Source organism: Clarias gariepinus, chromosome 1 (assembly GCF_024256425.1).
Source record: "Clarias gariepinus isolate MV-2021 ecotype Netherlands chromosome 1, CGAR_prim_01v2, whole genome shotgun sequence".
In the NCBI taxonomy this organism is placed as follows: domain Eukaryota; kingdom Metazoa; phylum Chordata; class Actinopteri; order Siluriformes; family Clariidae; genus Clarias; species Clarias gariepinus.
The window spans coordinates 5438627-5510715 of record NC_071100.1 but is presented as its reverse complement, the minus strand read 5'-3'; the positions used below and the strand labels follow the sequence as shown (position 1 = coordinate 5510715).

General features: G+C 39.3%; 1 protein-coding gene across 1 annotated transcript; it reads left to right on the top strand.

Annotated features, from left to right (window-relative positions):
- The first annotated feature begins 48976 nt into the window (after positions 1–48976).
- LOC128544270 (uncharacterized) lies at positions 48977–57259 on the top strand. Its single transcript, XM_053514315.1, has 7 exons — positions 48977–49008; positions 49208–49504; positions 53010–53291; positions 54095–54403; positions 54762–55010; positions 55841–56001; positions 56750–57259. The coding sequence occupies exons 2-6, from the start codon at positions 49384–49386 to the stop codon at positions 55963–55965; spliced, it is 1086 nt and encodes a 361-aa protein (XP_053370290.1). The 5' UTR covers positions 48977–49008; positions 49208–49383; the 3' UTR covers positions 55966–56001; positions 56750–57259.
- The last annotated feature ends 14830 nt before the right edge of the window (positions 57260–72089 follow it).

Genomic DNA, 72089 nt, shown 5'->3' with positions numbered 1-72089 from the left:
GTCAGGAAAAGAGTACGAATTAAAGTCTGGGGAATTGTCTTCTGCTTCATGGCGTCCAGAGCTATACACGCTGATGACGTGAGTGATCAATCTACTGAAGGCTTCCTACAGATGTCGCCATTAAGACTGTGCGCGTTTTTCCGTGAGATGCTGCAATTTAGCACGCGGCGTGCCGCGACTTGCTGCAGGCAACATTCGGGAATTTAAATAAATGTTTTGTGCTTCACTAAATATCCAAAAAATATCCAAAAAAAATCCAAACCTACATGGCCCTGTGTGAAAAAGTAATTGCCCCCTGAACCTAATAACTGGTTGGGCCACCCTTAGCAGCAATAACTGCAATCAAGCGTTTGCGATACCTTGCAACGAGTCTTTTTCAGCACTCTGGAAGAAATTTTGGCCCACTCATCTTTGCAGAATTGTTGTAATTCAGCTTTATTTGAGGGTTTTCTAACATGAACCGGCTTTTTAAGGTCATGCCACAACATCTCAATAGGATTCAGGTCAGGACTTTGACTAGGCCAATCCAAGCTCAGTGGTTAAGGCATTGGACTACGGTTCGGAAGATCCCAGGTTCAAACCCCACAACCACCAAGTTGCCACTGTTGGGCCCTTGAGCAAGGCCCTTAACCCCCAACTGCTCAGATGTATAATGAGAAAAAAAAAAATGTAAGTCGCTCTGGATAAGAGCGTCTGCCTAAATGTAAATGTCTTCATTTTGTTTTTCTTTAGCCATTGAGAGGTGGATTTGCTGGTGTGTTTTGGGTCATTGTCCTGCTGCAGCACCCAAGATCGCTTCAGCTTGAGTTGATGAACAGATGGCCGGACATTCTCCTTCAGGAATTTTTGGTAGACAGTAGAATTCATGGTTCCATCTATCACAGCAAGCATTCCAGGTCCTGAAGCAGCAAAACAACCCCAGACCATCACACTACCACCACCATATTTTACTGTTGGTATGATGTTACTTTGTAAGTGTTACTTTTACGCCAGATGTAACGGGACACACACCTTCCAAAAAGTTCAACTTTTTTTTCTCCCCGGTCCACAAGGTATTTTCCCAAAAGTCTTGTTCTTTTTGCTTAAAAGTGGTTTGCGCCTTGGAAATCTGCCATGCAGGCCGTTTTTGCCCAGTCTCTTTCTTATGGTGGAGTCGTGAACACTGACCTTAATTGAGGCAAGTGAGGCCTGCAGTTCTTTAGATGTTGTCCTGGGGTCTTTTGTGGCCTCTCGGATGAGTTGTCTCCGCGCTCTTGGGGTAATTTTGGTCGGCCGGCCACTCCTGGGAAGGTTCACCACTGTTCCATGTTTTCGCCATGTGTGGATAATGGCTCTCACTGTGGTTCGCTGGAGTCCCAAAGCTTTAGAAATGGCTTTATAACCTTTACCAGACTGATAGATCTCAATTACTTTTGTTCTCATTTGTTCCTGAATTTCTTTGGATCTTGGCATGATGTCTAGCTTTTGAGGTGCTTTTGGTCTACTTCTCTGTGTCAGGTAGCTCCTATTTAAGTAACTTCTTGATTGAAACAGGTGTGGCAGTAATCAGGCCTGGGGGTGACTACAGAAATTGAACTCAGGTGTGATAAACCACAGTTAAGTTATTTTTTAACAAGGGGGGCAATTACTTTTTCACACAGGGCCATGTAGGTTTGAAATTTTTTTTTTCCCTAAATAATAAAAACCATCATGTAAAAACTGCATTTTGTGTTCAATTATGTTATCTTTGACTAATAGTTACCGGTTTTTGATGAGCAGAAACATTTAAGTATGACAAACATGCAAAAGAATAAGAAATCAGGAAGGGGGCAAATAGTTTTTCACACCACTGTAACAGTGCAAGATGCAATGAAGTATTTTGAATATAGATTTAAAGTGGCATTATTCAAAGTGACATTGCTAAGAGTCCAGTAGTTGTGGTGAGTGTATATTGGTGTGTACAGAATGACAGCAGTTCAGAAGCCTGATGGCTTGTGGATAGAAACTGTCTCTGTATCTGCTGGTGTGGGTCTTGATGCTCTTGTACCGCCTGCCTGATGGCAGGAGCGTGAAAAATCTGTGGCTGGGGTGGAGTCACAGAGGATCCGCCTGCGTCTTCCTCCCACAGCGCTGTCTGTAGAGGTCCTGCATGGCCGGCAATTCAGTCCTGGTGATGCGCTGTGCTGATCTCACCACCCTCTGCAGAGCTTTGCGATCTAAAGCATTACAGCTGCTATACCAGGTCGTGATACAGCCAGACAGAATACTCCTGATGGTGCATCAATAGAAGTTTGTGAGTATTCTGGGGTCCATGCCAATCCTCCTCAGGCGCCACAGGAAGAAGAGCCCCTGTCCTGCTGCTTTATTGATCACACCAATGTGGTGTGACCAACTCAGATCCTCGCTGATATTGATGCCCAGGAATCTGAAGCAGCTGACTTTCTCCACCTTTGCTCTTACGAAGTGGAAGGGGGTGTGGCTTCTTCCCTGCAGTCTCCCGTAGTCCACGATGAGCTCCTTAGTCTTGCTGAAATTGAGCAGCAGATTTTGAGATGTTCAAGATCAGGAGAGCACCCCAATGAAACTTCCTGTACATCAGTACACCACAATTTGTTGGTCATTACACACACGCCACCTTCCCTGCATTTACCCGAGTCTATTGTTCTATCCCAGCGGTGAATGGAGAGTTCCTTAGGGACAATGGCCGAGTTGGGGACAGAAGGGTCCAGCCATGTTTCTGTAAAAACAAAGACATTGCAGTTCCTAATGTTCCTATGAAAGGTTATCCTGGCTCTTAGTTCATCCAGCTTGTTTTCCAAAGACTGGACGTTCGCTAGAAGAATGCTAGGGAGTGGGGCACGGTGTTGTCTATTCCTTAGCCTGACCAGGATCCCAGCTCTTTTCCCCCTTTTCCGGCGTTTCTTCTGCCCAGGTAGCCAAGGTAAGTCACCTCCGTTCACGAAAAAGTCGGTCTGTGAAGTTTCAGATTGCGAATTTTGTCGAATGTCCAGGAGAGTTTGTCTGTCATTTTTTGCAGGTTGCAAAAAAACTAATAAATAACACGCCAAACATAATAAAAACGCAAAGTTGAGGAGGACACTGAGCGACAGCAGCCATTCTCACCGGCGCCATCATATTTAAGGAGGTATCCGTAAGTATTTAGATGCGTGCGTGCGTACAGCAGAACTAAGCTAGTCTGTGCAGAGTTAAACAAATTGCGACTTAAGCAGCACACAGCGCGCGTGAGATACTGTAGTGAGGAAACGATAAACAAAAGAATAAAAACCATCCAGGATGATTGGGTCTGGAACCCCTCTGTCCCACAACACCATCTACCTTTATCATTCAAACTGGACAGCATGGAGCCGGGTCCAGAAGAGAGCCTGCGAGCGAGCGGTAAGTTAATATTAAGTGCTATCGTTATTAACACTGTTAAAGAGAGTCTCATATTACAACGACATCTCTTGGTCTGTGGATCCTGTGGTGACATTTTAAATGCACATAATAGGATGTGTAGGATGATCCTTTCACAATAACTCACAACAAAGTTAACTCCTCATGTCTGCTTACTTTAAGGCCCCAGAAAAATACCTTGTCCAAAACAGTAGAATGTGATGAACTTTAAGTCCTGTGCTTATTTAGCTAGAATTTAAATTTGACTGGAAATCAGAAAAGAATGTAGACAGCACCTGATTACTCACCTTACAGAGTAAAGTTGTAAGGCCATTTTTCAGTGCCTTTTCACCTTATTTCATCTTCTAAATCCGCATGATATATGTGTCAATAGGCATGTTGTTTAGAACGCTGTTGTTGTTGTCGCAAAAATAAAAACATTCACACGGAGCATTAACAGTGTGAATGTTAATGTTACTTGTTCATGAGCCGAGACGGTGTTCGTTCCAAAAGCTACACTCAATGCTGCGTGAAAACGCTATGAGAACATCTCTTTGTTTAACCAGATGTGAAGCATGTGTGTATCAAACACGCCAAATTTTGGCTTATATAACCTCGGTCAGGTGACATTGAGAGTGAAGACAAGTGAAATGGAGCCTTAATGTGAAGCACAACAGCTTTTTTCCTCCATGGGCGCAAGATCACAAGAGTTGGATCTAGTAAAGAGTGATAGTGCCTCAGTAGCTCGTGCAGTCCTCTTCCCGCTGTCCTTAAAGCAGTGATCAAATAACTGCATTCAATGCCTGTTTTTTAAAGTCCCTGGGGCGCATTATATCACCCTGCTCACATGTTACTTTTTGCATTTTAAGCGTCCACTGCACAACTCTATTCCTCAAATCTCTAAACTAGAAGCTAAGCTCATCGCTTTGTTTTTATAGCACAGAGTCCTTGCATAGTCAAATCACATAGGTGAGATAAGGGTATAACAGCAAGAATAACAGAGGGGTGGCAGGTTCTCGGGATGGGGCTTGTAGGACGACTTTCACACACTGTCATGGCGTGTGCCTGTGATGGGTGCATGCCTAAATCAATATTGCTCTTGCTTACTCCAAAGCTCACTAATTATTAGGCACGGCTGGTGAGCCATCGCCGCTAATAGTCGGTTGGGCTACTGGATGTTAATAAATTCAAATTCAAATTCAAATTTTTATTTGTCACATACACAAACATACACAGTACGAAATGTAGTGAAATGCATTATACGACTGCCATTGACCCTAAAAGAGAGTAAAATTTTACAAATAAGAAATAAATATGAATAAAAGAAATACGATAGAAATTAAATTAAAAAATTAAATTAAACTAGGAAAAATAGAACTAAAAATAAAAATAGAAATGTGCTAGGAAAAAAAATAGAACTAGAAATAAAAATAGAAATATGATGTACAAAATAGAAATATACTGTGCAAATTGAAATATACTAATACTAATACTAATACGCAGTGTGAGTGCGACGCGCGCGTGTAACGGTGTTAGAATTGCACTTTGTTAAAATTATAATATTTTAAAATTGTATTGTGATTTTTTTTTATTTAAAGATTTGATTTAATATTTGTGAATATTATCATTTTGAGAACACATTTTGCAGTCATTTTTATTCATTTTCTGTGGCAATTACAAACCTGCACATTGCCCTTTTTTGTACCTCCTGTGTTCCCATAGTTCGCCTTTCCCCCGCCCCCCCTCACAATGCTGCCGTGTATTGATGAGGGTAAGTTGTACGGAGAGTTGCTTCTTTTTGTTTTGGTTTTATTGCCAAATTAAGTTTGTGGCAGTTTTATAGAGTTTAACAAAGTGCTAAATGCACGTTGGCAAGCTGCCATTCTGTATTTGTCATTTTTAGTTCTCACTAAAAAATACTGTTATTTTTGTATATATAGGAATCAGATGTGCATTGCAGTCCGAAGACAATATAGATGTTTAATTGTCTTCTACAGGATCGAATAAAATAGTGGAAAGCAGCTCTTGGTGTCATCTTGGTGTTTGAGAGTAAAAAGCAGATGTGTTACATGCGCAACAAAATGGAAAAGCAACATGCAAGCAGGGCAAATGGAACCCAGGGACTTCAAAGAAGCGAGTATGCCTTTGAACGGCACGGCGAGGACAGCCGTGAGCTTACTGCTGGAGCGCCCGCGTCTCTTCAACGCTCTCATAATAGAGCCAGATTATGGTAACTATGCCGCCGAAGAGGAAAAGGTCGCAAGGAGTGTCCCATAAGACCTTGCCTCATGTTCGTACTTTATTGTGCCGCCTGTGCAAAAAGGGTCGAACCTGTTACACACACACACACACACACTAACAAATTGTGAATGACTGCTGTTTGGCTCATGGATTACAGAAATTGTCTGAATAACGGATTAGATTTAAAAAAAACAAAAAAAACAAACAAATAACTGAATACTTAAATGGCGGACCTAATGCATTAGATTACTCGTTACATCTAAAGTAATCCAAGTACTCTAACCCAACACTTTGGTGCACGCCTATCACTGGCACATGCCGTGACAACATGTATAACTGTTGAACACTGGATGTTTTATGTGTTTCTATTTAGGAAATGACACACACAGTGAAGTGGTGGCACAATCCATAGCCTCATTTGGATCAGTCACATGATTTTTTTTTCCAAAAAATCCATACAAGGCTTGAAGTAAGGATTCACCTTGCACACCCCTCCTGCTCACTAAAATGCTCAAAAGTCTCAGTTTCAACTGTCCCATCATTTATTTTCTTTTTATGCTACCTTGTTTTTTTTCCCAAAGTTGTTATAACCATTGGCTCCTAGCCTAGTTTCCATGTTCAAGTTGTATTTTGTGTTTTTCCTCTTTTTGTCTAAGCTCCACTCTAATAAACAACCATCAGCACATGCATCCTGCCTGCAGAAAACACAAAAATGACTAAGCAGACTATTAGGGGGCATGGTTTTAGAATGGACATACCAGTATTTATATTTCCCCCAAATGGAGTTTCTGAGAGAGCAGCGCCAGTTATAAGGGGACAACTTGGTGGGTCCTAAGTCAGGGGAGTGGCTTCAGGTCATATTAAAATTAGAGAACATTCAGAACTTTCAAAACATTACTGACACACTTAAACTAGGGGCTCTTGTTGAACATTTCTGAATATTTTCTAATGAAAGCTTTTTTTTTTCTTTTTTTCTTTAATAATAAACACACTACATAAAGACTCACCATGCACTGTGATGTTGACAGGATCACTGCTTTCTCCAGATTCAGACTCACACCAGTAAACTCCAGTGTAGAATGTGTAGAGGGAGCTGATATTACATGTAGATCCTGTAACTGATCCCCACCATGAACAATCTGACACTCCCTCACTGTGTGTGTATCGTCTCACTGTCCATCCAGTAGAGTTACTCTGGTCCTCACAGCTCAGTGAGAGAGAGTCACCAGTAAAGTGTTGAGTTCTGTTGGGATTAATGATCAGGGAGACTGGGGGACAGTCACCTTAAACACAGAGCATTATAATTCATGTGTTATTATGATTGTGGTTTTTATGGCATAACTTGCACTGAACGCATTTAAACCTCATTTAATTAAACAGTTCTGTATGAATGCAAATAATCCTCTACCAGTGTTTAGGGCTATTTACCTGTATTAAACAAAGATTTTTACATCAAATATTAACACAGCTCTAATTTTTCATATCTGACATTTAACTTACACTTATTCTATACTCAACAGTCCAATACACCAGTGTTATTTTTTCTCACCAGTGATCCATAGCGTCTGTAGAATAGATGAAAGTGTTAAAGATGATGTTTTTCTCTCTGCTATGCACCTGTAAACTCCTGTGTGTTTACGTGCCACAGGACTGATAGTGTAGGAGTCTCCATACACATAATTACCATGATGGTCTTGTATTTCTCTACTGGTATAAACTCTGTACCAGCGGAATTTCCAACTTGTAGAGGAGTCTGAAACCTCACAGCTTAGAGTCACTGAGTCTCCTTCAGTCAGCCAGCCCTGTGGAGATACGCTCAGTACTACCTGTGGGATCACTGTTACACAGGAAATACAAAAGTATAATGAGAAAACCAAATGAGAAAAGTACAGGTTTAATACTACAACCACACAGGAATATATTTTTTAACATGGCTTTTTATATAAATGATTTTGATGTGAAGTTCAGATTCATAAAATTGTTAAACTATCAGATAAAAGCTTAGAATGTTTATGAACACATCTTAGTCGTATGCTTTTTGCCTGCCATAATGAAGGTCTGGGTTAAATTCCAAGCCAGTGTTTAAACCCAGCCAGTAGGTGGAAGGGCATCCTTGGTACCATGCCTTTACTTACACCAGTGACACTGATTGGAGAGTTGCATAATCTGGTGTAAAACCTGTCATGTCAAAATGTGTGGTCTGCTGTAGCAACCCCTTAATTGGACCACTCAAAATAACTTCAACAATCTGAGTTAACAAGAGGCAGATGGCCTATACATGTAGATGATTTCAAGTGTAGGAGATAAACCACTGTTCAGGTAGATGATAGGCAGTGAAGTAGAATGCTGTTGCAAATTGATAATATTGGGCTCAGCGCCACAGAGGAATACTGTATGCAATAAAATGAGCAGGACCAGTAATATCACAAAAGCAAGTGGCGAGCTGAATATTTAACACCAAAACACTGCTGTGTGATGAATTTGTCCCCTCTGGCAGATTCTGATATTGCACAAGTTAATTTAAAATTTATCATTTTACATATTATTATGGAATCACCCTAAATATTTATCACAAATATTCATTATACTTTGTTACTGAACACAAATATACTGTAAGCATAAATAATAAACTATAACAACTATAAAAATGTTGTCGCCACAGACACACCTGATACAGTCAGTTTAACAGCATCACTAATCTCTGAGCTCTGAGAGTTCTTGCTCCATCCTCTGCAGGTGTAGTCACCACTGTCAGAGTCAATAACAGGCAGGATCCTGTACCACTGACTTGTGCTATCTGTATATTCTCCATAGGGTATGCGAGGGCCAAGTCGATCATTGTTCCTATACCAGCTGTATGTCCACTCAGTGTCTCCTCCTCCCTGTATGTCACATCTGAGCATAACTTTCTCTCCTCCGTACACATGTGTATCAGGCTCTATGAACACCACAGTTTTAGTACTCCCTGTAGAACACAACACAATAAAATAAATAAATAAATAAATAAATAAATAAATAAGCCTCTGCTTTAATAAATGACATAGGCTGTAAAGGAATTTTACTGTGAATGGCTAAACAGAGCCTTTAATACAAGTTAACATTAAATTTCAAATAAACATAAGACATTTTTTTTTTTATTTTAGTTAATTATGGTAATTTTAGAGTAGTGGTAAAAATGGATATATCCCACCTTCAGCATGTGGCACTGGTATAAATGAAATTAGGACTAAAAAGGGAACAAAAACAGAACATGATGAAAACATGATAAACAAAATATATTTTTAAAAATATTTAGTAAAACATTCAGTAGAAACACCCAGTAAAAACAAACCAATTTAACAAACACAATCCATCTGAATGGAATACAATATATTAATTTGTCACATAAAGAAGAAAAATGTTGAAATAAAACAACCAATTAAATGAACCAACAAACACACAAATAAAAGTTATTTATTCTTGCTCTGTGTGCATTATTATTATTATTATTATTATTATTATTATTATTATTGTTGTTGTTGTTATATATTCTGCTATCCATGGGCTTTTTGCTATATTACTTCACCAGCAATTCTGACACTTCTAATAGTATTCTGTGATCTAGTGAACCAGTATGATGATCCATTTATTAATAGAGTTTTAAGAGATCTTAGAGTTCATGGCATCTTCTACACGGGACAAATGTAAATATAAATATAAATAAGCTAGTTATTACTAAAATAAACTCAGTGGACACATTAATCTGTACAGTAAAACATACAACCAGGAAACTGTCTAACTGTCTCTAGAGTGTATTAAAATAAAATCTCTCAAACCTGCACACTAGCTCAGTGTCTGTGTCTCAGGAGAGTGTGGTGAGGGACAGTGGTGCAAATCACTTATAAAATTACAACTGGGGTAACAATGAAAAGAAATTAAACACTTAAACAAAACAATTTTGTTTATGGTTATTTGATGTACCTAACTAGCATGAAATAGTGGGATCAGCTTAAACTATGGCCTAGCAATCTAATTAACCAAATTTCCAAACCAAATTTTTAAAGCCTACAAACTAATCACATTTCCACTTAATCTGATCAACAAAGTTGGACATGAGAATTATAAAAGATAAACTAATGATAATATTAATATATTCCTAATATGCTAAAATCAGTTGTGTTTAAACAAAATCTAGTTCTACATGCACATTCTGCCTTAGGACTAGAGTAGATATGGTGTACACAAATGCAGATTGTCTACAAACTGGCTGGATTAAACTGCTTATAAGGATGCAAATAAGACACAATGCGTATAAATATGTTTCTGATCTTTGTCCACTATGCACTTGACCAGAACACAGCAGTTACTGTATATTAATTAATGAATGAGATAATACATTTGAGACATATGATTTCAGCATTCTTTATTTTCCTCACTGAAATAAAAAGTGATATAGTGACATCATACAAATGGGTGGGGTCAACAACAAACAGAAGGCCAAAAACAACAATTTTAGGTAATTTGGGGAAAAATGCCCACATTTTGATTATTTTTGTAGAATAGAAAACGTCTCGGGTTACTTTGCTGTAACCCTGTTCACACGTGCAGTGTGGCATTGGAGCGCAGCATCTCTTTTTCAGGTAACAGGATTACAGCAAAGTAACACCAGACGTTCCCTTTTAATAGCTACACTCGATGCTGCGCGAAAGCGCTATGGGAACACGAATACCCACTCCACCACTTCAAATGTCTGGACCCCCGGGGTTGTGTAGTGTGCGCACAGTCCCCCAAGGAGTCTTAGACATAATTCTGGGATGCTGACTTGAGGGCCTGCGTGAAGCCTGACAGATGTCTTGCGGAAAAGGCAACCTGCCGCATGACATACTTGGAAACCCCTTTTGCCAGAGCAATTGATGATGCAAGCTTCCTGGTCAAATGGGCCCTAAACACTAGAGCCGAAGTTTGCCATGCGCCTCATAGGCTAGGAGACTACCATCTCTCAACCGACTCGTCCAGTGGCCCCATGACATATGAAACCTGCTCTGATTTACGCCACTGGCTAGTGCGGTGGTGTGCTGTAAATTTGAAGAGCATGAACTAGACACAGTAAATGAAGTCTTACTGCTCCGTAGCTGTAACGGGAGAGGACAGAGGCTTCTGCGGAAGATAGTTTGGTGAGGATGCAGAATAGCTCTAGCTAGCTAATGGCAAAGCCTAAGCACCATAGAAAGGCTGATAAGGCCCACGAATAATCCGGCAACTAAGGGGTGCTTTCCACAAGCCCCATCAGTCAGGATGTAGGCCGGAAGCGGCTACATATGTAAGTGTACTAGGGCATAAGCCCGAAGTCAACTTTCTTGCAGAAGCTCCAGCACTGAAACAGTTCGGCAGTGGACTGGGTCTGCATGTTTCACCATGTCCTGGAATGTAAATGATTCTGAGGGACAGAATTTGTCCTGTCCTTAAAGCATAACCTAGTGCACTAGTTTTCTTAGCGGCGCAAGCTTAGTCTGCCCAAGCAATATTTACAAGACTCTTGATAACCTCTTGACTGCTAGAGGAAGTATTTTAGGGCCAGAAATAGAGTCATTGTTTCGAGGCAATTGATGTGCCACATGAGAAGATGTCCTCTCCAAATCCCTTGGGCTGGACGGCCATCTAAGGCTGTGCTCCGGCCCATAAGGGAAAAACGTCTGCCGTTAGCAACTTGCGATGACAACATGGACCTAGAGTGGGACCCAGAGTCAAGGATGAGGGTCTGAACTACATAGAAATGGTACAAAGCTCCCGGCACGTAACCCTTATTGCCTCTGGGAACTGGCACTCTGGGAGCAGTGACGTTACCACCGGGCCTAGCTTGTACTTCTTTAGAGTTCTATAATGAATTCGGCGAGCGCAGGAGACAGCTGTGCCCGCATTGCGCTCGGATTCTGCATGACACTCAACTTCATACCTCATGTCGGAAGGAGAACGCTATTGTGGCGTTAGGACTCCACCCTGAGAAATGAGGTGAGCTAGGGTGACGTGTTGGCACCGAATGGCTCTGTCTGGGAGGAGAACATGTGCTATGGGCCTTTTTTCCAGCAAGGCTGTGATTTTGAATTAACAGAGGTGCTCACTGTGGTTTCAGTGAAAACCCATGCCGTTGAAATACAATGACTGAATCCTGTAGCCAAGGAGACATGCTTGGCAGTAGCTTACACACTGCCAGCTTCTCCGAAGGGGCGGTAGCTTTGTTGCTTAGCTAGGCGGAGGAGAGGTAGTGATGGTGGTGGCTGTTAGGTGTTCGGTGTCCTGAAACACGGCAGAAGAGAACCGAGCATCTAACACTTTGTCAGAGGGTGGTGGTCTTCCACAGTGCTTCGTGCTTAAAGAGACATAGGGACCGAACACCTAACGTTTCACTGGAGGCCGCTGTCTCCGGAAACTCCAGTGGCGGCGGGAATTGGACACCGGTCTCCTGAGGGTGCGGACAAGGAGAGACACCCTTACGGTAGTGAGGACTTTCCCTCCCACGTCCCAGGTTATACATGCCAAAATTTGCCAAAATTTGGCAAAATACATGCCGCTATGTTTCCCATAGCGCTTTCGCGCAGCATCAAGTGTAGCTTTTGAAAGGGAACAAACGAAGAAACATAATAATAATAATAATAATAATAATAATAATAATAATACAGCACAAACAACATGCAAACAGGTAAAGTTAGATATTTTTTTACATTTTTTTATTCTGTACCGAATGCAATCACAGTGAATTCATATGAAGGGAGAAAATTTTTGTATATAAACATTTTCACATGTATGTGATTTGCAATAACTTAATTGTTTTTTTTTTTAATCAATACATTAATTTTATGATACAGTGGTTACCTAACCTCGGAGCGTCGGTTTTACTGTCGCAGTGCTCGGCGGTAGCATTTGGGTTTGTGCATTTTCTGGCTTTTACCACTGAGTGGCGCTATATAACTACAGACTGACGCCTCATGCCTTAGTTCAGTCTCTGCAGGATTAATGAGACGCAATCCTTTAGCAAGTATTAGCGGATAAAATTAAGTGAAACACTGTAGTTAAACGAATTCAAAATCACAGTACTAAAATTACAGTACAAATTTAGAATTGAAATTAAATCAAATCTTATTAGGATCAAATTTAAGCAAAATAAATGTTAACACAGTGAGCCTTTGGATTTTATCATGTGTAATTAGAAAAGAAGCGTGTAGGGTTTTGTGTCATCTTTTTTTCTTTTGTTTTTCAAATTTGTAGTATATCTATTAACTGAAATAAATGACCATAAAATTAAAACATTGTCAGGACGTTCTACTGCGTCAGCAGATGTCGGTCATTCAGCCCCGCTTGTGTTTTTGCATTATTATAAAAATGAAATGCAGTAGGCTGTTACGTGCACGGACGCAACGTGGGTCAACATCTCTCTGAGCAGCGCCGTCGTTCCCACATGCTTCAAGGCCACCACCATCGTCCCCATGCCCAAGAAGTCTACTGTGTCCTGTCTCAATGACTACTGTCCCGTTGCACTCACACCCACCATCATGAAGTGCTTTGAGCGGCTTGTCATGAGACACATCAAGACCCTGCTGCCCTCCTCACTGGACCCACTGCAATTTGCGTACCGTCCTAACCGCTCAACGGACGATGCCATCTCCACTACACTTCATCTTGCCCTCACACACTTTGACAAGAAGGACACATATGTTCGAATGCTGTACATAGATTTCAGCTTAGCATTCAACACTATCATCCCCCAACAACTGATTGGGAAGCTAAACCTGTTGGGCCTAAACACCTCCCTCTGCAACTGGATCCTGGACTTTTTGACCGGTAGGCCTCAGTCAGTACGGTTTGAAAACCTTACCTCCATCACCACCACACTGAGCACTGGGGCCCCACAAGGCTGTGTGCTCAGTTCCCTGCTGTTCACACTGCTGACTCACAACTGTGTAGCAAGACACAGTTCGAACCACATCATTAAGTTCGCTGATGATACGACCTTGGTGGGTCTCATTAGCAAGAACGACGAGTCAGCGTACAGAGAGGAAGTGCAGAGGCTAACGGACTGGTGTAAAGACAACAACCTGTCTTTAAATGTTGACAAGACAAAGGAAATGGTTGTTGACTTTAGGAGGACACGAGGCGACCATTCTCCGCTGAGCATCAACGGCTTCCCTGTGGGAATTGTCGAAAGCACCAAATTCCTGGGTGTCCACCTAGAGAAGGACCTCAGCTGGTCCCTCAACACCAGCTCCCTACACAAGAAAGCCCAACAGCGTCTCTTCTTTCTGAGAAGACTGAGGAAGGCCCAGCTTCCATCACTGATCCCGACCTTCTATAGAGGAACTATCGAGAGCATCGTGAGCGGCTGCATCACTGTCTGGTTTGGGAATTGTGCCATATCGGACCGCAAGACCCTACAGCGGATAGTGAGGACAGCGGAGAAGATCATCGGGGTCTCTCCCCCCTCTCTCCCCTCTATTGAAGACATCTACACCACACGCTGCATCCGCAAAGCCACCAGCATTTTATCAGTCAGTAACAGTAAATTTCCACGTAAAACAGGTACATCTGTATAAATAAATTGATATGATGAGCTATTGATCAGTGACTTATGTAAACGACTCAGTTCAGATGTAAGTAAATGGAAAGAAAGTAAATGGCTGTGCTGTTTAGGGGAGGGACGTGCTAATGATTTGGTCTGCTGTGTCTGTGTGTGTGTCTGTGTGTAAGGTGTCGCGGTCTTACATACTCATGAAAAGTCGTGAATTAACAGTGAAACAGAGGCTCAGCTGAAAAATGTTAGGCACAACATGTCACTTTGCCCCAAATAAAAGGTATTTCTAAGTGTTATGGTGCACACTGAATACTAAACCTAAACCAGGCACGAGGATTAATAAACTAAGATAGCCCGATACCCGTTTTTTTTTTATTTTTTTTTTTTATATAAAAATACCAAAGAATATTGTGTATGGACTGATTAAAACAATTTATGCTATCATAAGGAAAATCTCAAGTTCTTCCATTCCAAGGATTAAAAAGGCAACAATGTTAACTTTAGAATCCAGAATCCAGAAGATTAAAATTACACAAATTTAAATCATTTAAAGTCAGCCTCAGATTCAAGAGGTTTTTAAAGTGGGGAGAAGTGCATTTCAGTTCCCCTGAATGTATAGGTGAGAACAGCCGATTCACACCTGGGGAGGGTGAATAATTTGTATTTGAATGTTGTCTGGCATTGTAAAGCACTATAGTGACACTAAAAGAACAACCCAGGATTAATAGGAATTATTATACTGCATAATTATTATTTAGCACAAAAATATTCCTCGCGCTCGGGAAAACTATGCGTGCGGTTGAGCGCCAATTAGACTTTAGGAAATTAAAGCGAAAGGGTTTTTATTTAGACTATAAAAAAAATAACCTGCGTCTATTTTTAGGCGTGCCAGCTGCTACTTTTTAGTTAGAAGTTTTCAATACAAATCTTATAATGCCCACATGACATGACGGAATAAGGCACGGCTGGTGATGATTGGGGTTTGTTGGGTTACAGTGGATTTTACTACGCGGTGTGAGTGCAATGGCCATTCGTCCGCTCGCGCTGACTCTGCTCTCAGCGGATGGCCGGCCCGGCCCCTCCCACCTCTCGCTCCTTTGAAGTCCGTGGGGCGCGTTCCATTTGCCCTGCTTGCATGCCGCACTTCTGCGTTGTTGCACGCGTGTTGCATACACAGAGCGTAGTAAAATCCACTGTAGCCCAACAAACCCCGAGTATTTTATAGCGCGGGGTGCAAGCCCGGGCAACGATAGCAACGATAGCTCACCAGTTGTGTGTAATTCTGCGGTCCCGCTGCTTCGCATGTCTGAAGGGGAGGCCGCCTAACTAGTGAGCGAGGAGCGATATTGATTTGGGCGCACGCCGTGACAGGCTGAAAAAACTCTTGTCAGATTAATGTGCAAAAACTATATAATAAAACTATATAAGACTACATGGCCTTTATAAGACTCAACTTTTATTTAAGCGCACTCACAATAACGAAAAAACGTTGTGATTTTGTAAATGTTTGAAAGCAAATAAGGTGCGCTGTTCTGTACTGTTTTTGGTGAACTTAAGCACGTCAGAAAATAAACGCAAACGTTTTTTTAAATGGTCAGAGTCAGTCTGCTTGCTGTTTTCCCGACGTGTTCATAATCAAACTTCATGGAAAACTTCATGAGCGCTGATTTAGACTATGGAGTAAATTAAAGAGGAGAATCACGATGCCGAATCGAAGTCCTGAGCCCAAACCTCATTTAAATTAAATTAAATTAACAAATATTATAAGTAAAAAAACAATAGCCCATGTTTAGAAACCGTTTATAAATTCTTTCCGACATGAGCTGGCCCGGTGTTATGCTCAGAGCGCCGGGAGATTTCCTGAAGTTTCGAAATCACAGGGGCATTTTTTTCTAAATAGATCTTTAATAACTGATGGAGGTTTTGAGCTTTATACACACGCATTCCTGCCTAAACAACTCTTAAAACTACACCTGTGACACAATAAACAGTAATATTTCGAACATTCTGCAGGCTGATATTTGGAGAAACGAAAGAATAATGAATAAACCAGTTGTTAGGTCAAAATAACCCAACCAGGTGTTCATTTGTAAACTACATCTCATATGAGCCAACATGAGCAACCCAACAATGTGTTGTACCTGAAATAATCCAGAACTTAAATAACAATAAACAGATACAGAGATACGTTATATAACGGTCACTATTGTATTTACTGCAACGAGCGAAAATGTCAATTTGCGCCACCTGGCGGCCATTTTACGAATGACTTTAAAATGCAACTGATTTATTTTGGCTGCTGACGTTTTTACACGGCGGTGAGCGCGACGGTAATAACATTCCAATTGATCAACTACTGTACTATCAATGGATTTTTTTTTCCCTAACAGCACATGATTTGGCCTCCTCAGAAGCCTGAGATTAATTGAATTGAAAGTCTTGTTGGATGTGCTGAAGAAGACTTCATGAAGCAGTCTGACTCATCAATTTCAAGCCAAATAGATGAATATAAATATGACGTTGCATACGTTGGATGAAACAATGCCATGGTGAATACCTTGTGCCATAATCAAACAAATTATTAGATTATGCAGTTTTTGTTGTTGTTGTTGTTTTTTGGCCAAACAGCCAAAGACTTTCAATTCATGCACTTTAACATATGTCAATACAGAATTTTTCCAATCATGCAAATTTTAACGTAAGGCAGAAGAAAACAGTGAGGGTATGTGTGTCATTAAAAGACAGAGTAAAAGCAAGAGTGAAATTGTGTTAGAAGAGTGCCAGTGTGCGAGAAAAAAATCATTTTTGTATGTATATGAAAAAGTTCAAAGAGCACCTATAAGACTGAGATAAGGATGTGTGTGTGTGTGTGTGTGTGTGTGTGTGTGTGTGTGTGTGTGTGTGTGTGTGAGAGAGAGAGAGAGAGAGAGAGAGAGAGAGAGAGACTGAGTAAATCAGGGTGCATGTGTGTATGAATAAGGAAAACGTGTGAGCCTGTAAGACTGAGGGAAAGATGTGTGTGTGTGTGTGTGTGTGTGTGTGTGTGTGTGTGTGTGTGTTTGCATGTACGTACATGTAAGAATAAAGGAAATATAAGTATGTGAGTGTTTAGGACTAAGGGGAAGGTGTGTGTAAGAATAAGGTAAACATATGTGTGTGCCTGTAAGACTGACAGGAAATGTGTGTATGAGAGAGAGAGAGAGAGAGAGAAAGAGAGAGAGAGAGAGAGAGAAAACATGTAAGATGTGTGTGTGTTTATTTGTGTGTGTGTGTGTGTATTTGGACAGAATCCAGAGAACCCGGCGAAAACCCACCGAGCAAGACATTATCTCAGTAAGCCTAGTTATTGATAGAATCTTTCTGTTCAGGAAACACCACTAAGGCTCCAACACAGCAGCTAAAAACATTTCAGTTAGTCATAACCATGACTTCCATTGGTGAAAGTACAAACACCATCCAGGGTTGCTAAATCTGGCACCTCTGGCAGGAGATAATCAATGATGGACCTCAGAAGTCTGAATTTTCTTCGGCATGCACAGACAATTCTAGAAAACGTGGCCCAGGGTCCACTGCAGTTGTTCCTGTGAACATTTAGCAAATCAATGGATAACCTGTCCCCAACTTTCAGAAAAGATGCATCTACACACAAACAATCCAAACATAACAATGGCACGTTAAAGTAATTCGGCTGGGAGTTATTGTCACATCCCCCATACAGTCCTAACTTCGCTCTAAGCCACTCCCACATGTTTGGGCTGTTAAAGGAGTTCCTGGGATGCCAGCGTTTTAGACATACTGTACTAAGATTTTATTTTTTTTTACCTTAATGATATCCAAGGATTAGTGAAACACTGGGACAAGAGCATTAGTGTAGCAGGGAAATAAAGGGAGTTTTTATTTTATTTTGCACAATCAAAAGTCTCCCTTTGACTATTCCTTGTATGTGTAATATTCCATCTAAGAAGATTTCTAATGACACAATGAAAAGAACACTGGATAGGTATTAAAGTAGGACTAAGAGGAATGTGTGTGTAAGAATAAGGTAAACATATGTGTGAGCCTGTAAGACTGACAGGAAATGTGTGTGTGTATGAGAGAGGGAGAGAGATCACATGTAAGATGTGTGTGTGTGTGTGAGAGAGTAAGACAGAGGGGAAGGTGTGTGTGTGACCTCTGTGCACTATGATTAAAAAACTGTGTTTAAAACCCCTTACTTGCTTCACAGGTAGAGTGACTACTCGCTAGACAAAAACTACTCGCACCGTGCTGAGTACCACCATGCAGGTTTGGACAGAATTTTTTTCCTTAATGAATGAAATTATAATTTTAAAACTGCGTTTTGTACTGTATTTACACGGGTTATCTTTGTGTAAAATTGGTTTGATGGTTCGAATCCTTTAAGTGTGAGAAATATGCAAAAAATAAAAGTTCAGGAAGCGCCAAATACCTTTTGCACTGTACATTATACAGTATGGCACTAAATTAACATTGGTAAACCCCAAATATCCCTCTAAATACACTATTTATATACTGCTGCATTTGTCATTTATAATGTTATCAATAATAGGAGCAGCTAAAAATTAGCTGAGGGATAATCCACGCTAGCCAACATTTAACATAATCAGCTAACTTAGCAAGCTAGTGCTTAGTGTAGTAATCCATCCATCCATCTAGAAACATTTGGAATCCAATTAGGGATCATGGAGGCCAGTGGGGACCATTGTATTTATTCCTATTTTGTACGACCAAGGTAGGACAACGTTCACACACTACAGGCAATTTGGAAATGCCAATTAGCCTAATCTGCATGTCTTGGGAGGAAACCAGAGAACCCAGCGAAAACACTGTGCTGCCTAGCAGACTAAGACTTGCTTATAAATACATATGTGGATGCATATTACAGAGATACCTTGGAGCAATTGTTTACTTCAGCGGTTTTAATAGTCTAAACAAGATTGCTATTGTTTTTAATGATTGACAGTTAAACTCAGCTCTCCATTTCCCCCAAACATTCCCATTATGACTAGCATTGCTCTAAATTTAGCATAAGTACACAAAACACTAACACCTGATTAAGTTAAAATATTTAACATTATCTGATAAGTCTTTCAAGTGGCAAAGTGAAATTTAGTGAAAATTATAACATAATTATGGTTTAATTCACTGTAGACTCCTATGATGATAGGTCTGATGAGTAGCATTTTTTGTGTCGCACTCCCTGTTTGTCAACCTCAGTCTCATAGTGCCTTGCATGTTAGCATTAGCGTTTATCTTGCAACTTATCCCAAAGAGCTCCAACAAACAGGAGCTAGAGTAGCCACAGAGAGAGAGAAAGCACACTTACATGCAGGTTTGAAACACTACGCACATATTTAAAATGACTAGGAAAACATCAGTTTCTCTCTCATGAATTCAGTTTCAAACCTCCTCCTCTTCCTCTTACAGCGCCAGATTAAAAAAAAAAAAAACTTAAAGTACAGCAATCCTGTGTGTGTTTTCAGGATTATAAAGATGTATACAGCTGCTTTTGTTAATGTTGACACAAATTATAATTATTCATAGTTCTTAATGGATACTATTCAAATAGTGCTGTGCATTAACTTGGTATTAATATGTTTCCTTGCACAGACCATATACATCCTGTATATTATAGGATGTTTTCTCAGTAAGCCTAGTTATTGATAGAATCTTTCTGTTCAGGAAACACCACTGAGGCTTTACCACAGCAGCTAAAAACATATTAGTTAATCATAACCATGACTTCCATTGGTGAAATGACAAACACCATCCAGTCATTATATTTTTACAGATCGAATATTCATAAAAGGTTGTCACTGAGGAGCAGATGACAGCAGGACATGGAAAATCAGGTGCAGATTTCAGCAATCCAGATTTATTAAGACTCATTAGATTATTTAAACCCTGTGTTTTAAACTCGCTCTACTTGTACTCTTACCTGTTGAACTATCATAGTTACTGAGAGTAGTTACACATCAAACTAAACCCTTCTCATAACAGATATGGATCCACTGATCCACCTGAGCAGTCATGCTGAAGTACACACAATGTCCTAATCACACAATAAGCTCATCACTCAGGACATTCAGACTGCAGATGAACAACTTTATACCCAACACTCACTCTAATGAAGACACAAAGAGAACATTTACTCACAGAGCATCACAGGGAGAGGACTGAGATCCATCCTGTCTCTATAATGACTGACTGACAGAGCAGTGGTGTAAAAGCTAAAGCCTCAACGCTTCCTGTCTTCTTACAGAAACAGAATATGCCAACTACATTAGAGAGACAGATAGAGGAAGATATTGAGGCTTTGACACACTTTATTAAAGAAGCAATGTTAACTGTATTTACCTATTTTCACTTGTTTTCATGGGGTCATTTACATATTTACAGTGTTTTTTTTTTTTAATAAAAACAACTTCCAAGTCCCCCATTACCAGCAACTTTTTTTCACACTTTTAGTTTTTTTTTTTTTTTTTGGCCATTGATTAGTGATCAGAACACCCTGCAACGTCACTTCCTCCTTGCGTTACCATGGTAACACAAGCACCTCGGATACCTGTCGCTGCTGTTGTGGAAATTTCACGCTACGAACATTACATATAAAATATTTATTGAAACAAAAACTGATATCATAAAAAATATATAACGTATTATTTATTTATTTATTTATTTTTACAGATTACTAGCCTATATAATACGAATGGTTTCTTAATTAAATTAAAATGTAAATTATTGTGTCCTATTTATATGATGTCCTCGATAATAATTATATATATATATATATATATATAAAATTTTTCGAGTTAAATTTTTCGAGTAACAATTTTTCACACTCCAGTAAAATGTAATGACTTACAGGAAATTATTCATTCCCTTTTCCGCTAAACTGAAGATCCGTTGTTCACTCGTTCCCTACACCGCTACAGTTTGCTTTGTGCGCGTGCACGGAAAGTATGTATGTGTGTGTGTGTATGCGCACGCGTGTGCGGAAAGTAAGTATGTATGTATGTGCGCGCGCATTTCATATGTAGTAGTTTGAGCAGTTAGTTGTATATATGTATGTGTGAGTGTTTCATATATGTGTATGCAAGTGTTTTATATGTGTGTGCATGGGTGAAGTTTGATTTAAGCCCTATACGGCGCCTCATACAGATATGGCTATTAAGACTGCGCGTGTTTTCCCACGTAAAAATGTGTCGACATCATCAGAAAACATGAATGAACTATATATATTATATTATTGAGTAAATATTATTTTATGAACACGAACTTCTTCGGGCTTTTTATTCTTGCCGTAAGCAACATTCGGGAATTTAAATAAATGTATTGTGCTTCACTGAATATCCGCCAGATGGCGCATGAAAGGACTTTATCTAAAAGCCGGACCAAGTACTGTACAACGAAGAACTGTGTATAATTACTTATCCTAAAACAATATTGTTTCCAGTGCTGAAGCAAACATTAATTTTATTTTGCTTTACAACAGATCTTTCATGATAAATGTGTGTATATGTGCTTTATATTGTTTTCATAATGATGAAATGAGATGCCCAAATTCGTGCTTTAAAATTCGTAATAAGTTTCTTATATATATTTTTGTAATGTTTTAACAGGGACAAAACAGTGAAAGACATGGCAATGCCTCGGTTTAAATGGTATTGAAATTAATTTAATTTCCTGATAGTAGGCTATCTGATAGTCTTAACTATGCGAATGTCCTGATTCGTGAATATGCCAACATATCTTATTTAAAACGTAAAAATGTGTCGACATCATCAGAAAACATGAACGAACTATATATATTATATTATTAAGTAAATATTATTTTTGAACACAAACTTCTTCGGGCTTTTTATAATAATTATCATATTTGCTGTTTGTGTCCAGCATTTAATAATTATTTCATCCATTATTTAACCACGGCTGGAAATAATAGCTGGAATGTGATGTGAATGTGAATTCATGACTGGAATAAAGCTGTTCATCTTTTGTAAAGTACTTTCACTTTACAAAAGGCAGCGTTTGTATCAAAAGGTTGATAAACAGGTGTTGTACAGTATATACACCGCGACAGCGCGCTCAGTTACTCACTTCTCACCTTTCATGTAGGTCTACTCGGACTTGTTAATTCGTTTTAAACCCCTTAAAAATGCGTGTGTATATACAGCCCAAAACCTCCATCAGTTATTAACGATAGCATCTATTTAGAAAAAATGCCCCAGTGATTTTGGAGCTTCAGGAAATCTCCCGGCGCTCTGCGCATAACACTGGGCCAACTCATGTCGAAAAGAATTTATAAACGGTGTCTAAACGTGGGCTATTGTTTTTTTTACTTATAATATTTGTTAATTTAATTTAAATGAGGTTTGGGCTCAGGACTTCGATTCGGCATCGTGATTCTCCTCTTTAATTTACTCCATAGTTTTAATTAGCGCTCAGCCGCATGCATGGAGTTTTCCAGAGCGCACCGGCAGAAGTGGACTAATGATTATGAACGCGTCGGGAAAACAGCAAGCAGACTGACTCTGACCATTTAAAAAAACGTTTGCGTTCATTTTCTGACGCGCTCAAGTTCACCAAAAACAGTACAGAACAGCGCACCTTATTTGCTTTCAAACATTTATAAAATTCGTTATTGTGAGTGCGCTTAAATAAAAGTTGAGTCTTATAAAGGCATGTAGTCTTATATAGTTTTATTAAATTATTTTTTGCACATTGATCTGAGTCCTCAATTGTTACATTTTTGAGGACAATAGTTTTTTAAGCCTGTCACTGCGTGCGCCCAAATCAATATCGCTCCTTGCTCACTAGTTAGGCAGCCTCTCCTTCAGATATGCACGCAGTGTGAGTGAGACGCGCACACACAACGCGGAAGTGCGGCATGCAAGCGGGGCAAATGGAACGCGCCCCAGGGACTTCAAAGACGAACCAGCGCGAGCGGACGGAGGCAGGAGCAGCTGTCCGCAGATGGCCATTGTACTCGTATTTTATAGTGCAGGGTGCAAGCCTGGGATCATTGGCATAGATAGCTTACCATCATGTCATGTGGGCATTATAAGATTTGTATTTTACCCGCAAAAACCTTCACTCTGTCTCCCCTTCCTCTGTGTCTTCATACACCCTATCATTCCTCCCAGACCCAGACTCCTTCTCCTCTTTACCACTAGAGACTGCGACTGAAACTTTCCTCTCCTGTCTCTCCTCATCCTTAGATCTCCTTTGCCCGCTGTCATCTAAACCAAGGAAGACGTCTTGTCCTGCTCCTTGGCTATCTGATGTACTGTACTGCGCAACAACAGGAGAGAATTAAGAACTGCAGAGAGAAGATGGAAGAAATCACAGCTTGATGCAGATCTCATCTCTTACCAGACTCTTCTTTCCAAATTCTCAAGTGATGTGACTTCTGCCAAAACTACCTTCTTCAGACAAAAGTTGGAAGCATCTGCACATGATCCTGGCAAACTCCACAACATCTTCTCCTCACTACTCAACCCACCGACTCCTCCTGCCCCTTCCTCTCTGACTGCTGACGATTTTGCCACATTCTACGAAGGGAAGATTGCAGCAATCCGCCAGTCCTTCGCTCTCAACCAAACTCCTACGGCAGAACCTCAGGACCTTTCCTTCCCTCCTTTAGCAGAATTTTTCAACTTGTCATCTGACGAGATTCAACAGATCATCTTGTCATCTAACCCCACCACCTGTTCATTAGACCCAATCCCTTCCACAATGCTCCAGGCCATCTCACGAGACCTCCTTCCCTTCACCACAGCCATCATCAACCAATCCATATCATCTGGTCATGTTCCTGCCGCTTTTAAGAAGGCAAGGGTTATTCCCATCCTCAAGAAACCCTGCCTGGACCCATCAGAAGTTAACAACTATCGCCCGGTATCACTGCTCTCTTTTATTTCAAAAATTCTTGAAAGAACGGTTTATAATCAAATGTCTCTTTATCTCTCACAGAACAACCTTAATGACCCAAACCAATCTGGATTCAAAGTGGCACATTCCACAGAGACTGCCCTTCTGTCAGTCACTGAGAAGCTCCATGCTGCTAGATCTGCTAAACCTACATCTGTCCTCATCCTCCTGGACCTGTCAGCTGCATTTGACACCGTGAACCACAAGATTCTATTATCTATTCTTACAAGCCTTGGAATTTGTGGAACAGCGTGGCAATGGTTTGCTTCTTACCTAAAAGATAGGTCATATGAGGTAACATGGAGGGGATCTACATCTGCCCCACGTAGACTCTCTACTGGTGTCCCGCAGGGCTCAGTACTTGGTCCTCTTCTGTTCTCCCTCTATACCCGGTCTCTTGGTAAGGTCATATCATCGCATGGATTTTCATACCACTGTTATGCAGACGACACCCAACTTGTTGTCTCCTTTCCTCCCTCTGACACTCAGGTTTCCACCCGGATCTCAGCATGTCTGGCAGACATCTCATTTTGGATGGCTGCTCATCAGCTGAAGCTCAATCTCAGTAAAACCGAACTGTTGTTTATCCCTTGTGACTCATCTCCAGGTCAAGACCTTGTGATATCCATGGACAACAACCAAATCACTCCCTCAACCACTGCCCGCAATCTTGGGGTAACCGTGGACAATCATCTGTCATTTTCCCCACACATCGCTAACCTTACTCGCTCTTGTAGATTTCTTCTTTACAATATCAGAAGAATTCGCCCATTTCTTTCTTCACAGGCTACTCAGGTGCTTGTTCAGTCCCTTGTTATTTCAAGACTGGACTACTGCAACTCACTCCTGGCAGGCCTGCCTTTGTCCACGATTCGTCCTCTGCAACTGATTCAGAATGCAGCAGCACGACTCGTTTTTAACCTTCCCAAGTTCTCCCACACCACCCCACTCCTCCGCTCCCTGCACTGGCTTCCTGTAGCTGCCCGCATCAAATTCAAAACACTGATGCTTGCCTACAAAGCCAAAAATGGCCCAGCACCCACTTACCTCTCTGCGCTAATTACACCACGCACTGCACCACGTTCCCTCCGATCCTCCAGCACTGCTCGCCTCATCCCACCATCTCTTAGGGATCGAGGGCGGCATTCATCCAGGCTCTTTTCTCTTCTGGCACCTAGGTGGTGGAATGAACTTCCTCTAGATGTCCGTACATCAGAGACTTTGACTATCTTTAAACGACGACTCAAGACGCATCTGTTTCTCCAATACTTGGACTAACCCCCCGAAGAAAAAAAAAAAAAAAAACTCTTCTCAGATGTGTTGGACTAATGGTACTTAGTTATTAACCTAGTTAACCCAGTGAAAGTATGTATCCAATGTTGTAAACATTAAAGCACTTTTTGTAAGTCGCTCTGGATAAGAGCGTCTGCCAAATGCCTAAATGTAAATGTAAATGTGTATTGAAAACTTCTAACTAAAAGCTGGCATGCCTTTTTAGGCGCAGGTTAATTTTTTTATAGTCTAAATTAAAATCCTCCTCTTCAGTGCCTCCTATTCCTATTAATCCTATTGTTCTTTTAGTGTCACTGCGTGTGCTTACAATGCCAGACAACATTCAAATGCAAATTATTCACTCTCCCCAAGTGTGAATCAGCTGTTCTCACCTATACATATTAACCTATACGTTCTCACCTAAAGAAAAAAAATCGGAAGGGGCAAATATTTTTTTCATGGCACTTCACATGTAGTCAGATTGTTCCACTGGGCTAAAACTGTGGCAGGTGGAGTTATAGCACTTTTTAAATCACACCAACTATACACTGATATAAATAACTTTGAATGATGAATACTACGTTAATATGATCTCGGGCTTGCTCCACATTATAAAAGCAAGGCGCAGAGTTTAGTCCGAGATTTGGGAAGTACGTGATGTGATGGAAAATAGGCAGAGGCGGTTCTACACTAAACTGCTCCCCGCGCGAGAATCCACCCCCAATCGTTTCTCGATGCAGCAAATTTTCTGAGCAAATTAATAATAATTTACATGAATGAAAAGGAGGAAGAAGAAATGGTTACGCGGAAATAAGAAAAAGCTTTAGAGGTAAATGCTGTGAAATGCTTCAAATGAACAGATTCTGCCTATAACAGGTCAGGGACAGTGAGGCTAAATCCAGCAGCCACCACATCCCACATCATAATACATGCTGATGATGACTAACACGTCTCCTCTGATCTATCAGAGCCAAGTAAAAAGAATGGCAATCAAACAGAATAAAATTAGTAGCAGCATTAACTTGTGCTAGTTATTATGATGGTGGTCAATATTAATTGAAATAATGTTTCTCAGCATTATTTCGTATTAATATTGACTACCATAATAATTAAAGAATAAAATAAAAAATATTGTCTTTATAGATTTATATGTTGTTTGTCTTGATGTTCTTTTTTTTGTTTGTTTCTTTGACCCAATATATGTTCAGTGATACTTCAAATAACATGTTTAAATAGCATTGATTTCTGTATTGTGTTATATTTTTATACTAGTAACTGGTGTTAAAAATGTATCTCTACATTAATGAGCCAATGTATTATGGTGTGGGCTGCTGTGGGCCAGGAAGTCCAGGGACACTTTTTGGTCCCAGTCCGCCCCTGTAATAACGAATGGAGAAAGCGCAGTCAAAGCCCGGGGATTCTGGGTTCCGCGGGGGGCCAGTCGTGAATAGCTGACACTCAGTGACAGCCAATGAAATTGAAGCATTTTTGCCGCTTTCCACGTGGTGTGGCGTTGCTTAAATAATATCCGTATAATATCCGTATATCCTATAAAATCGTCCAGACCCTGGTTCGAATCCCGCTCTGGGTGAAAATGTAATAAATGTGAATCCTTTGTTTTACACTTTTTGCTTATGATAATCATTAATCTTGTTTTGACGCCGAGCGTCACATGATCACAACTAAGCCAATGGTTTTTCTCTCTTGTGCTGCAGAATTGTGGGTAATCGTCTTCCCTGCTGGGTCTTAGTGCACGTCTCTTACTGGTATAATCAAAATCTGTGCATGCGTGTATTGTTTACAATAACACTGTGACCACGTGTGTGTGTAAAACATATTTTATCTTTGTGTCTGTGTGCACGTGCATCATTGGACACCATACCACACACACACACACACACACACACACACACACACACACACACACACACACACAGACCCCTCCTACGTTCGCCTTCAAAGACACACAGAGCAGTGGTGTAAAGTATTTAAGTAAATGGACTTCTTTACTGTACTTAAGTATTTTTTTGGCTACTTTGTACTAGTACTGAGTATCAAAAATATAAGCAACTTTTACTCTCTACTCGACTACATTTTCGATTGAATTTATGTACTCTTTACTCCAGTATGTTTAAGTGGACACTTACCATTACACTCATTACATTGTAATTGTGTGCGACAAGTCAGCATCTTTATCTGCCATGGCTAATTGCTTGGGTGAAAGAGGCGATATCGCCATCTGCAGGATGCTAAAGGTACTGGATGCTATTTACCTATATGTACTAAATGAGGCTACTCCATGTGAAAGTTAATGTCACTAACAAGCCAATTTTCAAGTCATAGGTTGCAAGGAATTCTTTGTGTTTGTCCTAAGCCTTTACTTACACCAGTAATACACTGGAGGGTTGAATCAGGATGGGCATCCAGTGTAAAACCTGTGTCAAAATATGGTATTTAATGGAAGTAATGGGACTTTAATGGGACTTCTTAATGGGATCTGAGTTAACAAGTGGCAGATGCCCCGTACAAGTGTAGCATGTAAATCAGAGCTGTGGTGAATGATGTGCAGTGATGTTAAATGATGTTGCAATGTAATGCTGAAATGTACCATAAAATGACCAGGACCAGTGATATAATAATAATAATAATAATTAAAAAAAAAAAAGCAGGTGAGAAGCTGAATATTTAACACCAAATCAGTTGTGTGATGAACTGCTCCACCCTGGAAAATTCTTTCTCCTGATCACATGCTCCTCTTCATGTGCACTGTACAGTAGCCTACTTACTCCTAACACTGTATTTTCAGTATGTCTGCTCTATATTCACATGAAAGAGAGTGGGAGTAGGAATTCAGCACAACAAAAAATCTCTGATTTATTACATTAAATAACATTTTTGCATCATCCTAAATGTTTATCACACATGTATTTATTATGAAGGATTACACACCACAAATATACTGTAAACATAAATCTATGAAAGACAATTATTTTTGACACAGACTCACGTGATAGTCAGTGTAAGAGCTTCACTGGTCTCTGAGATCCGAGAATCATTGCTCCGTCCTCTGCAGGTGTAGTCACCACTGTCAGAGGAAATAACAGACCTGATATATCTACCTATGTGAGGGCCAAGTCTGTCATTGTTCTTATACCAGCTGTATGTCCACTCAGTGCTTCCTCTTTCCTGTGTGTCACATCCGAGAGTAACTCTCTCTCCTATGTACACATGTGTATTAGGCTGTATGGACACCACAGCTTTAGAACCTGTAAAAAAAATATAAAAAAAACATAAAAAACTGTTTTAATAAATGACATAGGTTGTAAAAGATTTCCAAAGTGTACATAATTGAACCGAGCCTTTTAAACAGTATTTTTGTATTCATCAGAAGAAAACATGAAACAGATAAAAAAGGAAAAATAAGTTCAAAATTGTGGCACATTTATATTTAAGGTAATGATAAGTTAATGAATACATCTCACCTTAAGCATGTGTTACTGGTATAAGTGGAATAAGTCCTGAGATGGAACAGAAATAGAACAATAATAAATAGAATTAATTAATTAATGAATCTGAAAAATCTTAAAAAAAAAAATCCTCTTCTGCACTGCTTTATCCTGTATTCAGGGTCACGGGGGGCCTGGAGCCTATCTTAGGAGACTTAGGGCACAAGGCAGAATACACACTGGACAGGGTGCCAATCCATTGCAGTGCACACACATACACATATACTTACACACACACACACTACGAGTAATTTGGAAACGCCGATCAACCTAACCTACATGTCTTTGAAATGTGGGAGTAAATCGAAGTAACCAGAGGTGCACCTTAGTAAAAAAAGTCTCCTCAAAATGTATTTCCTCAAAATACTGGTAAGGTGTTCCTTGTGAACCTTAAAATCAACTTGAAACTTGAAAACTTAGCAACAAATTTCTTGTCCATCAAAAATAAGACTGTGTCCACAACTTCTACTGTTGAGCTGAATACACCAAGCACAAGCCCAAGCAAAGCAGAAGCAAAATTGTACATACCACGAGCACCGTCTTGACTGTGATTGTGGTAATATTGATATGAAGTTGGACGTTGGATATTCAAGCTCTGGCCATATCATGGTGCCATATCATGGCTGACCCTGCACTCTGATATGTGAAGAAAGAATTTTAGTGCGCACTAATGTATGTGACAAATAAAGGCTCAACATAATTCAGGGTGTCCCTATGTGTACACCCATGTACAGATTATTAGGGCCCAAGCACTATGACATCAGCCCTATTACGTTACGGCAGTGGTTTTCAAACATTTTCTGTCATTCCCCACTTAAGGGTGTGCGCGAATTTTTAAGCCCCACTTGTCAACAAAATGATAATGAAATTGGCCAAGTTTACTATTTATTAAAATATCAATTTTTAAAACAATAAGATCAAATAACACTTTCTTTGTCACTTACCTTTGCAAAATTAACCCCATGTCTATGAAACCCGGAGGGATTAGCTGCTCAGCAATCGTTTGTAGTTTTTTTGCACTGGAGAATTCTGTACGAAAGTTTGAATTTGTGCTTTGCTGTAAACTGATTCAGATTTTACCATGTGATTATCCTGCTGCCTGTATTCTGCAAGCTTTCTTTCAAAAAAGTCGAGTGGCTTATTAACGTGACTGGGGTGTGTTGTCTCTAAGTGATAGTGAAGTGTCTATCTCCAAGATACTGTAGGCTTCATCATAGTTTCTTTTCGGCTGGCTTTTTGGTTGATTAGGCTGATGGTGCTGAATCGCCTGCTTTTTTGTGGTCCATGTAAGAAATGTATCTATTGGCGTTATTATGCCCACTACGTACAGTAAGCTACTGACCCAGTTTGTGACGGCAGTAAAGTTAGTTTGATTTCGCATATTCGCATCTCTGGCTTCAATAGCTGCGTAAATTCAATTCAATTCAATTCAATTTTTATATAGTGCTTTTAACAATGGTCATTGTCTCAAAGCAGCCTCACAAAAATGAAAGAAATTCATTAAAAATAATAATAATAAAAAATTATAATAATAATTATAAAAATTATAATAATAATAAAAATTATAATAATAATAAAAAATTATAATAATAAAAAATATAATAATAATAATTAAATAATAATAATTAAATTATAATAATAATAATAATAATAATAATAATAATAATAAATTGTGGATGTTTGAGAAAAATGTGTCTAGATAATAATGAGATGAATAAATGAAATTTCTCTGATGAGCAAGCCAAGGGTGACGGCAACAGTGGCAAGGAAAAACTCCCTGAGATGGCAATAGAAAGAAACCTTAAGTGGAACCAGACTCAACAGGGAACCCATCCTCATTTGGGTGATAACAGAGATGATATAACATCATGTGTGTTATGCAGCTGAAAGTACAATATAACAGAAATTCTTTAAATTAACATGAAGTCCAGTTCAGCATAGGGATAAGTCAGTAGGTGCAGATGGGGTCTGGCTCACTGGGAGCACAGGAGCAGGATGTGTAGCTCCAACCATCATAAAGCAGAATCCAGCTGGAGCTGGTCCTTTTCTGGATGCTTTAGGATCCTCGCAGGGTTGGCCTTTGTCTACTGAAGCTGGTACAATCTCCAGATGCCTCGGGATGGGTAGAAGAGTATAGAATAGATGGAGATAATTAGCGCAGTTGCCATTCGGGATAGATGTACTGAAGTATGAAGTTATGGGATGAGTTACGGGTATGCCAGATTAAAGAGATGCGTCTTGAGTCTACTTTTAAACTGGGAAACTGTGTCTGAGCCACTGAACAGTGTCTGGAAGGCTATTCCAAAGTTTTGGAGCTGAATATGAAAAAGCCCTACCCCCTTTTGTAGATTTTGAAATACTGGGAATTACAAGAAGTCCAGAGTTATGTGATCTTAAGGAGCGTGGTGGATTATAGTGTATCAGAAGACTGTTTAGGTATGTGGGAGCTAAACCATTTAAAGCCTTGTATGTAGGTAATACTATTTTTTAATTAATTCTAAACCGAACAGGTAGCCAGAGCAGGGATGATAATATTGGGGTTATATGATCATATTTTCTGGATCTGGTGAGAACCCTGGCGGCTGCATTTTAAACTAACGGAAGCTTGTTTATTGAGGATGCAGGACAACCACCTAGTAATGTTATAATAATAATAATAATAATAATAATAATAATAATAATAAAAATGCGAGATAATTATCATTTTATTCGCGTGATGTCAACTCACTCGCGTGGGTCACATCTATCTGAATCAAATCAAACTGCATATGAAAGGAATCAGCGCTGGTAGTGGTCAATTTTTTTTTTTATAATTTTTTTTTTTTAATAAATCATGGATAGTGTATATCAGTGATAAAAAAAAAAACTATTCGTTTTCAAGGTGCGTGAAAATTGCCGTCATTTCCGGATTAAAACGCTAACAATGTAAGTTTTGGCCTTTACCACGCTACATAGAATCTCAGTGGTACGCGCATAACCCCTCGTAGGCAAGCCTTTGCCTAAGCCGTTTTCACAAAGATGGGGCTAAGAAAACGCATCCCGATGGGGGAACCAACTTCAACACAACACCGGCAATGATAAATCCTAAAAACCGGAAAATCCACGGGAATCACTCTCTCTTGAACATAAACAGGGCTGTCTCCTCATAATCTCTCTACCCCTGTTCTTTCCCGGGTTTCACTTTTATGTCAGGTCACATGACCCGACACGTCATCGGGATTCCCTCACGTTGCAGCCGCGCATGCTTGCGAGAGCACAACCCCAGAACCAAAACACCATCAATGGGACAACCCTATCGGGGTCAATTCCCAACGCAGGTGTGCTTTATTAGCTTTTAGTTAATTCCCTTTATAAAATCACCCATTTATGTGACCGTGCTATAAGCATAACAGTGCAAACTAATACAGTCTTTATGAATGATATTACACAGAGTAAGCATATAATGTGGAGAAGATAGTAATGGGCCTAAAATGGAAACTTGTTGAACACCAAACTTCCTTGTTTGTATGCATACACTCAAAAAATAGCACTTTGGTTGAACATGATTCAATTGTGGACAGTGGTTCCACATGATTACACCACATTATCTTAACAACATTGGATTATGTTAAACCAACTTGAAAGATTTGTGTTCATTTAACATGAACAGCTAATATTTCCATTTTACTTGTTTTTTTTTTTTTTTAGAACTACTCTTCCTATACAAAATGTATTCCTTAATGTGTCGTGGCAAATTTGATGTGAACCATGCCAATTTTCCAAACAAAATCAATAACTACTCAAGTACTAAAATAGCAAAAGAGTTTAATGCAGCCAAAAGTAAATGGACAGCACTGGACCAGCCAGACAAAAGACAAACAGACAAGAGTCTGCAAAATTTTCTCTCTCTCACCTCCTTCAACTTCCCTACTTTTACATGGTTTATATACCTTCATTTAATAATGACATCATTGTTTGCTCCTCCTTAAGTCAAGAAATTACTTAATATTCATGAGATGTAAGCTAATTTTGCTCAGGTTAGATTGATATAGCAGCTCCCAATTACATAATATCTTTCTTCCTTTATTTTTTATTTTTTCATCTTATATTTATTCAAGTCTGGGCCTAAGAAGTCTTATGCTCTCTTTTTTGGAGAAAATTTGGCTTGTTCCTTTTTTCTTGACCAGACCATTGACCACTGCTGGTGACTCGGGTTTTGTTGAAGGCGCAATTTCTCAAACTCTTCCTCATCAAAATGTGTAAATGTTCTATTTTTATTATATTTAATTATTTTTATTATTTCCATCATAGTAAATTTTATCTAATTTCTCTTTAACTGTCCATTATGTATTTTCTACATGTATAGAGATTATTTGTCTATTATTATATGTTCTGGTTATTCATTTTGATTATACTTTAAACATATTTCTATAACTAAGTGATTATTTTAATGATTTTGACCTTATATATCAACTAGTTTATTTTTTTAGTTTTTTGTTTAATATTTTTTTATTATTATAGGATAAATATTGAGATTTAAGAATAATAAAAGCAGATTAAATTAATTAATTGATCATGTTTGTAAATATTTATTTTTCATTTACCTACTACTATTCCCATATTATGGTTAGTTTAGGACATCCACATTAATCTAATTATTGGCATGATTATTTGTTTTGCTAGTTTTGAACCTACACTACTAAAATAAAGATTACATTACATGATTTCAGGCATGCATATATAGTAGATTACTATTGTGTATATTAGTTCAATTTGGTAAAGTAACGGTTAATTTTAGTTGTAGTATGTGTTATATTTCTTTTGACTTTTACGAAGTGCATTTTTCCAGGATTTTCCATTCGGCTCATGTTTACAAACATTCTATTTTTAATTCTTGTTTGCAGGCAGCGCCCTTCTCGTTCAACTTCTCGTCTGAGATTCCTTCTTTCCGGAAGCAGTTGGTTACACCTTCCCTTACTCAAACTGCCATAACCATCGCCTTTTTAGATCACTTAATTTATTTTTTCTTTTTTTCCCAATATGATAAATATGATTTATGTTGTTTATCTGCTTTTAAAAGCAGAAGTCTGGCTTTGCGCTTTGTGTCCGAATTAAAACAGAACCGAAAGCTTATTTTTTTATTTTGGATCACTGCCTGCATTTTCTGTATTTTCCCTTCCAATAAAGTTCCTGAATTTCTTGCACTCTGTGTGTATGGGTTGTTTTTGGGTCACACTTTGCATATTTTTTTCCTAATTATCATTACCCAATGTAAGAATATATATAATAATAAAATTGTAGTAAATATTATTAGTATTATTATTACAGATTACAGATTATTATTTTTTCCTGATGTTAGTTTTCTTATCTATTGCTCTGTTACCTAACCTTTGCCTTCTGCCTGCATGTTTTTCTCACTTCCTCAATTTGTCATGCAGGCGTCTCTTTAAACAAGTACCACGAGGATTAAAGCCTCTTAAACAAAGGCCTTCGGCCTTCTGGATATTTGGTACCCTCCACTTGACTACAATTATAGATCAATAAAATTTTTCACAGATGTTAATCCTATATGTTTACATCGATTTCATTGAATCCTTTTCAGTCATGTTACTACAACTAGATGTTGTACAATAATAAATAGCAGCCCTATTTTCCCATGCTTTAGTGGCCCTTAAAGACAACTCCAGAGGCACTAAATATGCAATACATCCTTTTTATTAGGGAACAACTTATAACAGGTGCCATACTTTTATAAAACATCAACAATCTAATTCACACACACAAAAAAGAGAATACTATGGTCCAACAATACACAAGACATACTGTGCACAATATCCCAGATAGCACAGGTACGTCACAAAGACGTCTGCTAAAGAGCGTATCATCTGGTAAACATCGCATTTGTTTGTTTATAGTCGTATTTTGATCGTCTGTGGATCGCCTGTTTGAGCTGTTAAATAATACATCGTCTTTACATCTATACGACGTCTAAACGACGTATCTTTATCATCCGAAATTTGCTGGTATGTGGATGGGAAGCTGCAGCATCAGCTATGACTTGAATGATTTAAGGGGAAATACATTATTATTATTTTTTTTTTTAATCCAAATATTTTACTAGAACATATAGCACGTTTAAAGACGAACACTACATTACTTTGTAGATGCAAATGTTATACACTCAAAAAAAGGAAGTTGACTACCTGTTACATAAACTAAAATGTAATATGTGTTTTGTACATAATAATTTTATGTTTCCAAGAAAAACATGAATAAATCATGTTGTATTTGCATGAAATTCAACAACTTAACATGTATTAGATTCAATAATGTTGAGATAAACCAAAGAGATCTTGTCACTATGAAAATCGGAAATATCAGAGCAAACATCGCAAAAAGAAAACACAGTTTGTTGAGAAGAAAAACGTTTGGCGGGCGTGTGGAAAAGGTAAGCAGGAATTAATTAATTAATTTAATAAATAGAAACAAAATACTGAACATAAATGTCACCTGCTGTTCAGCGATGTTTAGTCACGTTATTTTGGTTTAAGCTATTTCTTGTATTTTTAATCACACTTAAAATACCGACGGTTATATGCGCGTGCTTAATCTGCGGTTCAGTTCTGGTTTCGGTCTGTTCTCATGAGTTGTGAAGCGAGAGGAAAAAAGTATAAATATTGTTCATTTGCTAAATTAAGTATCAATAATTTTAATGGAATATCTATCTCTATATTTTTTCCCAGCAGTTTATGAGTGAAAGTGTCCTGTCTGCATCTGACTTCAGGAGTTTCCTGACCAACCGTCACTAACGGTCATATTTAAAAGTCATAACGAACAGTTATAAAGTACAAAACGTTTCTGTTGGTGTTTACATTTTTTTCTATGATTAATACTTATTTTTGGTGTTTTATGTTTTGTACATCTTTTCAAATTAAGAACTCATTTGTAAGTTGTTGCTGGTGTAAAACAGGGTTTTTATTAAATATGAAATAAAAATCTCCATTTTATCCTGTTTGTCTTATGCTTCCTTCCTTCACAGAATTCTGTTGACCATGGTTAATTATAATTAACCGAGGGTATTTTATTAAAATAATGAGAGGGGGGATTTTTTAAATAAATCAACATCTATCCGACATGAATCAGACATTTGGCAGATGTATGAACATCTGATTAACATCGTCTAAAGAGCGGATCAGGAACGTTTAAATTCATGTATGTCTTTAATATGTAGGCTAAGCGTCGTTCTAACATCTGGCACGGACGTCTCAGCGACATCTGCCAGATGAGCAAACGTCCTCTGACCTGAGAATTTTGTTCATCAGACCTGAGAATTTTGTTTTTCATGGTCTAAGAGTCCTTCCGGTGCCTTTTGGCAAACTCCAGGCGGGCTGCCATGTGGCTTCCGTCTGGCCACTCTACCATATAGGCCTGATTGGTGGATTGCTGCAGAGATAGTTGTCCTTTTGGAAGGTTCTCCTTCCTCCACAGAGGACCTTTGGAGCTCTGACAAAGTGACCATCGGGTTCTTGGTTACCTTCCTGACTAAGGCCCTTCTTCCCTGATTGCTCAGTTTAGATGGCCGGCCAGCTCTAGGAAGAGTCCTGTTAGTTTCAAACTTCTTCCACTTACGGATGATGGAGGCCACTGTGCTCATTGGGACCTTCAAAGCAGCAGAATTTTTTCTGTAACCTTCCCCAGATTTGTGCCTTGAGACAGTTCTGTCTCGGAGGTCTACAGACAATTCCTTTGACTTCATGCTTGTTTTGTGCTCTGACATGAACTGTCAACTGTGGGACCTTATATAGACAGGTGTGTGTCTTTCCAAATCATGTCCAATCAACTGAATTTACCACAGGTGAACTCCAGTTAAATTGCAGAAACATCTCAAGGATGATCAGGGGAAACAAGAAGCACCTGAGCTTAATTTTGAGCTTCATGGCAAATGCTTTGAATACTTATGTACATGTGCTTTCTTAATATATCTTTTTTTATAAATTAGCCAAAATCTCAAGTGAACTTTTTTCATGTTATCATTATGGGGTGTTGTGTGTAGAATTTTAAAGAAAAAAAAAGATTTAATCCATTTTAAATGAGGCTGTGACATAACAAAATGTGGATGCGCTGTGAATACTTTCCAGATGCACTGTATGTAAAAAAAAAACAAAAAAAAACATTCAGTTATGTCTAGGATTATCTGGATGTCACGTGTGGTCCGTGTCAGGGAGGCTTGGAGGATCCAAAACCAGATACAACAAACTCACTCACACACTCATTTTCTATACCGCTTTATCCTGTATTCAGGGACACAGAGACCTGGAGCCTATCCCAGGAGGCTTAGGGCACAAGGCAGGGTACACCCTTGACAGGGAGCCAATCCATCACAGGGCACACACACATTACAGACAATTTGGGAACACTAATTAGCCTAATCTACATGTCTTTGGACTGTGGGAGGAAACTGGAGTACCCAGAGGAAACACACCAAACATGGAGAGAACATGCAAACTTCATGCACACAGAGTCAGAAATCGGACCCGGACCCTGGAGGTGCAAGGCGACAGTGCTAACCACTACTTGATGATGAATTTAGATAGGCAGAGGTGATTATCTGCATAAAGTGGAGATTGAGGCGGCAAAAGAAGAAGAGTGGAGTGGAGTGTGGATTGAAGGAGCAGGTAAACATGGCTTGCCTCGAGATGTGGGCATAACCTGGTGTACCTTAACACTGGCATAAACATCTCCAGCATCGGTATACTGAGCACTGTACCCACCAGGGCTGTGTTTACTCATGGCTTATGACTGTGCAGCAATACAAAGCTCGAACCACATCACTAGGTTTGGCAATGAGATGACCATGGTGGTGCTCATCAACAAGAATGATAAGTCAGAATACAGAGAGCAGGTGCAGTAGCTAATTAATTGGGGCAGGGTCAACAAACTGTGTTCGAACACAGACTAAAAAAAAAGATAATTTTTGACTTCAGACTAGCACAGAACAGCTTCTCACTGTTTAACCTTAACAGCTCCTCTTTTAAGATTGCTGTATTACTACCAGGTTTAGTCACAGATCACAAGACTGTGAAATTCTCCAGGCTTCTGAAAAATAGTACTGAAGCCTTCTGGTCCAAACAGCTTGAATATGTAACATGCTTATTCCTAAAGCATTAATTAAACTATTAGTAATTAAAATACTATAAAGAAGATAAAATGTGTTTGGTATTACATGACTTTGTGAATAAGACTGTTACATATTCAAGTTGTTTGAACCAGAATGCTTCAGCACTATTTTTCAGAATGAAGGGTGTCTGTCAAAAGCTGCACTAAGGTCATCCAGGGTGTACTTCTGTATAAAATAAGCATTTTAAACAATAAGTATGGGTCATTAAACTATACCTTCAAAAATAAAACTAATGTAAATAATGAATACATTATGATTAAGCTTGCTGAAGCAAATACAGAAATTGGACAATGAAACTTAAACAATGGCCAATTTAGTGTTGGAGGATTCATGGGTAAATTTGACCAGCCTGGCAGCCAATCTTCATTGACTGCACACTTCTCCAGTAAGAGCAGTGAAGGTTTAATTAGCAGAGTAATAGCACAGTTTTGCTTAAAATATTGCAAAGCACACAACATTATGAGTGACATGTCAGAGTTCAAATGAGGACAAATTGTTGGTGCGCGTCTTGCTGGCGCATCTGTGACCAAGACAGCAAGTGAAGTTGAACATCTTCCATGGCCTGCACAATCATTAGATCAAAATATTATTGAGCCACTTTGAGGTGTTTTGGAGGAGCGAGTAAGGAAACGTTCTCCTCCACCAGCATCACGTAGTGACCTGGCCAATATTCTGCAAGAAGAATGGCATAAAATCCATCTGGCCACTGTGCAGAACTTGTACAGTATCTGTCATTCCCAAAACGTATTGATGCTGTATTGATCGCAAAAGGAGGCCCTTCACCATACTTATAAATTATTGTGGTCTAAAACCAGGCATTCCTGTCTAAACCATTTATCATGTGATGCTTAGAAGATAAATAAATAAAAGTCAATTTTAGAAGTTAGTATTACGTTTGACTGAAAGGGCAGTCGTGCTGAATGTTTATTTCCATCATTAGGACAGGGGCTAATAAATAAAGTTTTTCATAGAAAGTCTGACCAGTGAAAGAGTAGATATGAGACTTTGCATCAAAACCATGGACGAAGACCAGCCCCTCCTCATAATCCACAAAAATCCCCACTTTCTAAGGATCCCAGAATTTAAAGCTTTTAGAGCTTTTAAAGATTTTTTATTATTATTTTAATTATATATATATATATATATATATATATATATATATATATATATATATATATATATATGTAAATTAGCACTTCAAGCAAGCCGGTGTTTAATGTCTAATAGACATAAGGCCTGTTTGAAAGAGCTGGCACTCTGTTCTTCTGACATGCCATGCAGACAATAAATTTAGGGAGGTAAAGGGAAACACAGCTAAGAGGCAGAGACAAACTCTTCAAACAACATCAATAGTAATAATGTAACCTACTATGATATTTAAACTAACAGTATACTAATTATACTTATTTATTTTTCCTTATTTGTATTGTTGTATTTCTTTTCTCACCTTAATCTAGTAAAAATATATGTAGAAAACTTGGAGCATGACTGTATGATGACCCTTACAAACAAAAAGTAGGAAATAATGCAGATAAAGCATAATGGAAAAGTGCAGAAAGTACCATGAAATGGTTTGGCAAACTAAGATTAACAGAGACTCCCAGGAAAAGTTATAGAAGTAACTTTCAGTTCCGTTTTTTCTAAACACAGAGCACAGATGGCCAGATTTCCCTTTTTTTAAAGCTAAGAAACAAAGGGATAATAATATAAGCAAATCCATTTGTGAACCAATTTACCACCTTTTTCAGTTGGTGAATATGAGCAGGCAATGCTCTAATCAGATTAAAATTGTACAAATTTGGATGGGGTAGGGTGTATAAGTTATAAGTATAAGACTAATGAGTTGTCTAATCACAAACCATTCATGTTGTTAACATTTCATACAGTACAGCAGGGGGCAGTAGCGAGACCCCAGCTGTCATGAACCGCTAATGAAACAGAAGAGCAAGACAATTCAAACTACACCTGCACAAAGTTAATTGACTCTCCGCCCGCGCGCTTGACCCCCTGCAGTTCTGTCTGTTTTAACAGAGGGAAATCAACACCAGAAAAAGGCAAGATTTTTCCTCAGATGTTAGTTGTTTTTCGCCATATGTGATAAAATATATGGTATTTAACTTTGGCCTGCTTCTGTAGTTTTAGAGAGTGTTTAAGACTTAAGTACGCTAACGGATTTAGCCGCTTGTCACAGGTCGGTCCACTGCATAGTGTGGCGTAGACGAGGCGGCAGCTGACGATAATGATGCCTTGCGGGGGGGTTTCTATGTGGTCACCCTGTTGGGGAAAGTTATTTAGGTTGGTGGCTTCGGCCATGTTGTGTGTTGGGCTAAAGTGTGTGTGTGACCTGATAAATGTGCTCCGGTTCATGCTAAGGCTGAATTGGGTCTGGTTCTCGAGTGAATGTGTTTCCCATGCTGTATGTGTACTGTGCTGTGAAGTAATAAAGTACTCCCAGCCATTTGCATTGGGAAGCAATCAAGCCAACTCATCTCTCCAAGATCCTTTCAGCGGTAAAACGCTACATTGATGTGAGAAGTGGGATGGAGATTAATGAGTTTGAGCGCACTATCGGGGACCTACGGAAGATCCAAGTGGGCCGCCAATGGCAGAGCAACTACGCAAGAAAAAAGAGCATCTTCCTAACGGGGTAGCGCGAGCAAACCAGGGCGACCGAAACAGAGCGGCGAAATGAAGATTCCGGCACTGGATCTCGGAACGGAAGTAGATCTTGGAACAGGCTCATCGAGAGTCCCAGCGCCAGAGCGAGCTACAGCTCCGTGCGCCGTCAGCCAGCGAGGCGAGCTGCGCCTTCCCTCCTACAACGGCAGCGTCGAACCCTACGCATTCTTCTCGCAGGTAGAGCTTGCCGCCGACTTCGCCGGCTGGTCCCCAGCGGAAACCGCGGTCAAAGTAGCACTCTTGCTAGAAGGTAAAGCCCTGTGGGCGCTGGAAGACCTCAGGGCTGATGAGCGGAAGGACTGGTTAAAGTTACGAGAGTCGCTCCACTTCCAGTTCGGCGCGGGTGACCGTAAAGAGGCAGCATGTGAGGAGTTGGCGGCCCGCAAGTGGCGTGTTTCTGAGCCACTGGGCACGTTTGCCATGGACTTAAGGTGTCTCGCGCGCCAGGGCTGCCTGTTATAGTTAGACAACGAACAAGCCTCCGAGGTTTCATGGCGATGCCGAGGCACGGGACCTCAGAACTATCGTTGCAACGTTCTCAGGCCTTGAGGGACAGCGTACCCCAGCAGCCGGTAAACTAGCTCCGGGGGGGGCAGGGGGCGATAGGGGGAAGTCAATTTTAGAAGTTGGTATTACATTTGACTAACAGGGCAGTGGTGCTGAATGTTTACCTCCATCATTAGGACAGTTAAATCATGAATTAAGTTTTTCATTAAAAGTCTGACCAGTGAAAGAGTAGATATGAGACTTTGCATTAACATCATGGACGAAGACCAGACCCTCCTCATAATCCACAAAAATCCCCACTTACTAAGTAACTTAGATTTTAAAGCTTTTAGAGCTTTTAAAGATTTTTTATTATTATTTCAATTATACATATGTAAATTAGCACTCCAAGCAAGCCAGTGTTTAATGTCTAATAGACATAAGGCTTGTTTGAAAGAGCTGGCCCTCTGTTCTTCTGACATGCCATGCAGACAATAAATTTAGGGAGGTAAAGGGAAACACAGCCAAGAGGCAGAGACAAACTCTTTAAACAACTTTAATAGTAATAATGTAACCTATTATGATATTTAAACTAACAGTATACTAATTATACTTATTATTTCTTCCTTATTTTTATTGTTGTATTTCTTCTTACCTTAATCTAGTGAAAAAATATGTAGAAAACTAGGAGCATGACTGTATGATGACCCTTACAAACAAAAAGTAGGAAATATGGCAGATAAAGCATAATGGAAAAGTGCAGAAAGTACCATGGCATGGTTTGGCAAACTATGATTAACAGAGAGTCCCAGGAAAAGTTATAGAAGTAACTTTCAGTTCTGTTTTTTCTAAACACATAGGACAGATGGCCATATTTCCCTTTTTTTTTTAAAGCTAATAAACAAAGGGATCGATAATAAATAATCAAATCCATTTGTGAACCAATTTACTACCTTTTCCAGTCGGTAAATATGAGCAGGCAATGCTCTAATCAGATTAAAATTGTACAAATTTGGATGGGGTAGGGTGTGGGATCAGCTCTTAGGAGCATCCTCACAGCACAGGCTATGGGCTAAGAACAAAAAAAATCTAGGAAAAAGTGCTTTAATATATAATAAAGTATCCAGCTTACAAAATGACTCATCAATTCTAAAAAAATAAGCAATGGCAAGAATTTATCCTACTGTGTACTAAATTAAGGAAAATACACTATAGTGTTAGTTGTAGTAGTAAGTGTTAATATTAATATCAATACTAAGCTAGTATTAAATTTCCCTAGGTTTACTTTTTGTGTTTGAGAACTGTAAAAATGTCTGTAAATTTAACTGTAAAATACTGTATAAATGCTACAGAATAAAACTGTATTCCACAAAACATACGATAAGCGTTTGCAGACTGCCTGATCCAGCCTTCAATATTCGCACCGTTTCTGGAAGCCTTATATATATATATATATATAAGAATGAGTTCATCAGGGACAAACCATGTTAGATGTTTCGGAGATAAAGTCAGAGGGGCCAGATTAAGGTGGTTTGGACATGTTCAGAGAAGAGATTGTGAGCATATTGGTGGATGGATGCTGAGGTTGGAACTGCTAGGCAGGAGGTCTAAATGAAGACCAAAAAGGAGATTTATGAATGCAGTGAGAGAGGACATGAAGTTAGTTGGGGTGAGATAAGCAGAAGCAGATGATTCGCTGTGGCAACTAAAAGGGACCTAAAAGGGACTAGATGAAACACAAAAAAGCATATATATGGATTCCACAGAATCAGATGACATGCTGGGAGGGGCCGGTCTTGGCTTGTGACAGCGGGAGAGGACCCGTTTAGGAAGTGCGCAGAAGCTGCCTTCTTGTGCTCCGTTCTGCCACTCCACTGACCGCCACCTTTCGCCAGCTGTGTGCCCACATGCCAGCTAGGCCCTGCCCCCAGACCTGCACGTGCACCTTCTTTTCTACCCTTTCTTTTCATCCTTCCTCCTTTAACCCTTTCCTTCCCCATTTTTCTTAAATAAATGATTCTTTTCTCTTTAATACCTCGCCTTGTGTCCGTGCTTCATGGTGCCGAACATACACTTTTCAACATACACGTGTCAACAATTATCAAGAATTGCATTTCATATGAATGTCACATATGAGACGCGCACACAAACACACACAAACTCTCCATGCACACACACCTACAGTATGAGACTCGCGTGGGGACACACACAAACTCTCTGTTCAGATACACTGTGCAGGTAACAACTAAACAACAGGCCTTTACTTCGTAATACACCTGTCCATAAATAAAAAGGAATATTTAGGCATATGTGCTAAATATATTTCACTTAAATATTACAGAAAAGTAGACGTGCTGAGCTTCAGTTTATCGTGATGCAGACAAATGGTCCAGGAAGGAAACGGTTGTAGTTATTTTACAAAATCTGAATATATTCAATAAATTTGTGAATTACACTCAAAGTATTAAATCCAACTATAAAGACTGATTTAATTGGTACTGTACCATTAAAAATTTTATTTAAATTTATTTTATGTTTTGCTGGCGAAATACATTTTAGTTGGGTTAATTCGTTTTAAACCCCTCAATTCTGCCAATTCCCCCATTCGTGATCCGGTTTGATAACTTCACACCTACATCAAAGGTGAGAAGAGGGATTACAGTAACTGAGCGCACTGTATATATTTGTTTGTTGCATTTCTGGGGGGAGTATGTCTGCAGCTTAATCGATAAATCTGTTTATCAACCTTTTGATCAACTGCACTCATTTATTGTTTACTATATATTTAAATCACATATAAACACATTTATCATGAAAGATCATGTTTGCTTCAGCATTGGAAACAACATTGTTTAAGGCTAAATGTATAATAATTATAAACTTTTGTATTCTTTGTTGTACTTCGTCTTTTTGCACACACACACACGTGCGCCTTTAAATTAAATCCAATAAAACCAGACTAGTTGGATTTTGTTACCATTCTTTTTATTTACGGTAGGGTCAGTTGTATTATGCTTTCGCTGAAAAATAAACAAACCTGATAGATTGTCTTTGGCAGTGGCGGACTTGAGCACCATAAAACATTCATTGCAATGCAATTCTTATGCAATTCTTATGACGTTGATTGGCCCAACGACATTTAGTCTATTGGACCAACGTTGGCACAAAGTTGATTCAGTAGATAATCACAAGATTGGCCCAATGTTGGTTCAGGTGATAATGGCAAGTTTTAATAATTGAAAATTAAATTACGAGTCTGCTTTAGCAGGTGCAGCAGACTCTGTTAATGATGCCATCACATCAGGAGCTCATATGAGGGTTGGTTACCAATCTAGTACATAAATAGCATTGAAGGAACTATATATCTAACTCTCAACATTGGTCCAACAATGTCGCCTGTGTTGCTCTCATTCTCTCAGATAGGCGGGGACACTTCTTTGCATTCACTCTACTGGCTGACCAATGCTGTTAGTTTGTATGTGTGCATGTCAGGAAGTATCACCACTTTTCGTGTGTAAACAATGCGTAAAAGAGACAGACATGGCTTTTTAAGAATTGCTAGCTATTTGTGAGTGTTTTCATGAGAATTCTGTTTCCTAAATTTTGACTACAGAACTATAAATATTTAGTGATGCATGATTACTACATAATGTGTAAGAAAATGCAATGCATTGAGAGAAACAATAACTTGTCTTATTTATTTAAAAATAAATTTAATATGCATGATTTATTGCTCCTTCGTGTGTTGAACATGAACTTTGTATTCTGCCAAAATACTTTTATATATTATATATAATATTACTGGAAGTATATGTCCTATTGTATTGTATTGACAAGTATGATGTCAGCTAAATAATTGTGATAATGTGCTGTTATTTATTTCTGTTTTCTCTGTTGTTATTAATTTCTAAATGACATAGATTCAGGCTCCTTCCCACACTTGCATCACCTGGTGACCTACTTTCCCATCGTTGCAAACTTGCAGTCCTTTCTCTATATAAATTAACTGAGCATATTTCCATAGTAGATTTTGGTATTTTTTCAGCTGTAGTAGAACGGTAATGGACAAAATAGTGTCTGAAAGAACCTTATGTTGTCATGCAGCAGTACATGCCAGAAGTATAGTTTTCTTTAGAGAGATTTGAGAAATAAGAGGGATCAGATGTTATAGATTCATCTAATTACACCATATATCATTATGGGCAAGGTGATGATGAATATGATGATGCTGATAATGTGGATGATGAAAATGATCTTGATGTAGAAGAACAGCTCAGCTACAATGACCAAGCTGATAGTGAAAGTACTGAGGTGAATGATGATGACTAAGATGCAGAGCCACCTAATATAAAATCCAGTCTGAAGCAATGGGTACTTTGTTTGCAATTTATTTTTATCCACCTTGCTGAGAGAAAAGTGGTTGTACTAGGTGTTTATTTTGTAATTCATCACCATAATGTACATATATTTTCTTAGTTTGTAATGATTTTATCATGTTTGTGAATCAATTTCTGGAGATATAATTGTGTTTATATATATATTATTGGTGATGATGAAAAGAGTCTAATTTAATTTAAAATTTCCAAACTTGCAATTATCTACTGTTCCACAATTATCTACTATTGTTCCAACATTGGGCCCCACCAATGGGCCAAAGTTGGGTCAAGAGACAAAATGGCATTGGGCCAACCACTGATGTTACCGTTGGCCTAACATGCACTGCTATTGGCCCAAAATTGGCCCCTTCGGTTATCTGTGTGCTATCTGGGTAAGACCTGTGCAGACCAACTGTGTGGCATATTGTGATACATGCTTGAGCTGGAAGCTGGGAAAGGTGTTACATTCTGTCTGGTAAGATGTCATACCCAAAATACTTTGGGGACTACAGAGCAGTACAGTAGCAATAACCTCACACTTGATACATTTTTGAGAGGCTTACTCATCTCTGACCTTCGGTGAGGCCATCAATGGATCGACTTCAGTTTGCCTTTCAGCTTGGCATTGGAGTAGAAGATGCTGTCATTTTCGCCCTTAATAGGTTTTTTTTTTTACACTGGAAAAGACTGAGAAAACAGAGTCATGTTTTTGACTTCTCTTGTGCTAACACTACCCAACCTGTGCTTCTGAGGAAAACGCTGGAGTACATGGGAGTGATCTATCGTCTATATGGATTACCTGATAAACAATCCACAGTATGTGAGGACCTGTGACTGACATGGTTGTCTGCAACACTGAAACCCCGCAGGGAACGGTCCTGACTCCTTTCCTCTAAACCATCTATAATGCAAATTCATGTTTAGCCCAACAGCCTGTCACCTGCAGAAGTTCTTTGATGACTTTCTCATCATCAGCCTGATCACAGAGAATGATGAGAAGGCGTACAAAGGACTGAACCAGAACTTTTTAGACTGGAGCCAACAAAGCTGACTCCAGATAAATACAGGGAAGACCAAAGAACGAGTAGTGGATTTCCAATGGCACAAACAAACTTTACTATCATACTGTAGGTGAGCATTCATGGAAAGGACAAGATAGTGGACTATTATAAATACCTGGGAGTTCATTTGAACAACAAACTTGACTGGACATACAACACAGATGTAATTTATGAACATCAGCTCAGATTTTTTCTGCTGAGAATACCAAGGTTTTTTGGAGCAGTATTGAAGACAGTTTTGGACTCTGTGTATGTCTCAGAAATCTTCTATGGAGTTGTCTGCTGGTGCAGCAACGTCTCTACTGCAGGCAGGAAGAAGCTATACAAGCTGTTAAGGAAGGTCAGTTCAGTTCTGGGGATTCCCCTTGACACTGTACAGGAGGTGGAAGAAAGGAGGATGGTAGCTAATCTATCATCATTGCTAGAGAATGATCCTTGCCGACTGTATAAAACAGTTTCATCCCTGAGCAGCCCCTTTTAGTGCTGTCATAGTTATTCCTGCCGGAGTCCCTGCCTGCACCATGCACTTCTTTTCCCCTTCTTTCTTCTCTCCTTTCTCTTTCTCTTCCTCTCTCTCTTTAACTCTCATTGTCTCTCTGTTGAGCTATACATGTCACTCCTGAGCTGCCAGTGATCCAGACCTGGTGTTCTTCTGGTTGAAGATCTCATCGTATGGATGCCCTGTGTGGTTTTGTAAAACCAAATAAAATTGAATCGAATTGAATTCTTGCATTGCTGAGCAGAATGCGGTCAAAAGTTTTAAATCCTATCTGATAGTCCCCTGTACTGTATGTATCCTTTGCTTACTGCATTCCAGTTCACACCCATACCTATCTAATTTCTAGGAAACACTCCATGATTTATGCAGGAACAACTTTAGGCACAAATATATGATTACATGAGTTTCAGCATAGTTTATAGTTACAGTCATAACATTATTGCACGCACATGAAAATACACATTATGGATCACCCCCCCCCCCCCCCCCTCCTTTGTGATGAATGCTAGTTGGAGAACCCTGGTTGGAGAACCCTGGAGATTGCCTGACTACAGTAAAATAAATTTTTATGTAGACCTAGTGCTGCATTAGACACTAAAGATGATGTCATTTCTCACTATCAACAGAACATATTTTAGCACCTTTTGAGATACAGATCTTCAGGCTATTATTTATGTGTCACCAGTGAAAATGAAGAGATGGATGCAAAAGTGCAAAGCAAACATCTTTGTACTTCCCTTTTTTTTATTTTTGCTTTTACTAAGAAGATGAATATAAAATTAATGTTTGGTCTCTTTTTTATAAGAAAACAGGAAGTGTTGAGAGTTTTTACACTGCTGACTGCTCTGACAGTCAGTCATTATAGAGACAGGATGGCTCTCAGTCTACTCCCTGCAATGCTCTGTGAGTAAATCTTCTCTTTGTGTCTTTATTAGAGTGAGTGTTGGGTATAAAGTTGTTTATCTGCAGTCTAACTGTCCTGAGTGATGAGTTTATTGTGTGATCAGGACATTGTGTGTACTTCAGCATGACTGCTTACCCAAAAGTTTAGAGTGGACTTGGCTATTTCGCCTGGTGGTCCCCATGGACAGTAGGCTGTGGTGTACTGAGTGTTCTGGTGTTCTGTCATGGCTAGCATTGACTTTTTTTTGTGATTTGTACTGCTTTGGCTTTTCTGTCAGATCAGAGCAGACAGATTGGGCTTTGGTCTCTGCAGGCATGGCTGAGTCTTGGGTGTTCATGTTCCTTTCAGCAGTTTACTCATTTACAGTTGATAATATTTTTAGTTTATCATGCTGTTGTATTGATGTAATAGCTGATCAATGTATTTTTGTTCTCAGCATTAACAGAAGAGGTGTGCAAAAACAAACATTTTTAATTATTTTTGCAGGCACATAACTGACTGGTGGTATTTAAATGTTTTTTTTTTTTTTATTTAACACTTCAACTGTGTATAAGTAGATGTGTTGTATGTGTGTGTGTGTGTGTGTGTGTGTGTGTGAGAGAGAGAGAGAGAGACTTACCACATTGATTATGACCTACAGTATATTTATTATAATCTTGTCGACACTGTAGTAGCACGTTTTGACTAAATTTATTTTCACTTGAATTTGCATTTTATAGTAGCAGATCTGATTATCAATGCTGTGGTCACACCCATTTATACATGTATAAAACATAGACTTACTTTATTTTACTGGGTTAATATTTTTGGAGACATCCCTGAATCTTGAATCATGTCTCAACTCTCTTTGTTATAACAATGAGTGTTTGCATGCACTGAAATGCTTTCTAAGTTTTTCTTATTTTCTGTTTTTGTTTCCTTTTTAGTGCTGATTTTACTTCTACCAGTGACACATGCTCATGGTGAGATATTTCTGCTGTCACCACTAACCTAAATGTATCCTTATTTAACATATTTATTTCATACCAAAGAAAGTTTAATTCTAAATCTTTTAGTTTTTAAATGTTTACATCTGTACACTTAAGAATTACTTTCCAGTCTGCAGTTGTTATTAAAACATATTACTTATTAATATTGATTATTTATTTATCATTTTTATAGTGAGTCCTAAAGCTGTAGTGTTCATAGAACCTCATTCACATGTCTACAAAGAAGACCTAGTTATCCTCAGATGTGACATACAGGAAGAAGGAGATGCTAAGTGGACATACAGCTGGTATAAGGACAATAAGATTATCCCCCGTAATATATTCCATGAATTGTTAGAAGACGACACAATGCAGAAGTACATCATATTTTCTGCTGATGACTCTGACAGTGGATACTACACATGCAGAGGGCAGATAAATGACTCTCAGACCTCAGTGATCAGTGATGTTGTTACACTGACTGTATCAGGTGAGTCTGTGGCAATAAGATTTGGGTTTTATACATTTATGTTTACAGTATATTTCTGGTTAGTAACTGCATAATATGTGTGATAAACAGTTAAGGTGGTGCAGTAATAATATGCTATGTAATAAATCATAGATTAATGCAACCACAGGAGGGCTCAATGCTGTGTCTTCTTGTGCCAGTGCCAAGTCTGGATAAATGCAGAGGGTTGTGTCAGGAAGGGCATCCGACGTAAAACATTTGCCAAATCAATGATGCGAATCACAAATATAATTCCCATACTGGATCAGTCGTGGCCTGGGTTAACAATGACCGCCACTGGTGCTGTTGACCTACAGGGTGCCGGTGGAAATTGGGCTACTGTTGGTTGAAGAAGGAGAGGAGGAAGGCGTGTTTAAAAGCAGAGAGAGAAGAAAAAAGGCAAGAGTTTAGGAGTGATAGTAGGGACTTTAAATGTTGGGACCATGACAGGGAAGGGAAGAGAGTTGGTTGATATGATGCAGAGAAGAAAGGTGGATATACTGTGTGTCCAGGACCCCAGGTAAGCAAGGCTAGAAGCTTAGGATCAGGGTTCAAATTGTTTTACCATGATGTGGATAGGAAAAGAAATGGAGTAGGAGTTATTCTGAAAGAGGAGTTTGTAAGGAATGTTCTAGAGGTGAAGAGAGTATCAGATAGGGTGATGAGTCTGAAGCTGGAAATTGAAGGGATAATGTTCAATGTTGTTAGTGGGTATGCCCCACAGGTAGGATGTGAGTTAGAAGAGAAGGAGACATTCTGGAGTGAGTTAGATGAAGTGATGCAGAGCATCCCCAGAGGTGAGAGAGTGTTGATTGGTGCAGACTTAAATGGACATGTTGGGGAAGGGAACAGAGATGATGAAAATGTGATGGGCAGGTTTGGGCTTTAGGACAGGAATGTAGAAGGACAGAGGGTGGTGGACTTTGCAAAGAGGATGGAAATGGCAGTAGTAAATACTTTCTTCCAGAAGAGGCAGGAACATAGGGTGACATATAAGAGTGGAGGCAGAAGCACTCAGGTCGACTACATCTTGTGTCGACGTTGTAATCTGAAAGAGATCAGTGACTGCAAAGTGTTGGTAGGGGAGATTGTAGCCAGACAACACAGAATGGTGGTGTGTAAAATAACCCTGGTGGTGATGAAGGTGAAGAGGACAAAGGCAGAGCAGAGGACAAAGTGGTGGAAGCTGAGAAAGGAAGAATGTTGTGTAGTCTTTAGGGAGGAGTTGAGACAGGCTATGGGTGGTCAGGAGGTGCTTTCAGTTGACTGGACAACTACAGCCAATGTGATCAGGGAGACAGGTAGGAGGGTACTTGGTGTATCATCAGGTAAGAGAAAAGGGGACAAGGAGACTTGGTGGTGGAATGAGGAAATCCAGGAGTGTATACAGGGAAAGAGGCTAGCTAAGAAGAAGTGGGACACTGAGAGGACTGAAGAGAGTAGACATGAGTACAGGGAGATACAGCGTAAGGTGAAGGTAGAGGTGGCAAAGACCAAACAAAGAGCATATGAGGACTTGTATGCTAGGCTGGACCGTAAGGAGGAAGGGGTGGATCTGTACAGGTTGGCGAGGCAGAGAAATATAGGTGGGAAGGATGTGCAGCAGGTTAGAGTGATTAAAGATAGAGATGGAAATGTACTGACAAATGCCAGTAGGGTGATGGGGATATGGAAGGATTACATTGAGGAGTTAATGAATTAGGAAAACGAAAGAGAACAAAGAGTAGAAGAGGTGACTGTTGTGGAGCAGGAAGTGGCAAATCTTAGTAAAAGTGAGGTGAAAAGGGCATTGAAGAGGATGAAGAGTGGAAAGGCTGTTGGTCCTGATGACATACCTGTGGAGGTACAGTATGGAAGTGCTTAGGAGCGGTCACAGTAGAGTTTCTGACTAGTTTGTTTAACAAGATCTTGGAGAGTGAGAGGATTCCAGAGGAATGGAGGAGAAGTGTATTGGTGCCGATTTTTAAGAACAAGGGAGATGTGCAAAGCTGTGGCAATTACAGAGGTATAAAGCTAATGAGCCATACAATGAAGCTGTGGGAAAGAGTAGTGGAAGCTAGGTTAAGGGCAGAGGTGAGCATTTGTGTACTAGAAAGAGTACATCAGATGCAGTATTTGCTTTGAAGATGCTGGTGGAGAAGTACAGAGAAGGTAATAAAGAGTTGCATTGTGTCTTTGTAGATTTAGAGAAGACATACGACAGGGTGCCGAGAGAGGAGCTGTGGTGTTGTATGATGAAGTCTGGAGTGGCAAAGTATGTTAGAGTGGTGCAGGACATGTATGAGAGCTGTAAGACAGTGGTGAGATGTGCTGTAGGTGTGACAGAAGAGACAGCTCTAAGCCCCTTTTTGTTTGCTCTGGTGATGGACAGGATGACTGATGAGGTAAAACAGGATTCTCCATGGACTACTGTATGATGTTTGCAGATGACATTGTGCTTTGTAGCGAAAGCAATGAACAGGTGGAGGAAAATTATGATAGGTGGAGGTACGCTCTGGAAAGCAGAGGAATGAAGGTTAGCCGCAGCAAGACAGAATACATGTGTGTGAATGAGAATGACCCAAGGGGAACGGTAAGACTACACAGAGCAGAGGTAAAGAAAGAGCTGGATTTTAAGTACTTAGGGTCAACGGTCCAGAGCCACGAAGAGTGTTTAAACGAGGTGAAGAGGCGGGTACAGGCAGGTTGGAATCGGTGGAGAAAAGTGTCAGGTGTGTTGTGCGATAAAAGAGAAATGTGAGAGAAGGGGATGCAGAGGATAGGGTTAGATGGAGGCAGATGATTCGCTGTGGTGACCCCTGAAAGGCAACAGACGAAAGACAAAGAAGAAGAAGTAAAAAATCATAGATTAAAGTGCAAAATCATTCAGGTTCAGAACATCTTAGAGCCAGGTGAGTTAGGGGAGTTAAAAGGGGTGTTAGAATCTGTCATGAGGGAGAAATTCAGCAAGAAGGTAGAAAATGATGCTTCTGCCATTATCTGATTTATTAGAACCACCCCTTTTTTCTATAAGTTTAGTCACTTTAAGACTCTGAGCTTTATAGTCAAACTCATTTATGTAATGGCCCACATTAATGTATAATTAATAATAATTATTAATAAAAATTAATAATTTACTTTTAATTAGAGGTTTATTTTAAAGCCCTTTGATTATTGCTCTATTCTGCCCTCCAGAGGTTCTTCCTCCTTACATTTTTAAGTTGATCTTGTGATTTTTTTTTTTTTTTTTTTTTACTTTGCAACTTATTCCCTAAGCTGTGACAAGTAGTTATTTAAAGCTCTACATTACAGTAAAAATCTCACAATGATCCCAGTCCACAAGGGTGGCGATATTTCTGTTAAAAATAACTGTTAACTTTTCTGTTAAAATATTTATTAGTTTAAGTGCATTATCTGGTCAATAATGTTTGTGAAATCAGTTACATTAATTTTGTTTTTAAAATTTTTTAATAATTTATTGATTTATGATTTATGTTCTATTCAACAGAGAAACCACTGCCAGTAGTAAGTGTATCTACACAGAGTTGGCTTAATGAGGCAGAATCAGTGATTCTAAGATGTGAAATTACAGACTTCCATACTGACTGGATATTCAGCTGGCACAGAAATTATGAAGAAATCAGAGACAGTCATGGAGAGATCATGTATGGAGACTCCTACACTATCAGTCATACCACTCATAATCACACAGGAGTTTATTTCTGCAGAGCAGAGAGAGAAAAATCATCTATGAGATTTACAGCCAATCAGCAGCCACTATGGATCACTAGTGAGTAAAGTGTGTTCATTGTGACATACACTATCGTTCAAAAGTTTGGGGTCACTTGTAAATTTCTTTGTTTTGTTTAATGATTTATTTTCTATATTCTACAACAATACTGGGGAAAGCTATAAAATAACACACATGGGATTAGGTAATTACATAACAACAAAAACAACAGTTAGTTGTTATTTTAAGACACAGAGGTCAGCCTTTCTGTAATAGTTCTTGCAAGAACAGTATTGTCAAGTGCATTTGCAAAATCCGTCAAGCACCATAATGAAACTGGCTCTCATGAAGGCCAACCCAGGAGGGCGAGACCAAAACCTACCTCTGCCGCAGACGAGAAGTTCATTTAGAGTTATCCGCCTGAAAAATGACCAATTAACAGCTCCTCAGATTAGAGGCATTATGAAGTCTTTACAGAGCAGAAGTAGCAGAAACATCTCACCATTAACTGTTCACAGGAGATTAATGGATTTTTGGATGCTTTCAGCATTCCTTTACAATGTAGAAAGAAATAAAAATCAGGAACCATCATGGAGTTAGAAAGTGACCCCAAACCGGTTGAACGGTTGTGTATGTGTAAATTTAATATCAGATTACGGGAATTAGAGCTGTATTAAAATTTGCTATGAAAGTCACCCTCCAAAATCAGGAATAATTAAGACTAAAAATAGTCCTAAACACTGGTCACGGATTATTTTAATTCATTCAGCACTATTTAATTAAATGAGGTGTACATGTGTTCAGTGCAAGTTATGTCACAAAAATTATAATAACTTTGTGAACTATAATGTTCTGTGTTTAAGGTGAATCTCCTCCAGTCACTATAATCATCAATCCCAACAAAACTCAACACTTTACTAATGACTATCTCTCACTGAGCTGTGAGGACCAGAGTCACTCTACTGGATGGACAGTGAGACGATTCACCCACAGTGGAGTATTCAATTTTTCATTGTGGGAATCACATAAATATTTATTAGATTATATATGGTGGCAAGTAATCTCGGGATCTACATATGAAACCAGCTCCCTCTCCACATCCCACACTGGAGTTTACTGGTGTGAGTCTGAATCTGGAGGAAACAGTAATCCTGTCAACATCACAGTGCATGGTGAGTCTTCATCTACATGTAGTATATTGATAAATGAAAAAAGATTAAGGACCATGAGTTTTAAACTGGGTAAAACAAGAGACACTTAAATGGTTTTATTGTCAATGTTCTGTAATTGTAATATTTCCTGAAGAAAGCAAAATTTGACTTTCTCAAAATTAAGTATGAGTGTTTAGAGTTTAAATAATAATAATAATAATAATAATAATAATAAAAATAGAAATTAAAAAATTAGCATTTTTCTACTTTATTACCTACAAATTGGTCAATCAAAATTTTCTATTACAAATAGGATATTTCTTTAACCTGCAGTATTCATGTTGTTAGTGGTTTTCCTGTACATATGATTTTGTGTTAGATGGTGATGTGATCCTGGAGAGTCCTGTCCATCCTGTGACTGAGGGACTTCCTCTGACTCTACGCTGTTTATATCGCAACACAAAGTCCTCAAACCTCCAAGCTGATTTCTATAAAGATGGGTTAGTTCTCCAGACTCAGACTACAGGCGAGATGATCATCCATAGGGTCTCAAAGTCAGATGAAGGTTTCTACCACTGTAAACACCCAAAAAGAGGAGAGTCACCGAAAAGCTGGGTCTCAGTCAGAGGTGAGAAATTATTTAAACATTAATTATTAACGCCAAGGTACAGCATCATTAGGTATAGAGTGTCATGCTCTGATGTTTGAAAGAAGAGTGTTTGTAAAAAAGAAGAGAGTGTGTGAGAAAGAGAGAAGACTGCATGAAAGCGGAAAGAGTGTTTAAGAAGAAAAGAGAAACCAGTGTGTAAAAAGAGAAAATATCACAAGAGCATACCACAAGGGAACTCAACACTTAATGACTCTCTCTCACTTAGCTGTGAGGACCAGAGTAACTCTACTGGATGGACAGTAAAATGATTCACCCACAGTGGCGGAGTGAAAGATTTTGTATTTAAATATATTTCTTTTAGTTAAACACCACACAATTTCGGAATTGTGAGATGTGTCTGCTACTAATGCTCTGTAAAGACTTCAGAATGCTTCTAGTCTAATCTAACGCCTCCAAATTAATTGGTAATTTTTCAGGCTGATAACTCTAAATGAACTTCTCGTCTGTGGCAGAGGTAGGTTTTGGTCTCGCCCTCCTGGGATGACCTTCATGAGAGCCAGTTTCATTATGATGCTCGACGGATTTTACAAATGCACTTGACAATACTGTTCTTGCAAGAACTATTACAGAAAGGCTGACCTCTGTGTCTTAAAATAACAACTAACTGTTGTTTTTCTTGTTTTTACGTAATTACCTAATTCCATGTGTGTTATTTTATAGTTTTGAAATCCCCAGTATTGTTGTAGAATGTAGAAAATAAATCATTAAACAAAAACAAAGACATTTACAAGTGACCCCAAACTTTTGAATGGTAGTATATATATTTTCATTATTTTATTTGGGTTCAGGTTCATTGGCTGTTGAAGATTTATCTGGTGCTAAAGGTTTAGATGCTGGATCACGTGTAGAAGCTCCATTGTCAGTGCTCATGCTTATCAGTAGTGTTGTGACGGCCTCTCCACTCTGGTGGTGACCATCATTCTGCTGCTCAAATGTTACAAAGCTCGAGGTAAGTATTATTTAATTTTCTGATCTCAGAAAATACATTTGTCTTATATTAAAGTAAGGTTTAAATATAAGTATGATATACAGTATGTAATATGAATCACAGCATAACTGTTCCTACTGAGGTCTGGGGGTGAATTTAGACAATACAGTAGATGCTTTAGTCAGTGTGACAAGAAATTTTAAAAGAAAAAAAAAAAACTAAAAACTAGTTACAGTATGTTATCCTCATTCTTAAGATTTTTATTAAGATAATTAGGATAATTTACAAGGTTTTGAGAAAAAAATGTTGCATTTTAAAACAATAGGATTATAATTAAGTTTGATGTAGTTTGCAGTGTTGGGGGACATTACTTCTTAAAGTAAGTAATTACATTACAAATTACTGTCTTTATAAAGACGTTGATGGGGGTATTGGGGCGGGCCTTGAAGGGCGACTTTAACAAACACACACAATAACGGATTGGTAATGACTGCTGCCTGGCTCACGGATTACATACATTGTTTGAATAACGTATTATTTTAAGTAATAATACGTTAGAATACTCGTTACATCAAAAAAGTAACGTGTTACACCCAACACTGGTAGTTTGTAATAATTAATAAAGATTTACTGAGCTTTATTTTGCAGTTACTGAAGATGAGCGTGAATGATGTCTAGCACATAATTTCCTGAAGCAGTGTCACTTGGTACTTCACTGTTATTCATGAGCATTAAAACAGACAAATAAGATTTTTTATTTCTTTAACAGCTCACACTGATGAAGAACAAATTGAGAATGCAGTCACAGAGGACTGAGTGAAGTTCATCAATAAAAAGAGGATGCATTTACTGTAGAATTTATTTCATATTTTAATTTTGTGTTCAACATATTTTTTTAAGGATCTTAAATAATGGTGATTTTTCGATTTAGTATCATGTTGTTAGTAGTACAGTATCATTTTCTTCTGCCTGGTGTTGTTTAGCTAAAGCCTGCAAACCTTCTCATGATTCTCAGAAAAAAAAGGTTATATGTTGCTAGTGCTAACTGCTAAATAATAATTAACAGATTAAAGATTATTATAATAGTTTAAAAAAGTAGTTAATAGTAGTGTGTTTTGGAGATTAAACTATGTTTCTAAAAGCAGATAACCAAATTAACATGTACAGTATATGGGTAAACAACTGAACCTGGTTGTAGTGATGTAAGAAGTACAGGTAATATAATGAGGAAACTAACATGATGCTTTTTAATTAACAGTATGATTTATTATGTTGTATTGTTCAAAAGATAATAATAAAATTAATTCAAAGATAATGTGTAATTTATTTGTATTCCTAAAATCAGATATCTTAATCCTGAAGTGTTATACAGTGTAAGTAAAAGACCTCAGTGGAGTTCAGGAGTAAATGATTAATCAAACAGAAGTGCTATTACACTTATTGGATGTCCACACTACTGGCTCGGAATCAGTACATGGTCCTTTGGGATCTTGCCAAAACATGAAAGTGAAATTACATCATAACAATATTCAACAGAAAAAAATAGAGGTGATGTAAAATATAATTAAATGAGCTATAAGTGGTCACAGATGTTTCTGACCAGATGTTTTAGTAACACAAAACAGGTAAAAATAATACATGTACCAGTTCTTTACATTGAAACGTTAATCGATTACAGACTACTAATTTAATTTTTTTTGTTTTCAATCATTACTTGGAGTGGGCTTCTCATTAGTCAATTGATCAATTATTTGAGTTGAATGGTTAATTATTGTTAATAAAATAATAGATTAAAATAGCTAATTTTGCCTTTCCAGTTGCAGTGGACAATGTGTCAGATACAGTAAGCAGATGGAGAAAAAGGGTGGTGTGAATGAGGAATCTTTCACTTTACAAAGAGGAGAGTTTCAAAGTTTGACAGCGTTAAGGATCGGCTCTGAGCCCTTTTTTGTTTGCTCTGGTAATGGACAGGATGACAGATGAGGTGAAACAGGAGTTTCCATGGACTATGATGTTTGCAGATGACATTGTGCTCTGTAGCGAGAGCAGGGAAAAGGTGGAGGAAAATTTGGAGAGGTGGAGGTATGCTCTGGAAAGCAGAGGAATGAAGGTTAGCCGCAGCAAGACGGAATACATGTGTGTGAATGAGAGGTACTCAATAGGGACGGTGAGGTTACAGGGAGCAGAGGTAAAGAAGGTGCAGGATTTTAAGTACTTAGGGTCAACGGTCCAGAGCAATGGAGCATTGCGTCTCACTGGAGCCTGAAAAAATATAAAGCTCGAAAAAGGATTTATATATTTATTATCGAGGACTACATCTTATTAAAAGGACACAACAATATAAATTGTTCAAGTAATCTTTAGTATTATATAGGCTTCCTTGAGTTTTGTCAAGGAAAGTTTCCATCACAGGGAGTAGGGAGCACTCTGTGAAGTACACTTCGGAATGGAATTCAGCCCAAGAGTCCATATGTTAGCACACTCTCTATAGCACAATGGTAACAGTTCACCAAAAGCTGCTGAGAAAGATTGGCTCTTTTCAGTTTCTTCAGGTAGAAGAAGCACTGCTGGGCCTTTTCCTATGACAGAAGTGATTTTATTCCCACCATGTTCGGTCCTGTGTCACAGTTAGGGCAAGAAATTTAAACCGTCCCATTTCCAATAGTAAGTGATAAGGGGTAAGGGGTCTCTGTGCCCTTACAAAAGTCCTCTCCCTGGTCTTCTTGATATTGAGGGCCAAGTTGTGAGTGTCACACCAAGCTGCCAGATGTTCCACCTCTCTTCTATATAAGGACTCATCATTGTCAGTGATGAGGCTCAACACCATGATGTCATAAGGGAATTTTATGATGTAATTAAAAGGAAGGGAGGTGCAGCAGTCATGTGTGTAGAGTGTATAGAGTAAAGAGTTGAGTGCAGATCCCTGGGGGACCCCGGTGTTATACTGTAAATTGTTGATGTATGGTTTTAAAATCTTGTTCAGTGTCCTCCTTATAACGTTGCTTATCTAGAGGGCTCTGGAGAGCGCTGAACTTGAAGAACTTTTTTTTTTATGTTTAATAACATGTATCAACAATAATCATGTTTATTATATTACTTTAATAATTAGGAATGTAACATTTAAAACAAAAATGTACTTTATGTTTTCCCTGGTTTTGGCATTAGGTCCACCAATACAGGTGTACGTCTATCACTCCGCCCAACACAACCCACAACCTACCGTCATCATACATCATGGCCTCATCCTTCAGCACTGTGCACGTGCCACTTGTTTCTTTATCTTTTATTACTGATTTACCTCATGATGTCACAACAGCGTTTTACAGACAGTAAAAATAGTTTAATGCAGGATTTTGAGAATAACGCCATAATATTGTGAGGAAAATAATATATGAAATGTCATAATCTGTGATATCGAAAAAGTAAAAGCACTGAGGCAACTCAGTTAGTTAAATTAAAACTTAAAACCTAAAACCTCTGGTGGCCCATCATAGAATTGCAAGGAGCGAAAGAGACTCTGCCACTAATTTACTAATCAAGATATCAGATTTGCATGATACACACCCACATTTATGCAGGTGTAAACGTAGTAAGTCAGTGAAAAGAAAGAATTTAGCAGGCTGTAGGTACGCAAAATCTGAGTAAGTAAATAGAGCAAAAAATGTAAATGAATAAGATTCTATTTACAGTGATATTTGCACACTTATGAATTATTTTTAGGAGTCGGCGAACCCGTCAGCGATTCCATTTGCATTTTTAACTACATTATTTGAATCTGTAATGGATCTACTCACAATATAAACAAAACATTGTGCTTTTGTTAAAAAAAAAGAAAATAAACAGGGTGCGTTTACAGCCGTATCCGTAAATATCTTTCAGAAATGTAAAATTAATTGAAACTCAGCGAATACTTCACATACCAACATGACAAAAATGTATCAATAGAAAACTTAAAGTGTCTACTTTTAAATAAAGCAAGTTAAATAAAAAAATAGAATTAATGTAATCCATATGTATCCACAAAGAGGCACAGATTTTTTGTTTTATTTAATTATGTGATGATGACCAGAAACAGGACACGCCCACACGCTATTTACAGGGAGACAGTCCGGGTAATCAACATGCAAGACCACGCTCCCAAACACACACACACACACATTCAGATTCAGAGTTTCCTGTGCTTGTGGGAGATGGCATGTGCTTTACAGGTTTCTGAAGCTCTACAGAATGTTTTGGACAGTGGGAGGAGTTTATCTTTTCCTTAGAACAACACTGAGACTCCAACACAGGAGGAGAATCCAGCAAGCTGTTACCATGGGTAAATTTTATGTAATCCTTCTTCTGATAATATAAAACTGATATTATTTTTTTTCCCTCATTTTGGGTAGCATGGCCAGCTTATATAATATATAAGATAATATACTGTATATAAGGTAATATATAAATAACACTGTTAATCATGCTAACATACTGCCTTATGTAGCTTAGCACAACCATGTTAGCTCTGGGTGGCTAAGCTAAAGCCTTATATGGATTACAGATGGTTGTCAGTATTAGCTGTGGTGTAAATTTTCTAATGTATTTCATACTGTTTGGAGTTATGTCCAAATTATTTGAGCTCTATGTGGAGTTCTGTTTGAGAAAATGGTCATCAATTGTTATATGCATGGTCATTAAAGATTCATGATGATGATCATATACAGTAGTTTTTTTTTTTTTTTTTATAAACAGTTGTGACCGTGAAAATGATAACCAGCCACTTGTTTGATAGAAAGCAAATGCAAAGAAGCAGGCAAGATAGAGACAGTCCATCACTGTGTCATGGAAATCACAGATTGATGATTCCTGCCTGCATGGGAATCTGGATCATAACTACGGGCTGGATTCAGGAAAGATCTCTTGTATTTTTAAAGTGGATGGACACAGAATAAGTATCTGTCTGCACCTGTGACTGCATACAACCAGTACAAGGACTGACCTCGAGTGACAGGAATGTTGTCACTGCTGGTCACAGGGTCTGTGTTACGTCCCTGACATATTATATATATATATATATATATATATATATATATATATATATATATATATACAGTAGTTAATCAATTGGAATGGTTATTACCGTCGCGCTCACCGCCGTGTAAAAACATCAGCGGCCAAAATAAATCAGTTGCATTTTAAAGTCATTCGTAAAATGGCCGCCAGGTGGCGCAAAGTGACATTTTCACTCGTTGCAGTAAATACAATAAAGACTGTTATACAGCGTATCTCTGTATCTGTTTATTGTTATTTAAGTTCTGGATTATTTTAGGTACTTTAAACACATTGTTGGGTTGCTCATGTTGGCTCATATGAGATGTAGATTACAAATGAACACCTGGTTGGGTTATTTTGACCCAACAACTGGTTTATTCATTATTCTTTCGTTTCTCCAAATATCAGCCTGCAGAATGTTTAAAATATTACTGTTTATTGTGTTACAGGTGTAGTTTTAAGAGTTGTTTAGGCAGGAATGCGTGTGTATACAGCTCAAAACCTCCATCAGTTATTAAAGATAGCGGATATTTAGAAAAAATGCCCCGCAATTTCGAAACTTCAGGAAATCTCCCGGCAATCTCCGGTTTCTAAATGTGGACTATTGTTTTTTTACTTATAATATTTGTTAATTCAATTTAATTTAAATGGGGTTTGGGCTCAGGACTTCGATTCGGCATCGTGATTCTCCTCTTTAATTTACTCCATAGTTTAAATCAGCACTCATGAAGTTTTCCATGAAGTTTGATCATGGATGCGTCGGGAAAACAGCAAGCAGACTGACTCTGACCATTTAAAAAAACGTTTACGTTTATTTTCTGACGCGCTTAAGTTCACCAAAAACAATACAGAACAGCGCACCTTATTTGCTTTCAAACATTTACAAAATCATTAAGTTTTTTCGTTATTGTGAGTGCGCTTAAATAAAAGTTGAGTCTTATAAAGGCCATGTAGTCTTATATAGTTTTATTATATAGTTTTTGCACATTAATCTGACAACAGTTTTTTCAGCCTGTCATGGCGTGCGCCCAAATCAATATCGCTCCTCGCTCACTAGTTAGGCGGCCTCCCCTTCAGACATGCGAAGCAGCGGGACCGCAGAATTACACACGACTGGTGAGCTATCGTTGCTATCATTGCCCGGGCTGGCACCCCGCGCTATAAAATACTCGGGGTTTGTTGGGCTACAGTGGATTTTACTATGCGCTGTGTATGCAACGCGCGTGCAACAACGCGGACGTGCGGCATGCAAGTGGGGCAAATGGAACGCGCCCTAGGGACTTCAAAGGAGCGAGAGGTGGGAGGGGCCGGTCCGGCCATCCGCGGAAAGCAGAGTCAGCGCGAGCGGACGGATGGCTATTGCACTCACACCGCGTAGTAAAATCCACTGTAACCCAACAAACCCCAAGTATTTTATAGCGCGGGGTGCAAGCCCGGGATCATAATAAGCCGTGCCTTTATTCCGTCATGTCATGTGGGCATTATAAGATTTGTTTTGAAAACTTCTAACTAAGTGGCAGTTGGCACGCCTAAAAATAGACGCAGGGTATTTTTTATAGTCTAAATAAAAACCCTCCGCTTTAATTTCCTAAAGTCTAATCGGCGCTCAACGGAACGCATAGTTTTCCCGAGCGCGAGGAATTTTTTTGTGCTAAATAATAATTATGCAGTATAATAATTCCTATTAATCCTGGGTTGTTCTTTAAGTGTCACTATAGTGCTTTACAATGCCAGACAACATTCAAATACAAATTATCCACCCTCCCCAGGTGTGAATCGGCTGATCTCACCTATACATTCAGGGGAACTGAAATGCACTTCTCCCCACTTTAAAAACCTCTTGAATCTAAGGCTGACTTTCAGTGATTTCAATTTGTGTAATTTTAATCTTTTGGATTCTAGATTCTAAAGTTAACATTGTTGCCTTTTTAATCATTGGAATGGAAGAACTTGAGATTTTCCTTATAATAGCGTAAATTGCATCGTTTTTAATCAGTCTATACACAATAATCTTCTTTGGTATTTTTATTAAAAAAAGCGGGTATGGGGGGTATCTTGTTTTATTAATCCTTGTGCCTGGTTTAGGTTTGGTATTTAGTGCGCATCTGTTATATTACAACTAAATACCTTTTATTGGGAGTTAAGTGACTGATGTGCCTAACATTTTTCAGCTGAGCCTTTGTTTCACTGAATAATCAACCACCGCGACACCCCTCTCTCTCTCACACACACACACACACACACACAGAGCCGACCAAATCATTAGCACCTCCCTCCCCCAGCACAGCCATTTACTTTCTATCCATTTACTTACATCTGAACTGAGTTGTTTGAGTAACATGGGTCGAACCCGTTACAAATCATAACAGTCTACTGCATTTCATTCTTATAATAACGCAAAAACACAAGTGGGGCTGAAAGACCGACATCTGCTGACGCAGTAGAACGTCCTAACACTGTTTTAATTTTATGGTCATTTATTTCAGTTAATAAATCTACTATAAATTTAAAGAACACAAAAAATAATATGACACAAAACCCTACACGCTTCTTTTCTAATTAATTAATCTAATTAAGTGATAAAATCTAAAGGCTCACTGTGTTAACATTTATTGTGCTAAAATTTGATCCTAATAAGATTTGATTTAATCCAAACACCCTTCCCCAACAGGGTGAACACACCCTTTTTTCCTTGCCACTGTCGCCCTCGGCTTGCTCACCAGGGACAAACTGACCATTTTGATTCATACAAATTCACATTTCATACAAACTTAAATAATTCTTTTGACTGTGTAAAGCTGCTTTGCGGCAATGAAAATTGCTAAAAGCGCTATACAAATAAAATTGAATTGAATTGAATTGAACACACAACAACCCCTCCGCAAAGCATGATGGTTGCCAGTCGAACCCCGCCCCCTGCCGATTGCGTCATTGCACTGGGAAGTGATTGAAGAGTGCGTCTCATCTCATTTCGCGATTCCAGTGTGGAAACGCATAGAGAGAAAGAGTAGGAAAAATATAAAACACAACACTTGAGTTTAAATTTGTTGTTATGAAAGAGAAAGTAGTTTTTCAGAACAGAGCCAAGTGAGATGCAGATAGAAGTCACCCACTTCTACACACAGGTCTACAGTGCAGAGCCCTGGGCCCTATCCTCCTGAGAGGAGCTACTCAGAGAGCTTCCCAAACTGTCAATTCTACGTATAAAGACTTGTAAATTATAAGTTACTACCAAGTAATTTGCTTATCACCAATCGGTCTGGACTTTTGACCTTAAACAGAAATCACACACAGATCTTTAAATATTAAGTTTGAGAACCCCTGATCTAGTTGGTTAAAATGAAATTTAATTTGTTAAACATATTGTCTAGGTTGTGCTAAAAAAATTGTCCGTCTGCATTGCATGATCCTGACCACTAGATATATTTATTAAAGCACAGTAATAGTGAAAAATGCTTGAGAAAACAGTGTCTTCTTCGTAATCCAAAGCGTGGTTAGTTCTAAACTTTTTTACTTTGCTTTGCTTTACACATACGCATTGATGGTTTATAAGTTAGATTTATTAAATGTGAAATTAATAGAAATATCAAACGAATATACAGTAGATCATTTCATTTATAAATTTTATTTCATTTATTTAAGACAAACAAAGATATTGTGTTAAAAGTCATATGTATTGTTGTTTGCTAAATGTAGACCACTGTTCTGCTACAAATTGCAACTACTGTATTTCTCACATCTATGGGAGAAACTAAGTGTCTGTCAGTAAACATGAGCAGGTGTTTGTTTAAATAACAGACACCTGTGCATGATGCAGCTTAGTGTGAAATCATATCAGAACCTCTAGAAGTGCATCTGGTTACATTTCTTTCTTAAATTAGTGATGTACAATGTACAGAACACACACGTAATGATACCGTTAAAAAAGACATAGAGGTCATTTTAGTTGGCTTCCCCAACAATTTTCTCCATGACACAATTGCTTACCCTGATACACCCATCACTCTGGAGTAAAGATGCATGATTAAAAAAAAAAAGTTAATCTGAAATGTAGAAGTCACAGCTATGTTTAAAAGTGAAATTAAAAGCATTTCTGTGAGCACAATTTGTTAAGAACTCCCAGGATATGTAATAAATAGTTGTGTTCATAAAAAAAACACTTGTTATTAAGACTCATCAGAAAATAAATACATTTGTTAATTAAATTTGCTAAAGATCATATATATTGGACTTTTAAGCAACGGAAAAAGGTCACGTGGTCTGATGAGTCCAGATTGAGCCAATTCCAAAGTAATGAGAGCATGAGGGTGGCCACTGTACACTACAAGCCTCTGGAGGCTGTGTTATGATTTGGGGTTGTTTCAGCTGTCCATTTTTAGGCTCAGTAACATGTGGCAATTAAATAAAGTCAACAACCTGAATGTATTGAATGACCAGGTTATCACAGCTATTGAGTTCCCTTTCAAAGGCTACACTTGATGCTGCGTGAAAACGCTATAGAAATATCTTTTCATGTTGCCGGTTGTGAAGCATGTGTGTACCAAACACGCCAAATTTTGGCTTATATAACCTCGGTCAGGTGACGTCATCTGATTAGACGCACCTGCAGGTTATAAATAAGAGTGAGCTGGCAACATTTTTCAGATTTATCTTTTTCTTCACCGCATTGTGCGCGTGTGTGTTTCAACAAGCATACTAAAAATCTAACAGCAGACTTTAAAGCTTATAAAACTCACCAGACAATAATGGCGGAATTTAGAGCTAGATGCCCCCCTCCTTGCGATAACTTCCTTTCGGAGGGTGACATGCACACTTTCTGCTTTGAATGTTTGGGTGAGACGCACGCTCACGAAGGGCTTAATGGAGAATGTGAGCACTGTGATCTTCTTCCCATGATGCTGCTACGCGTGCGCCTCGCGTTCTTTAGGGAGCCACGAGCCGCGTTGCACCCAAGGGGGGTCACAGGCTGACTTGGCCGAGGCACGAGAGACGGAGCTCCTCCTTTCTCTCGCCCTCTCTTTTTCGTCCAGTATTTTTGTTCCATCGACTTCGTTTTATTCGAATTAGGCTACATCATGATGCCCCAGATAGAAGAGACGCTTGCGGGCTATCTCTCTCCTGTGGCATCATCTTCATTAAAGAAACCAACACTTCCCTCCAAGCTATGTAGAACTTCTTCTACCCTTGTAGGGAAAGCGTTTCAAGCAGCAGGTCAGGCCGGCGCTTCCTTGCACACCATGGCAGTTTTGCAGGCATACCAGGCTGATCTGCTAAAAGATCTGAGCACAAGCAGCACAGTGAATCAAGAAGCATTCACTGAATTACGCTGGGCTACTGATTTATCCCTGCGTGCGACTAAACAGACAGCCCGTGCTATCTTGCCGTTCTATGGCCTCTTTGGTGACTGCTGAAAGACACTTATGGCTAAATCTTACAGGCAGCAAGGATAAGGACAGAACGTTCCTACTTGATGCTCCTGTTTCACCTTCTGGCGACACTGTTAATACCGTCGCCACTAGGTTCCGAGAGGCTGAATTGTATGAACAGGTCTTTGGAAAATTTCTCCCATGCCATGCTCAGGAGTCGAGGCCGTTGGCCACCCAGCCTCGACCAGATCTGATTCTCGCCAGACGAGAGGCGCAGAAGAAGAGCGTCAGCAGCCGGACACCCCCCCATAAGGACTGAGGTACGGCTTGTCGCCCCTCACAGACAGCCTCCAAAAGATCAGATCGCCACACTGTCTTCTTCACTAAAAATAAGTCCTGATAGCCTACGCGCTCAGGACCCGGGAAGCAGCACTCAGCGCTCTTTCCCTTAAGAGCATGCCCCCATGGGGTCATTGCTCAGTTTCCGCCGCCTCTGGCGTTTCGGACGTCACCAATCTCCAAAGATATGTTAGTGCCTCGGTTTTATCCTGCTACATCCCAGGATGCCGAACCACTAACACCCCAACCCCCACATACACATACATTGCCACAACACAGGAGGTTCCTGAGGTTCGCGTTTGGGGCAAAGCTTACCAGTATCGGGTCCTTCCATTTGGTCTAGCTCTCACCCGCACATATACAAAATGCATGGATGTAGTTCTGGCTCTTATGACTCCGGGGCATCCATATTGAATTACATATACGACTGGCTGGCCCAGTCTTAGTAGCTAGCACTTCGACATCAGCAAGTCGTCCTGGCTCATTTTTGTTTCTTGGGATTGAGACCCAACGCCAAGAAAAGTGTGCTCTTTCCTATTCAAAGGACATTCAAATGATGGCTCTATTTCTGGCCCTAAAACACTTCCTCCAGCAGTTAAGAGGCTGCCATGTCCTAGTGCGGGTGGACAACACTATGGAAGTCTCATATATTAATCGCCAGGGTGGACTGTGCTTGCGCCGCTAATAGCTAGCGCACCAGGTTCCTGTCCCTCAGGGCAATTTACATTTTAGGGCATATAAATGTGGGAGCAGTTGTACTTTCCAGTCAATCTCTGACACACAGGGAATGGAAACCCCACCCCAAAGTAGTCAGTCAATCTGGGAGGAATTTCATGTAGCAGAGGTGGACCTCTTTGCCTCGCAAGATCAGCAAATGTCCCCTTTACTACTCCCTGACTCTTCCAGCTCCCCTGGGTCAGGATGCCTTGGCCCATACAATGAGGTGGGATCTTCTCTCAGGCGCAGGAGACGATATTTCACCCCTGGCCCAAGTTTTGGAACCTTTACGTTCAGTCCCTCAACGGGACAAACTAAGTCACGCTGGTCCCCCAGCCAGCATAATTAAGACTATTCTAAGTGCTAGGGCTCCCTCCCCTAGAAGAGCTTAGGCCCTCAAATGGAATGTATTTGAAAGTTGGTGCATGGTGAAGCAGGTAGACCCAGTCCACTGCCGAATTGTTTTAGTGGTGGAGTTTCTGCAGGAATAGTTGTCCTCGGGCTTGTGCCCTAGTACTCTCAGGATGTACGTAAACGCTTTTTCAGCCTGTCATGTCCTGATTGATGGGATTATTGTGGGAAACACCCCCCTTCTTTTTGTTGAAACCACTAGAGTCAGCGCCTCAGGCTTCTGACCCTTGAGATGTTTTTTCTAATGTCCTTTACCTCTCTAAGAGGATTGGAGATCTGTCAGTCTCCCCATCCTGCCTAGACTTGCCCCTGGGCTAGTCAGGGCCATTTTGCATTCTCACTCAACTATCTTCCGAAAGTTCCATTAACAACATGCATCCTATTATTTTTTAAGCCTTCTGTCCCCTGCCTTTACAGCGTCAGAGCAGGAGAGACTTCACTTACTGTCCAGTACATGCTCTTCAGATTTACATCCACCGCATCAGCCAGTGGCGTAAGTCAGAGCAGCTTTTGCATGTTTTGGGGCCGCAACCGGGGGCAGCCACCACTAAACTGGGGGAGAGATGCTATTGCCCTCTCCTATAAGGCGCGTGGGCTCACTTCGCCTCTAGGAATCAAGGCTCAATTAACCAAGGGGATCGCCTCATCTATTGCACTAGCAAGAGGTATTCCCCTGAATCAAGTGTGTCGCGCAGAGGGTTTTCCTCTCCGCACACATTTGTTAGATTTTATAGTCTGGATGTTTATGACACTCCCGGCTCACGAGTCCTCGAGTCGGCTTCCCAGACGTAGTTCTGAGACCTCTCGGCCTTGTGCGCACACGCTACATAATTCAGGGGTCCAGACACTTGCAGTGCGGCGATGTTGGTACTCTCATTCCCATAGCGTTTTCACGCAGCATCGAGTGTAGCCTTCGAAAGGGAACGTCTCGGGTTACTTTGCTAAAACCCTGTACCCTGAAAAGGCAGGAACGAGATGCTGCGTCTCAATGCCGCACTGCCCACTTGACCGGACTTCCATTCAGACAAATCAATCTGAGGAATGTTGCCGGCTCACTCCTATTTATAACCTGCAGGTGCGTCTAATTAGATGACGTCACCTGACCGAGGTTATATAAGCCAAAATTTGGCGTGTTTGGTACACACATGCTTCACAACCGGCAACATGAAAAGATATTCCCTTAGCGTTTTTACGCAGCATCAAGTGTAGCCTTTGAAAGGGAACAGGGTTACAGCAAAGTAACCCGAGACGTTTTCTCTTCTCTAATGGAACAGACATGTTCTAAGACTCATGTTGTAAAAGTGTGGTTTTGGGAGGATAGGGAATCATTTTTACACCTGCATATTATTGTAATCAAAGCTAAAGAAGGTGTTCAATGAAATCTTTGAGTGTGTAATTTTTCTATATTTCAAATGTTATTTATTTGTTTATTTATTTATTCCCCTTTATGGATTGCTGCCTTGTTGTGGTTAAGGGGCTTACGTAGTTTAATGAAGCTATGAGCTATGCCATGCAGGGCTACCCAAGACGGACAGGTCATAGCAGAGAGCTCTGACAAAATGTGATCCACTGGATAAGGAAATGGCAACCCACTCCAGTATCTTTGCCATGAAAACCCCATAAACAGTACCAAAAGGTAAAAAGATATGACGCTGGATGATGAGCCCCTTAGGTTGGAAGGTGTCCAATATGCTACTATGGAAGAGCAGAAGACTAGTACTAGTAGCGCCAGAAAAAATAAAGTGACTGGGCCAAAGCCGAAAGGACGCTCAGCTGTGGATGTATCTGGTGGTGAAATAAAAGAGTTTTATTCCATAGGAACATGGAATGTAAGATCCATGAATCAAGGCAAGCTGGACGTGGTCAAACAAGAGATGACATGACAGAACATCGACATCTTAGGAATCAGCGAACTAAAATGGACAGGAATGGGTGAATTTAATTTAGATGATCATCACGTATACTACTGTGGGCAAGAATCCCTCAGAAGAAATGGAGTAGCCTTCATAGTCAATAAAAGAGTAGGAAAAGCAGGACTGGGATACAATCCCCAAAATGACAGAATGATCTCAATTCGAATCCAAGGCAAACCATTAAACATCACAGTAATCCAAGTCTATGCCCCAACCACTGCTGCAGAAGAGGATGAAGTTGACCAGTTCTATGAAGCCCTACAACAACTTCTAGAATTGACACCAAAAAATGATGTCCTTATCATTATGAGGGATTGGAATGCTAAAGTAGGAAGCCAAAAGATAACCGGAATAACAGGCAAGTTATGCCTTGGAGTACAAAATAAAGCAGGGCACAGACTGGTAGAATTTTGTCAAGAGAATAGGATGGTCTTAGCAAACACTCTTTTCCAACAACCCAAGAGACGACTCTACACATAGACAACTCCAGACTGTCAACACAGGAATCAGATTGACTATGTGCTCTGCAGCCAAAGATGGAGAAGCTCTATACAGTCAGTAAAAACAAGACCAGGAGCTGACTGTGCCTCAGATCATGAACTTCTCATTGCAAAATTTAGGCTTAAACTGAAGTAAGTAGGGAAAAGCACTGGGCCACTTAGGTATGAACTAAATCATATCCCTGATGAATATACAGTAGAGGTGGCAAATAGATTTAAGGAATTAGATCTGATAGACAGAGTGCCTGAAGAATTATGGGCGGAGGTTTGCAACATTGTACAAGAGGTAGCAACTAAAACCATACCAAAGAAAAAGAAATGCAAGAAAGCAAAATGACTGTCTGAGGAAGCTTTACAAACAGTTGAGGATAGAAGGAAAGCAAAAGGCAAGTAAAAGTGCTATGCTCAACATGCCAGCAAATTTGGAAAACTTAACAGTGGCCACAGGATTGGAAAAGATCAGTTTACATTCCAATCCCAAAGAAGGGCAATGCCAAAGAATGCTCAAACTATCGCACCATCGCACTCATTTCACATGCTAGCAAAGTTATGCTTAAAATCCTACAAGCTAGACTCTAGCAATATGTGGACCGAGAACTTCCAGAAGTACAGGCAGGATTTCAAAGAGGCAGAGGAACTAGAGATCAAATTGCCAACATACGCTGGATCATGGAGAAAGGTAGGGAGTTCCAGAAAAACATCTATTTCTGCTTCATTGACTATGCCAAAGCCTTTGATTGTGTGGATCACAACAAATTGTGGCAAGTCCTTAAAGAGATAAGAATACCAAACCATCTTATTTGTCTCTTGAGAAACCTATATGCGGGTCAAGAAGCAACAGTGAGAACTGGACACGGAATCACTGATTGGGTTACAATTGAGAAAGAAGTTGTATACTGTCCCCTCGGCAAGGCTGTATACTGTCCCCTTGCCTATTTAACTTACATGCAGAGCACATCATAAGAAAGACAGAGCTAGATGAATCACAAATTGGAATTAAGACTGCAGGGAGAAATATCAACAACCTCAGATATGCAGATGATACCACTCTAATGGCAGAAAATGAAAAGGAACTAAAGAGCCTCCTGATGCGGGTGAAGGTGGAGAGTGCAAAAGTTGGTTTAAACCTCAACATTAAGAAAACTAAGATCATGGCATCCGGCCCTCTCAATTCTTGGCAAATAGATGGGGAAGAAATGGAGGTAGTGACAGATTTTATTTTCCTGGGCTCCAAGATCACTGCAGAAGGGACTGCAGCCAAGAAATTAAAAGACGTTTGCTCCTGGGGAGGAAAGCGATGGCAAATCTAGACAGCACACTAAAAAGCAGAGACATCACCCTGCCAACAAATGTGCGTATAGTCAAGGCTATGGTTTTCCCCATTGCAATGTATGGCTGTGAAAGTTGGACCATAAGAAAGGCTGAGCGCCAAAGAATTGAGGCTGTTGAACTCTGGTGCTGGAGAAGACTCCTGCGAGTCCCTTGGACTGCAAAGAGATCAAACCGGTCAGTGCTATAGGAGATCAACCCTGACTGCTCTTTAGAAGGTCAGATCCCGAAAATGAAACTTAAATACTTTGGCCACCAAATGAGAAGGAATAACTCACTAGAGAAGAGCCTAAAGCGTGGAAAGATTGAGGGCAAAAGAAGAAGGGGACGACAGAGAATGAGATGGCTGGATGGAGTCACTGAAGCAGTCGGTGTGAGTTTAAATGGACTCCGGGAACACGACTTCGCAACTAACAACAACAATTTATTTATTTGTTTATTAATATTGCCAGGCCGTATATTTTAAAATTATTTTAAACAACAAATTTTCAGTATGGATTGCG

Excerpts from the sequence above, each read along its gene's own strand:
- LOC128544270 (XM_053514315.1), top strand. The coding sequence starts at position 49,384 with ATGCAGAAGTACATCATATTTTCTGCTGATGACTCTGACAGTGGATAC. Across the intron at positions 54,404-54,761 it reads TGTCAACATCACAGTGCATG|ATGGTGATGTGATCCTGGAG; the intron begins GTGAGTCTTCAT and ends ATTTTGTGTTAG. Across the intron at positions 55,011-55,840 it reads AAGCTGGGTCTCAGTCAGAG|GTTCATTGGCTGTTGAAGAT; the intron begins GTGAGAAATTAT and ends ATTTGGGTTCAG.